Here is a 72,089-nt window from a genome sequence, read left to right as displayed (position 1 = left end):
TCACTTTTAGCTCGAACGGCTTAATGAATTTGCACGAAACTTGGCAAAATTGTAGGGACTGTTAGCCCGATGTGCCTTTGCTAGGTCTCAATATATGTGCTTCAGTGGATTTTGAGAAATTAACGTTTAAATCAAGATATATATCTGTAACAGCGCTCCGGGCAGCGATATATATATATATTCACTGAAAAAACCATAGGCTTTATACACGTTATAGTTAGGAAGTAGCATTTAAAAAACCTATGAAATTCACTGAAAAAACCATAGGTTTTACACACGTTATAGTTAGGAAGTAGCATTTAAAAAACCTATGAAATTCACTGAAAAAACCATAGGTTTGACACCAGTTATAGTTAGCTGGAAATTTTACTGACATAAAACCAATGAAATTCCACGTTATAGTTAGTAGGACTCACTATAACTTGTGCGTGTAATGCACTGCTATTGACATCACATATTACATCACTCATGACATGGTCAGTGACATCACTCATGACATCACTGATGACACCATCCATTGAATGTGTGTCTTTCTGAAAAATAAACATGTTTTATATATGTATATGTGAAGGTCGATGGAAGAATACATGTTTAAATAAGAGTATTAATGGATGTTTTTTATAAAAAAAATTGATTGGTTAACTGGCTTATAAAGTGTATCTTAGTGAATACATATATTAGCGAGTATTGTTTAAATATTTAAATGTTTGTATCAGTGTTTCATTTTGTGTATAATTGGCTGCATGGGTTTGTGACTGACTCACTGTTTGTATGAGTTTTGAAGACAGCATATGTGCAGGACTGTATGGGTGGATGAGTGTGTATATGTGTGTGTTAGTGAGTGAATGACTGTCTCACTAGTATCTTTATCATTAACTACATTTGTTTTAATGTAGTATATGCGAGTATTGATGTGTATAAGTGAGTATATGTGAGATTGTAAGAGTTCCTGTTTAAATAAGTATGTATTTCTATAAGTGATTGTTTAAGAGACTAAGTATGTGTAAGTTTCCTTAGAAGTAAGGTGGTAGTGTGTGTATATTTGTATATGCAAATAAATGGATATTCAATAGTTTATTTGCATGTGTGATTATGTGTGTGAGTAACTTTTGGATGATTGTCGGTCTGTAACTGGATGTATAGGTGTTTCATTACTTATGATGAGTGAATATATGTATGAGTGACTATATAGAACTATTGGTGAATGAGTGGATGTGTATATAGATGGTGATAATACTGAATTGATTGTAACTGGTATGGATATCTCTTTTTTTTGGAAAATTTAAATTTCTTTTTTGGAATATGTGTTTCAAGGGTTACATTACACAGAAAGGAGGTCTGTTACTCTGTCACAGGGATGGTGTCATCAGTGATTTCATGAGTGATGTCACTGACCATGTCATGAGTGATGTAATATGTGATGTCATCAGCAGTGCATTACACGCGCAAGTTATAGTGAGTCCAACTAACTATAACGTGGAATTTCATTGGTTTTATGTCAGTAAAATTTCCAGCTAACTATAACTGGTGTCAAACCTATGTTTTTTTCAGTGAATTTCATAGGTTTTTTTAAATGCTACTTCCTAACTATAACGTGTGTAAAACCTATGGTTTTTTCAGTGAATTTCATAGGTTTTTAAAATGCTAATTCAGAACTATATCGTGAATGCAACCTATACTTTTCTCAATAAAGTTCAGCAATATTTTTTTCGGAAACAAAACCGTTTTCTTGACTGTTCAGATTCTAAAGAGACTCCTTGTAAAGCGGTACTGAATTTGAAAGTCTCTACCTTGCCTTATTTTCAACGTATTGAAATTTGTCTGTAAATAGAAATAGCCTTTCTAAACTTACATACGCGACCCGGTGCGCGCACTCTTGGCACCAGTTGTCAACAAATGGACATCGCCTTTCCAAACTTTCGTGCGTGACCGAGTGTGCGCACCCTCCTATATATTTTGGGAAAACTTTGCAATTTAAACTCATTGAATTTCTTCATAGACCCCTCAAAGAACTTATAGTACGTCAAAGAGACTGTACCTACGCTTCTTTTTTATTGTTATGAAACTTTTCATTAAATGGAGCTGAATGTCTTTTTAAACTTTCGTGCGTTACCGGATGTACACACCTTGGTATTTTTTTAGAAATATAAAACGTTTCATACTTTAACAATTGTATGCTTGAATCCAGCTCAGAAGATATACAAAATCTGGATGTGTTTGGATTTACTCCTTTTCACGTTTTGAAACTTTGCTGAATAAGACCGCTACTTCCAAATAACGTACGTGACTAGATACTGTCACCGCGTACACGTCCTGAGACGCGCATGTGAAGTCATGTGACTCGAAAACAACACTTCCAATTGGTTCTTAGTAGTTTCTATTCTGGAAGTTACACGCAGCACTCCACCCACTTCCCTCACTATCTTTTCTACTCCCAAGAGAGAAGAACGTCCTACATCTTTCGGAAGACTTTGCTGAAATGGCTACCGTATCGCATTCATCTTCCGAATCTGAACAAAATGATCGACTACCTTTAAGAAGAAAAAAAGAATCTTTCATCTGGCAATTTTTCACTTATCTTGAAGATCAAAAGAAAGTGAATGCGCCAAAAGTAACGTGCACGATATGTAACTCGGTTCTCTCAAGAGGAAATCCGTCAAAAAAATATTCCTTTTCCATACATACCATGGTGCGGCATATCAAACAAGTGCACCCTGTGCAATTTGCAAAGGCATCGACAAGAGCCCTGGCCACGCTATTATCATCAGAGGTGGCCAGCACATCTTCTGATCGACGACCTGTATCTCCTTCGAGTGCAGAGATGGACTTGAGACCATATTTATCAAAGGTACACATGAAATGCAACGACTGTGGAGAAATTCTTCTGTACGGAGAGCAGAGCCTCAATCTTATTAAACTAAAAATTGAGAGTCATAAACGCTCAGAGAAAAGATACATTTTCTCATTTCATTTTGATCCTGTGTCACAGTTGAAAATGTCGGTGCAAGTTTAAAAAATCAGAAACAACATAACACTTGTTTTAAAAAAAAAAAAGTTCTTTTCAGAACTAACTCATTGTACCAAAAAGAGCTCTATTCACAAGCTGAAGTATCAACGCTTTTTTTCAGGACAATTATGCAAAAAACGACGATATTTCGGAATATTATGAAGGAGACGTAATACATTATCGTCGATTTCATGCACAGGACACTGCCGATAAAACGACGATTATAGCCTTCATAATATGATGTATGAATTGCAATCGAAACCTACGTTACTTGTCTTTTCATCTAACATTAGATTCGATTGCAATTCATAAAGCATATTATCAACGCCGTTATCGCCACTATATCTGCAGTTTTCTGCCGATAAAAGCGTTGTTACTGTTTTACCTATCCTTGAAAATATTCTGCTGCACCTTCTTGAAAACGGCATTACATCGCCTGCCGTAAGACCATTTTGCATATGTTGCGCACAGTAACTTAATGACATGCAAAGTGGGCGTAGGTCAAAGCACATTCAAAATGTGGTTGGAGGGCAAAACACCCTATCACAAAAAGAGGCGTTGCGAGAAAAAGTTTATCGCAAAACTGTTAAAGCCTCGTCTAATCAAACATTCAACATCGTTAACATAACAGTGTAGTAAATAAAACTAAATCCACCCCATACCCCAATTACAAAGCACACATTACTGTGTGAAAACAACTTTTGTTTTCACGCGATAATGTGAAATACCGAGGCTGTTACAGGATTTACTATCACATATGTGTTCCCATTAATGTTAAAGCAGGAACACCGTGCAAAATTCCACCGATAGCGGCGATATTTTTAACGCCGAGCACCAGCGATTTTTATCGCTTAGAGGCCTTGCTATTATGACGGTTTATGTCCTAAGTCTTTTTTTCTCAAACTGTGCAACGCAGCTCCCCTGTGTGCCGTAATGAGGTGCCAGGGGCGCCGCGCACACTCTAGAGTGACTAACCATCCATAAATTCCACTGACATCTCTACCCTGTTATTTGTAATTCTGGCCATCAAAAGGAGCTGCGCTGCTCCCCTCTGAGAGGCCTCACTCCCACTGCTGCAGAGGCCTCGCAGTGCTCCAAGAGCAGAGGAACAGCCCCTCCCATCCATTGGAGTTCTGTGTCGGTCTCATTACCACATACTAAATGAAATACATTATACAATACTATATTAAACAATGCCATGCTTGTTGCTTTTTAATTTTAATAATCTTGCAATCATTCGCAAAGCCAATACTAATGGCTTCTTTTTCGTGACAAAAAACTTGCAATATTACATATCTACATAGAATAACAGAAAAAACATAACACTACAAAGGCCGAACAGTCTACTAAACGCAGATTTGTAACCTATGCGGCAGATTTATGTTAACTGGTTCATACCCAGATATGCACCAGTTAATGTGCACCACAGTATGCTACTGCTCCGTCACCCATGGTGTGCCACATTTATAATGTGGCGCACCATGGTACAAAAACAGCATAGATGCGTAACACATCTGTGCCGGAAAAGTAATACATTGCTAGAGTTGTGTCGCAAGTGTGATGCAGCTCCAGCAACGCTCACCAGTGCACTATATTCACAATGCTGTGTCAATACCTACACCTGCTTCAAGCACATGCACAGTTTTGAAACAGCATGGGCCTGAAAGTCACTGAGTGAAATCTCATGGATTACAGTCAGCCACTTTCAAAACGCATTTCTTCAGAGGAACACTTCCTTATGGTGCAGGACTTTTGAATGTGACATATCTCCTGATCCATAACGTTGTAAATATGGTACATTATTTGCACTGTCATTGTATTAAATAAAGTGACAAAATTGTGGCACAAAGAAACGCAAGGTCAACATAAATCTGTCCCAATGTGTTTTAAAGTGCCCTCTAAATTACAACCAACACTCTCTTTGAAAAGACCCCCCAGTTTTTTTTAACACCTGTTAAGTCCTTCCATCCTCATGACAGAGCCGCTCCGTCACGAGCATTGCCTGAGCTGTCCTCATGACGGACCGGTTTTATCATGGCCTTGCTGCTGTGCTAGCGCAGCACTGATATTGCGCCTCCATGACACGTTCTATTCACTAAGCGAAGCCATGACAGAACAACTCTATCATGAACACATCTCAACCGTGGCTCGTGAAGGAGTGGCTCCATCATGAGTGTTAGAAACGGGACCCTGGCTGGCCAAGACTCGCGTCAAGGTCAGTCAGGGATCACCATTCCTAAGGTCAGGGCAAGGGAGTCACACACCAATGTAACCCCCGCTCACCCTCTAGGTAACGTGGCGCGAGCAGTCAAGGCTAAACTTGGAGGCGGTATGAGTTAAGTATTTGCGCACGCACCCCAGCAACAACACCCAAGGCCCACCACAAAGGAAACTCCACACAAGGTTATATAAAAAAAATAGCCTTTGTATTATAGTAAAAACACATTAGATAACACACAAACTATACAATGTGTCAGAGGCATGGGCAGAATTTGCAAGGGGAATTATGTACAGGACAGGGCCACATGGACCACTGTCAGGGGTAGGCACTTGTTAGAAAATAATACTTGTAGGTATACACTTAGCACATAAACATATAATGATTAGCACCAAAATAGTACATGTAGCACACAACCAGTAATCACTGGTAAAGAGTATATACCTCCTACGCCACCCTAAACACTGTAGGGAAATCACGCAGGGAACTAGGACCTTATCATCAGGACCTAAGGAAGGAATACCAACACCTAAGCAGGTCACTTTTAGCAAAGGGAAGGAAACCTAAACAATCACCTAAGCAGGTCACATTTAGCAAAGGAGATAAACATAAAATACCTAAGCAGGTCACTTTTAGCAAAGGTAAGCAGACATAAACAATTGCACATGAGGCAATAAATACATTCAGAGGTGCAGGTTAGAACATTTGCGCAGGAATTACATACCCAAGTAAATTACAATGCGCAGGGTGCACATAGCACAACACTCGAAATGTCCCTCAGGCCAGCTGGCCTCGAAAGGGGCGGGATGCCCTGAGTATCAATGTCAGGGGGGTCTGCGCAGGCAGCACAAACCACAAGCCTAAACGTAGCAACTGCCCACTAAGTGCTGGACAGTTGTAAATAACACTGGGCAAACGTTGGAGCCAGGTGGGCTCAAGAACACAGGTGACTGGCACCTAAGAGCTTCAGCGCTCTACACAAATGAAATGCCCCTAGAGCCTCTCTAAGGGCTCTGAATCGAAGCAATGCAGCCCCTCTGGGCTCTGAATGCAAATGGCGCCCTCAGAGCCTCTCTGGGCTCAAGAACAGGAAATGCCCTGAGCCTCTCAGGGCTCGTCACAACTGTGGGCAGGGGGGGGCCCTCTCGGGGGACCCCAGAACAACTGGAGAGCCACTCGGGGCTCGACGAACAATGAGGCCGGGTTAAAGCCTCTCCGGGCTCCCGAACAAAGGAATGGACCCGAGCCTCACTGGGCTCAAAGGACGAATGGCCCCCAGGAGCCTCGGGGCTCCTCCACACCGGTGGGGGCTTGGACGGAGTCCCTTACGGGGGACTCAGAGCAGGGGCAACAGCAGAATGCCCAGAGGAGCCTCTCTCGTCTCCTTCACGAAGGAATGCGGTGCACGTTGGAGTGGCCCTCTCCCAACGGGGCCACTCGAAAGATAACAAAGAACCCACCCCGCACTCACCGGCTGCCTCGGCTGCAGCAGCGCGGGGCTCCTCTCCTCACTCGGGAGCCTCCGAGGATGCTGCAGGCTGCTTCCTGCTTCTCGGGCGGGCAGCCAATCACGGCGCGAGTCACCCGGCGAGCCTCCGGCAGCTGTCACCAATCACAGCGCGGCTCTCCGGATGACGTCAGCGGCTGTACTCTCTCGGTCCCGGGGCTGTAGCGGTGATCTCCTGGGCAATGCCGGGTGGGCACCGGCTTCTCAATAAAATAAACACCACGGGGCAATGCCGGGTAGGCACCGGCCTTAAAATAAAATAGAAAGCGAGGTGGGCACTCGCTCGCCAAAAATCGGCAAATCTGCTCCAATGCCGGGTGGGCACCGGCAACGCCAATAAAGCGCTCCCAAGCGCCGAAGGTCAAGGCACAGCGCTCTCAAGCGCCAAGGGAAGCGCGCTCAGCGCTCAAAGGAAAATAAAGCGCGCCTAGCGCTATTATTCAAAATCAGAGCGCTTCCAGGCACAGCAAAGCTCCAGCAGGGTCTGGAGGCAGACAGACGGGCAAGGCAGGGCCAGAGCCAGCACACTGGGTCTCCAGGCAGGGAGACAGCCAAGTGGCGGTCCTCTTGGCCCAGCAGCAGCAACAGCCCCCTCTGGCAAGGATCCTGGAAGAAAACCAAAGAACCACATTGTATGGGGACACAGCCCCTTCTTATACAGTTAATTCCCTTTGTCTCATGGGTGCAGGGTGGGGGAAAACCAGTTGCAGCTGGTTTTGAAGTACTCTGTTTACCTCAACCACCCTTTCTATTCACTGGCAGGGCTAGGGTCATCAGTCGCACTACAGGGGGTGGAGCCAGCATTGTGTGGGGAAATCCCAGGCCCATCAGGGACCAGGTGCACTCCTCCCAAGCCATCAACATGCTAATCTCACACTCACCACCGGGCAGACCCATCCAGCCTTCCTGGAGCCAGGCTCACCAGCCAGCTCCAACCAATCACACGGCAGGCATATTTTACATTAATATGCCAAGTCCTAGAAGTGGCATTTCTACACATGACACACACATGCCACATAACCCATTGCGAAGCATTCATTCCCACGAGCTCGCACATACCAAATTCGAGCATGCACTCCCCACGCATCAGGAACTACTAGGGACACAGACATTCCCCATGCATTCCTATGGGAGAGCAGGCCAGCCTAACTACATGCACGCACTTTACTCTGGGACACAGGGAAAAAGTGCGCACAGACCAGAAAATCATCCACATAGATCACAGACTAAAAGCAAAAAGATTAGGGGTGAACCTGCTTTAAGGGCCAAGTCCAACACAACCCCCACGTGAGCATTTTCCCAATCAAACAGTGCTCCACAACACTCATCTTCAAAGTCTTCCCAAGACTGATGAGGCAGTTTCCTAAGTCTCCTGAACTTCAACCCAAACTCTTCTGCGGGGGAAGCAGGTACTATACTCGGGGAACTGGGAGTGGGACTGTCTACACTTAAATTTAAAAAGCTGCCACCACTGGACTCCACCCTCCCTGGGGAATCCAGACAATTACAACTGTGGGCGGGGGAGAGTCTATCTTCTAGGGCTGCGCTCTCACGGATGATGGCCCTTCTCTCCACCTCTATCCTCTCCCACGCTAGGGCTCTCTCGACCTCTAGTTGTTGTTTCTTAACACCCAGCTGCGCCATAGCCTGGGCATGCTCCAACATGAGCTGTTCCATCGCTAGCTGATGCTCCCTCTCTTCCTTCATATCTAACCAATCCTCTGGGGACAGGGAGAGGGAGGGGGCGCTGGTACTGACACTGGGCCCAATAAGGGACTCCCTACCTATGGGGTCCTCACTATCTACTGGGGCCCATCCACTGTCATCATCATCCAACTCACATTCATCAGAATCTTCAGGGCTCCCCACAGACTCACCACCCTCATGGCGTGCGGCCCGGGCCCTATCTCTCTCAATGCGCTCATGATCCCACTGACCCTTTTGCCACAAGATCAGGCTGTCCCTAAGCTGGGACTGAGTATCCAACTCACTCACCTCTATGCCTCCCTTTTCACAGAATCTGACCAGCTCTAATCTACTGTACCTAAAAAGACCACAGAGATCAAAAACCGGATCCATTTTGGCGGACGTTCTCAAGAAAAGTTTGACACAGGGAACCTGAGGGTCTGAGCTAAACTGGAGAATACAATTAACAAAATTCAGCAAGATTCCTATCTCAGAGAACTTGCACTCCTCTGTCCAGTGTAACACACACTCATTCACACACAACCCTCCCCTCGGACTGGTAAGGCAGTTTCTACAACCCCTGATTTTCTCAACCTGACCACAAGTGACACAGGTACCAAACTCTGGGAGCAGGGTGGGGAACAAGGTACTGGACAAAATACAAAATGACACCTTTCAGGAGAAGCAATGCTGATCTTCACCTAAAAAACAATAATCCCCCGAAATGTGGTTATCTAAAAATGTAGAGCTTTGAAGTGTGGCCTGTCGCCACTGTGGTACAGCGCAAACACAAATCCTTATCCTCACCGCTTGCCGCCAATGTTAGAAACGGGACCCTGGCTGGCCAAGACTCGCGTCAAGGTCAGTCAGGGATCACCATTCCTAAGGTCAGGGCAAGGGAGTCACACACCAAGGTAACCCCCGCTCACCCTCTAGGTAACGTGGCGCGAGCAGTCAAGGCTAAACTTGGAGGCGGTATGAGTTAAGTATTTGCGCACGCACCCCAGCAACAACACCCAAGGCCCACCACAAAGGAAACTCCACACAAGGTTATATAAAAAAAATAGCCTTTGTATTATAGTAAAAACACATTAGATAACACACAAACTTTACAATGTGCCAGAGGCACGGGCAGAATTTACAAGGGGAATTATGTACAGGACAGGGCCACATGGACCACTGTCAGGGGTAGGCACTTGTTAGAAAATAATACTTGTAGGTATACACTTAGCACATAAACATATAATGATTAGCACCAAAATAGTACATGTAGCACACAACCAGTAATCACTGGTAAAGAGTAAATACCTCCTACACCACCCTAAACACTGTAGGGAAATCACGCAGGGAACTAGGACCTTATCATCAGGACCTAAGGAAGGAATACCAACACCTAAGCAGGTCACTTTTAGCAATGGGAAGGAAACCTAAACAATCACCTAAGCAGGTCACATTTAGCAAAGGAGATAAACATAAAATACCTAAGCAGGTCACTTTTAGCAAAGGTAAGCAGACATAAACAATTGCACATGAGGCATTAAATACATTCAGAGGTGCAGGTTAGAACATTTGCGCAGGAATTACATACCCAAGTAAATTACAATGCGCAGGGTGCACATAGCACAACACTCAAAATGTCCCTCAGGCCAACTGGCCTCGAAAGGGGTGGAATGCCCTGAGTATCAATGTCAGGGGGGTCTGCGCAGGCAGCACAAATCACAAGCCTAAACGTAGCAACTGCCCACAAAGTGCTGGACAGTTGTAAATAACACTGGGCAAACGTTGGAGCCAGGTGGGCTCAAGAACACAGGTGACTGGCACCTAAGAGCTTCAGCGCTCTACACAAATGAAATGCCCCTAGAGCCTCTCTAAGGGCTCTGAATCGAAGCAATGCAGCCCCTCTGGGCTCTGAATGCAAATGGAGCCCTCAGAGCCTCTCTGGGCTCAAGAACAGGAAATACCCTGAGCCTCTCAGGGCTCGTCACGACTGTGGGCAGGGGGGGCCCCTCTCGGGGGACCCCAGAACAACTGGAGAGCCACTCGGGGCTCGACGAACAATGAGGCCGGGTTGGAGTCTCTCCGGGCTCCCGAACAAAGGAATGGACCCGAGCCTCCCTGGGCTCAAAGGACGAATGGCCCCCAGGAGCCTCGGGGCTCCTCCACACCGGTGGGGGCTTGGATGGAGTCCCTTACGGGGGACTCAGAGCAGGGGCAACAGCAGAATGCCCAGAGGAGCCTCTCTCGGCTCCTTCACGAAGGAATGCGGTGCACGTTGGAGCGGCCCTCTCCCAACGGGGCCGCTCGAAAGATAACAAAGAACCCGCCCCCGCACTCACCGGCTGCCTCGGCTGCAGCAGCGCGGGGCTCCTCTCCTCACTCGGGAGCCTCCGAGGACGCTGCAGGCTGCTTCCTGCTTCTCGGGTGGGCAGCCAATCACGGCGCGAGTCACCCGGCGAGCCTTCGGCAGCTGTCACCAATCACAGCGCGGCTCTCCGGGTGACGTCAGCGGCTGTACTCTCTCGGTCCCGGGGCTGTGGCGGTGATCTCCTGGGCAATGCCGGGTGGGCACCGGCTTCTTAATAAAATAAACACCACGGGGCAATGCCGGGTAGGCACCGGCCTTAAAATAAAATAGAAAGCGAGGTGGGCACTCGCTTGCCAAAAATCGGCAAATCTGCTCCAATGCCGGGTGGGCACCGGCAACGCCAATAAAGCGCTCCCAAGCGCCGAAGGTCAAGGCACAGCGCTCTCAAGTGCCAAGGGAAGCGCGCTCAGCGCTCAAAGGAAAATAAAGCGCGCCTAGCGCTATAAATCAAAATCAGAGCGCTTCCAGGCACAGCAAAGCTCCAGCAGGGTCTGGAGGCAGACAGAGGGGCAAGGCAGTGCCAGAGCCAGCACACTGGGTCTCCAGGCAGGGAGACAGCCAAGTGGCGGTCCTCTTGGCCCAGCAACAGCCCCCTCTGGCAAGGATCCTGGAAGAAAACCAAAGAACCACATTGTATGGGGACACAGCCCCTACTTATACAGTAAATTCCCTTTGTCTCATGGGTGCAGGGTGGGGGAAAACCAGTTGCAGCTGGTTTTGAAGTACTCTGTTTACCTCAACCACCCTTTCTATTCACTGGCAGGGCTAGGGTCATCAGTCGCACTACAGGGGGTGGAGCCAGCATTGTGTGGGGAAATCCCAGGCCCATCAGGGACCAGGTGCACTCCTCCCAAGCCATCAACATGCTAATCTCACACTCACCACCGGGCAGACCCATCCAGCCTTCCTGGAGCCAGGCTCACCAGCCAGCTCCAACCAATCACACGGCAGGCATGGAATCCGGATACCAGACGACCACACGCATACACGACGGACTCGCCGAATTTAAGGCATTACCTTTTGATCTCTTGCTACCTCTTACTGGATCCATATATGAAAGGATGTATAATTGAATCCGCGAACTTTTTAATCATAAATTTGACTATCTGTATACTGGCCAGGACGGAGAAGACCATTAATATAGGAATACACTGCGCAAAGCCCTGAAGAAGTCCGGTTTCGGACGAAAACGCGTTGGCTATTTTTTATCTGCGAGTGTTTCAATCAATAAAGAGAACATAACGAAGAAAAATTGACTTGTACCAATTCCTTGGGAGAACAGTTTGACTTTACTTTAGTCATAACATGAATGTTTACTGAATACTAACATTGTGTTTGCTATACAGCATTTTGGTGTGCGAGGTCAACTTGTGTAAATGGGGGAAAACCAGTTGCAGCTGGTTTTGAAGTACTCTGTTTACCTCAACCACCCCTTCTATTCACTGGCAGGGCTAGGGTCATCAGTCGCACTACATGGGGTGGAGCCAGCATTGTGTGGGGAAATCCCAGGACCATCAGGGACCAGGTGCACTCCTCCCAAGCCATCAACATGCTAATCTCACACTCACCACCGGGCAGACCCATCCAGCCTTCCTGGAGCCAGGCTCACCAGCCAGCTCCAGCCAATCACACTGCAGGCATATTTTACATTTCCTAGAAGTGGCATTTCTACACATGACACACACATGCCACATACACCATTGCGAAGCATTCATTCCCACGAGCTCGCACATGCCAAATTCGAGCATGCACTCCCCACGCATCAGGAACTACTAGGGACACAGACATTCCCCATGCATTCCTATGGGAGAGCAGGCCAGCCTAACTACATGCACGCACTTTACTCTGGGACACAGGGAAAAAGTGCGCACAGACCAGAAAATCATCCACATAGATCACAGACTAAAAGCAAAAAGATTAGGGGTGAACCTGCTTTAAGGGCCAAGTCCAACAGGGAGCATACGAGTACCACGCAGCCCCCCGCCCCCTAACACTGAGGCAGAATTGCCACTGCAGCAAAGGACTTAAAGTCCTAGAAAGAACACCATGTAACATTTAATATCATTTACCACATATGTTTTCATATATCAATGTTGCTGAACTCACTCCGTGAAATGTCGCTCATTTCATTAAATCACTTTTAAAGCATGCTTTATAAGAATGCACCCAATCCTATGTGGAAGTCCTTATATTAAACATGACATTGCTATAACCAGCATAGACAAAGAAATGACACAGTGATGTAAAAGTTTCTTTATTTTTTATACTTACCGAAAAAATTGTAAAAAAGTAAAGTAAATTTCTTTTAAAAACGTAGTATCTGTGGAAAAGAAGTAAAAATAAGATTATAATGTACATTTCCTAAAAGAAAAAAAAGTAGGAGTCAATAAGAGAGAGGCAGAGAAAATTCTCGGATGTTATTAGTTGTACTTACCTTATAAATGTAATATCTGTGGAAGACAGTAAAAAAATCTGTTATAATACATATTTCTAAATTCAATGTAACAAAATAACTTAAACAACATATTAAATGGTTTATTTTTGCTGTCCTCAGAATACATTGATTTTCACTATAAACAGTGATTTCAATATTTATCATCATATAACAGCGGGGAAAAAAAACACAATCAAAATGATTGTGTTTAAAAAACACATACAAAATCTCCATACATGATATAAATACCTGACAAAAACATGTCTTAAATGTTTTTCTCAAATTCGCAATTTCTTCAGTAAGCACACTACATCTTCCACAGTTACAAACTAATTAAACTATACGACCTATTTTTAAATATATCTCAACAAAGCCCCGTGCAAGTATCTTCTATAAAAATCTATCTTAAGTACACATTTTCTTCTCTCATACCTTTCCGCGTGGCCAAATTGTATAAGTTAACTCATTATCTTTTAAATACCTCTCCAAAAAACTTGCATCCATATATCTTCTAAAATAATTATCTAAAGTACTCATTTTGTTCTCTCATATTTTCCACGTGGCCAAATACTATGAGTTAAGTAGTTTTTTTCTGAAATTTCTTAATCTTAGTCTTATCTATTCTTTTCAGAATCTTTACAGTTAAAATTTGTAACATGTTCTATACCATCAAACATTAAGTAAACTTGTACCTGATATTATCGCTATTTCAAACACAAATTTCATTTCTAGATTTGTACACCCTCAGTCACATGATATTTGAAAACAACAAAGTTTCATATCTTTACAGTATTAATCTTCCTACAGCAAGTGATTCTACTGAAATTTAGGTTCCAAAAATAGCAGATAGGAGTTAGTTAAGGCAAAAGGCAAACGTTTCTTAAAAGTCAATTGACTATCATTGCAAAGCGTCCAGCCGCTTGCACACTTGAAATAAGCTGTATAATGTCCTGATGATGTTGAAGGCCCTTCATGGAAAATAATGGCTACTGTTACAAATGTTCTTCTAGAAATAGATACTTGAGAAGCCACAAAATTTTTAATTAAAGTTGATAATTTACTCCCATCAGCTCTGCATCGTTGAAACATTAAAATTACATATTGTCCATATCTGCTACCACTGCGCCTTCATCGGCCTGGTCGCCCTCACGCTCCTCGTCCCTCCTGCTCCTGTGCCTCACCTGCCTCACCTGCTGCCTGATCGCCGAACGCTGTCTTCTCCCTCCCCCAGCGCCCCAGAGCACCGACTGAGCGCAGAAGGTGTGCCAACGGTAAGCCCGTCTGCACCCGTCCGCGCCTGGACCGCGCCTAGGGCCAGGACCCCTGGCCCCCGCAGACACCAGCCCTCCCGCCGGACCTACAACGCCACCGAACTCTATGCACTCAACGCCGGTAGAATCCTGGGCTGCTATCGAGCCACCCCGAGACGCACCCACGGACCCTTCTGCTGCCACTCCTGCAAGTTCGCCTGCATTCGGACCTGCATCACACCAGCACCGACCAAGCCGAACTCCAGCAGCAACCACCTCAAGTGCATCCTGCTCAACACCCGCTCCGTCCACAGACACGCCGTCGAGCTCTGGAACCTGCTCAACACCACAGCCCCAGACGTCGCCTTCCTCACGGAAACCTGGATGAACGCCTCCTCAGCACCCGACATCACCATCGCCATCCCGGACGGCTACAAGATCATCTGGAGGGATCGCGTCAACCAGACAGGAGGAGGCATTGCCATCATCCACCGGAACTCCATCCGCATCACGACCAACACCGACGACACCCTCGCACCCGTCAAACACCTGCACTTCCAGATCCACATCAACCCCAAGACCACCCTCAGAGGCACCCTCATCTACAGACCCCCGGGACCACGCACACAATTCAGCGAAGACATCGCCGATTTCATCAGCCCGCACGCCCTCCCCTCCGCTGACTACATCCGCCTCGGGGACCTCAACTTCCACCTGGAGAACAACAACGACCGCAACACCACCACCCTGCTGGACAACCTCACCAACATTGGTCTCAAGCAACTGGTGACCACCCCCACCCACTACGCCAGACACACACTCGACCCCGTCTTCTCATCCAGCAAGGACATCGCCTTCAGCCACGCCACCGGACTCCACTGGACGGACCACAGCTGCGTCCACTTCAGCTTCAGAAGGACCACGATCCACCGCCACCAGCAACAGGTTGCAGGCAGAAGCTGGAACAAGATCACAGCCGACCAGCTCGCGACTTCCCTGAACATGAACCCTCCCACCAGCGCAACAAACCCAAGCCAGGCGGCCACCAACCTCACGAAGTGGATCAGCAACTGCGCTGATGACCTCGCCCCTCTGAAGACCCCGCCTAGCAGACCCGGCAGCAAGAAAGCCCCATGGTTCACCGAAGAACTCAAGAGCTCCAAGAAGAACTGCCGAGCCCTCGAGAAAGCCTGGCGCAGAGACCCAACACCAAACAACATGACTGCCCTCAAGCTCGCCACCCGAAAACACCACCATCTGATCCACGCCACAAAGAAAACTGCATTCAAGGAACGACTGGACAACAACGCCCACAACAGCAAGGAACTCTTCAACATCGTTAAAGAGCTCTCCAACCCCAACGCCGGAAACAACGACATCACCCCTTCGCAAGACCTCTGCAACTCCCTCGCCTCCTACTTCCACAACAAGATCATGGACATACACAACAGCTTCAGCTCTCAACCGACGCACGCCACAACTGAACCACCGCCCCCCACCACCACCCTCCGCGCCTGGACCCCGATCAGCACCGAAGACACCATCCGCATGATGAACTCCATCCACTCCGGATTTCCGACCGACCCCTGCCCGCACCACGTCTTCAACAAGGCCAACGCTGTCATCGCACCCCCCTGCGGGACATCATCAACACCTCCTTCGACACCGCTACCTTCCGGGAGAGCTGGAAGCACGCCGAACTCAGCGCCGACTCCACCGACCTCAAGAACTACCGCCCCATCTCGCTGCTCCCGTTTACTGCAAAAGTCATTGAGAAGACCGTCAACAAGCAGCTGGCCACCTTCCTCGAGACGAATGGATCCCTCGACCTCTCGCAGTCTGGCTTCCGGGCCAACCACAGCACCGAGACCACCCTGATCGCAGCTACCGATGACATCCGAGCCCTGCTCGACAACGGAGAAACAGCTGCCCTCATCCTCCTACACCTCTTCGCGGCCTTCAACACTGTTTGCCACCGTACCCTAGTGCAGCACCTCAGCAACGTCGGAATCCAGGAGAAGGCACTGGAATGGATCATCTCGTTCCTCGCCGGAAGGACCCAGAGAGTCCGCCTCCCCCCGTTCTGATCAGAAGCCACCGAAGTCATCTGCCGCATTCCTCAAGGCTCCTCGCTCAGCCCAACCCTCTTCAACGTCTACATGAGCTCCCTCGCAGCCATCGCACGCCACACAACCTCAACATCATCTCCTACGGCGATGACACCCAGCTGATCCTCTCCCTCACCAACAACCCTGCCACCGCCAGAGCCAATCTACACAAAGGGATGACAGACGTAGCCAAATGGATGACGAACAGCCGCCTGAAACTGAACTCGGACAAGACGGAAGTCCTCATCCTGGGTTCTTCATCCTCCGCCTGGGACAAGTCCTGGTGGCCCCCCGCCCTGGGCAGCGCACCCAAACCAACAGACCAGGCATGCAACCTGGGCTTCATCCTGGACTCCTCCCTCTCCATGACCAGACAAGTCAACGCCGTCTCCTCGTCATGCTTCAACATCCTGCGCATGCTACGTAAGATCTTCCGGTGGATCCCCACCGAGACCAGGAAGACGGTCACCCAGGCCCTCGTCACCAGCCGTCTGGACTACGGCAACTCCCTCTACGCCGGAACCACCGCCAAACTCCAGAAGAGACTCCAACGAATCCAGAACGCCTCAGCATGACTCATCCTGGACATCCCCCGTCGCAGCCACATCTCCGGACACCTGGGAGATCTGCACTGGCTCCCGGTCAACAAGAGAATCACCTTCCGTCTCCTCGCCCACGCACACAAGGCCCTACACAACCAAGGCCCAGGATACCTCAACAGCCGCCTCAACTTCTACGCTACCACACACCAACTTCGATCGACCGACCATGCCCTCGCCGCCGTCCCCCGGATCCGAAGAGCCACCACAGGAGGAAGGTCCTTCTCCTACCTGGCCGCCAAGACTTGGAACTCCCTCCCGACCCACCTCCGCCTGACCCAGGACCACCTCGCCTTCAGGAAGCAGCTCAAGACCTGGATGTTCGAGCAGTAGCGGACCCCCCCTCCCCTAGCGCCTTGAGACCCTCCGGGTGAGTAGTGTGCTATATATATAAATGCTGTGATTGATTGTGATCTGTGGATAAATAAAGTTGATAACATTTCAGACTTACATTGAGAACAGGCCATGTTCTGATGCGCATCTTTAACTAGTTTATTAAAAGACACTTCTTTACAGTCTGGTAATGTTAAATATATAAATCTTTCACTGTGTATATCAGTAATACTTGAAAATGAGCAATTATCACACTTATGTTCCCATTTATAAGAAAGGCCAAAAAGACTATCAATATCTACACCTTCATCTTCTAGAACTGTAAACATATACATAATAAATTCCTGACAATCTTGCTAAATATTCTGAGAAAGTTGATTTAGTCCTGCACATATGTCTAATACATTCCTTAGTTCTGAAACACTTGCTACTTCACTATCACCACTACTACATTTTTCAAATACAGAATTTAATGAATAGCAAAATGTTTGCTCCTGATTTTCTACAATCTGTTCCTTAACATTTTTTAGAAAAAAAACATTAACTACTACATTTGCATAGCAGTTGACACCAGACCTGTTTTCAAACTTAAATCCAACAATCTCTTCAATACTAACCGTTTTCTGACGCCTACCAACAACAGCGACATCTTTTTGTCGTCGTTTCTCGACTACTTCAGCACATTTTTCCTCATTTCTCCTTTTCTGACCAACCATACGCCTTTCAATTAAAGGATATTGAGGTAAAATTGGAGCATATTCTCTTCTTAACCTATTATACTCCTTCACACAATTTAAATCTGCACTAATCTTTGTCTCATCATAATCAATTAGATAAAGTCCACATAAAGTTCTAACTCGTGATAATGCTACATACGCCATACCCTCTTTGAATACAGTGCTTCCAATATTTACCAAAGCACAATCTACACTTAAACCTTGAGATTTGTGAATAGTCACTGCATATGCCAAACAAATTGGAAATTGCTTCCGACGGACATATAAGTCTTTCACAATTTGTGTAATTGACAAAACCAACAACATTACCCATTGCTCCATTTACCAATCCTCTTTCTACATGTAAATTTCTCCTTAAAATTATCCGACAATTTAAACATACATACAGATTTTTCTCTAAACCAGCAGTTTTAGATATAGTTTTTTGAAGAGAATCCAATTTTAACTTCAACTTTTCAGACAAAACACTAGTACTACCTTCATGCTCTATTCTATCTTTAGCTTCCAGTTTTTTAATTTCCTTATTTTCTAAATTCAACATTTTCTCATTAAAAACTGAACATTCTTTGAGAGTTGGCATCAAGCATATCACTGACTTATCTGCTACCTCTTTTCTATATATTTTCTCAGGTACATTATCTTCATTAGGAAACAGCTTGGAAAGTAATTGTGTTCGTAGAGTGTCTTTCGCATCTTCAGTTAGTTTTCCAATCCTTATATCTTGAAGAATATTTCCATATTTAGTATACTTTGCCTGTCGCATATTTTGAATCAGTTCAGTATATTTGAAATGTCACCATATAATAACATTTCCAATACTGCCCAGGCACTTTCTGGTCTCCTCATGCGTAACAGTTTCAAATACAGGTTGTCCTTTCACAGGAGTTAGCTGCAATAGATCTGCAAAAACTATGACATGTTTACCTCCAAATAACACATAATACTCTGTCTTAAGTATCTGTTGCATTCTTAAATGCACAAAAGCAAGCATTAAATTGGATACCATGCTTACCTCATCAATAATAAGAAGTTTCATTTTTTTAAGCACTCTAGAAACTTCAAAACAAGCTTCTCCAGATAGCTTGTGATATTGTAATTTATTTTCATGTTCAACTGGCAGCATCAGTAAACAATGTAAAGTAATACCTTTAATATTATGTGCTGCCAATCCAGTTGGAGCAGTAACAACACACGACAGTGTTGACTGAGTTCTTTGCTGTAGATATGTAGTAATTCCTTTAATTAAGAAACTTTTACCAGTTCCAGCTTCTCCACCTACATATAGTCGAATAGGTTCAAATGACATACATGAGCAATCTTTTCTCTCAAGACGAAAGCCATGCTCAATGTGCTCTGTCACTTCATCATATATCTCTCTTTGCTCAAGATTAAATTGCTTCTTTAATTCTTCTAAGTCGATTACTTCCTCTTGACCTTGCTGCATTGCTCTTTCCACCTCATCCATGGCGGTGGCTGCTTCATTTTGGATAATTGGTTGTCCCAGTGGATCTTGACTTAATGAAGCTGAACTTTGACTACCTTGTGAACTATCTCTAGCAATCTCCGCTGAAATTGTCGCTTCTTGCTCTATTTCATCATTCAACATTTGGAGATAATTACTAAAAACAGGACATTCGATACTACTTTTAGATGCGTTGAATGAATCTTCATAACTATCAAAGTCCCCAAGTAGTTCCTCTTCTCTACGCCATGGTTTAAAGAGTTGCAAAAGAGCAAAATAGTAAAATTCTCTTTTGTCAGGTGTATCGCAAATCAGTTTCCGATGATTAATCAAGTGTCCTTTTCTTTGTTTCACCAGACATCCTTCATGTCCAATTACAGCGCGTACACCTTTATCAATATTCTCTGTAACATTCCTTTTAAAAGTGTAGTTTTGAAGTATTTCATACAGACAAATGTTTTCAAGCAGAGTACTTCTATTTGGATAGTATGTATCCAACATATTTGTTTTCAGAATGTCTGTACTGTTTGCTTCTTTCTGGGCTAAATATTCAATTTCTTGAACAGGTTTCAGAACACGGTTTCGTGTTTCTGCAAGACCCAAACTCACCCAATGAATAGTCCTTGATTTTGCATAAAGACTTGCTGATGATAACCGATCACAACATTCATATGCACCAATTTCTCGATGAGACAACATCTGCAAACTGTACGTATACAATTTCTTGCTTAGGCTCTTTTCATGAGAAATGTCTTCCCACATCTCCTTCAGTTCCGTCTTTTCAGATTTCGTGATGTAAGATGTTACATATCGAGCCACAGCAATAGAGTTGTCTGCAACATATTGTATGTCCATGTTAGCATTCCACATGGACAAAATGACTGGGTTATAGTCATTTATATATTTGGATTCTTCACCTCTTCTTAAATTGTACGTATTTTTAGGTGACCTTCTTGTGATGTTATGTCGCAAAGATGACATCAAATTGTTGACTCTTCCTTTTGAAAGTACCGGTCGTGCAAATCCAAAACGACATTTGGTATAGAATTTACTCTTTGATTTAAATTTTCGCTGACAATATTTTCCACAACGATGACTTTGAAAACGTAACACTTTCCCTCTTAAGTCCTTATCAGTTGTACTATTAGGTATGTCACAAGTGGCATACTGTTCAATAAAAGACAGTACAGTCTCATCCAAATTTAGGAGCATCCTTGATCCATAAAAACATATGAATATGAGGAGCACCTTTTGCTTGATATTCTTTTCTCCAAAAGAAATCCAGTACTTCACCAAGAGGCGGATTTTCCTTGTTTGTAATAAAAGACATCATAGCTTCAAACCTATGATTAAAATATCTGCAATTATTAACTGGATCTAACGAACACAGTTCTCCAGGTGTCTTGTAGTTTATATTTTCTATGTTTGCATTCGCCTCCCGAAGAAATTCAAGTAAATCTTCCCAAGCATACTCTGCACAGCTTAGAGTTAAAAACCATGTTGGTGCTCCTAAGTTTCTAAGCATGCACTTCAAATCTCCATGACGACGGTACCAATACTCATTAGTACCACGCTGACAAGCCATTAAATTAATTAGATGTGAATCCAAAACACTATCTTTCTGTTGCACTTTATCCATAAATTCCTTTGCTGAAATATTTTGCAGATGAACTCCACTTTTTAAGATATGGTTTACTGCATAAGACAGACCAGATAAGTCACTCTCAAACATAAGATGAAACAAATATGGAATGCATTGGCGAAACCTCGGATCTTCTGCATATAATCGTGTTGTCCGATATTTAGATGCAGGAATCTGCATAGGTCGATCATCATACCGTGTACCTTCACCTGTAGGGAATAACTGTGAAAAACAACGACCTTCCAAACTTTCTTCCCACACACTAATAGGATTTCCTTTCGCTTTTTTCATCTGAAATAATTCAATAGCATTCCCTATTGCTTCTTTGGAATGCAGTGGATGAACACTGTAATGTTCATAAATTTCTTCACTTCTGGATACGTCAACTTTTTCAATTTGTCCAATAGAGAAATCATTGTCCTCTTCTTCACTTACATCTTCTTCTTCTACGTATACATCTTTATAGTACTTATTGTTTTGGACTAAATACAACGTTGCCTTTTTGACTTTTCTAACATCCACTAAATCTTGCCAGATTTTCTTACTCTTTGTAGGTACACCATTAACTAGAATAACTAGAGGTTCCTCTTCTACATTTTCAACACCAATTGTTTCCATATTTTTTTTAAATCAAGTTGCAAATATACAACTCTACCCTTTAATCCTCTTTGTAAATCTAAAGGATTTAATTTGCCAGTCTTAGGCTCCATACGAGCAATAGCCTGAAAAGGATGTACACATTGAATCAGAATAGTCTCATAAGTATTTAAATCCATCAATTCTGATGGAATATTTATCAACTCTAGATTATTATGAACACCTCTAGCAGGCATTTTATTTTCATTTAATTTATTATAACAATATTTACAAATACGTTGCTCAGAACCCAAATCAAAATAGTTTTCCACCAACAAATAAGTTGCAAAATCTTTCCATTGACTATTACTTTCATCTTCACTTTTTAAATATAAATCAACTAATCTAGTTTGACTTTTGTAATGAATGCGTCGACAACAGACACAAGAAAAATTTGGTTTCTCACCTGCAATTACCTTAAACTTTATTATTTCCTGTTCAAAATTTTCAATATTAACATTTCCAACATTTTCTAACACATTTCCTTCTATAATTATATCAGTTTCTGCATTATCCTCCTCTGGACCAAAATAACTTACCTCAATTTCTGCACAAATCTTCTTAACATCTAATTCACATCCATGCAAAAGAGCACTATTTAACTGTTTAAGTTTAAGTGCTGGACTTTTTGCATAATACAACTTTCTCACTAATTTTCTCATTTTAGTATGATTCACTGCTAACATCCTGAAGTGATGAAACACACTCTGGCATATTTTTTTTAATAAAGACAAGCCAGAGAATGACCTTGCAGACCTATTTTTTCTCGCACTCTGCAATGATCTAATTCTTGCAACATTACAATTTTTTTTAAAAAGACTTTCTTTAGTGTACTTACGTAAGAAATTGCGAAAGAAATCAATTGAATCCTGTTGTACACTACAAATGCTACTACAATTCCAACTGTAAACAGGAACATTAGGATGTCCCTCTAAAGCTTCTCCAGCCATCACCTCTTCTGCATTTCTAACTGCAATTTTCTCTTTCTCAATTACACAACCATCCTTCACCTCATACGCTCGACCACTGGTGTCAACTGCATGCAACAAATCGTTACTTTGAAAGTAACTCTCTTCATTAAAAAATGTTTCAGAAGTTGAAGTATGCATCCACTTTCCAGAAAACACTTTACAAAAATTACTCCTATTTATGTGTCTCTTCCATTTACTTTTAGCTTTTAAAACTCGTATTGCCTTATTTAGTGTATTTATTCTATTAAGTACTAAAATAAATAATTTTCTTTTTGTCTCAAACGCGCGCTGAACAATACCCTCTATATGTTGTTTCTTCTTAAAAAAAGCAGATCTTCTTTTACAAACTTTCTCCTTTTTTAATAAATTCGAAACTACTCTGTTATAAAACATACGCTTCCTGATTTGGGTAAATTGATTCACCCGCGTTTTACTGTATAGATTTTCCTCTCTGCTGATTCCAGAAACATTTTTATCTTTGGTTCCATGTCTCCTTCTCGATACTGGTAAATCTTTTTCCTTTTGGACGTTAATACTAACATTCTTCCTTTGACATATTCTTTTCAAAAAGGTTTTGGTTTTCTTACCAAGAGCACTCTTCTTTTTATCCGTCCTTTGTTCTTTTGATAATTCTTGAATTCCTTTCTTCTTCAAATTGTAAGTCAGTTTATAGAGCTTTCTTTTTTCAGTTCTGGTCGGCATCTTAATTTAAGATTTTGATGAAAATGTCAATCTGTAAAACACAAACATAACAAATATTATAGTTGACTACTACCATATAACGTACAAATTAAATCCACAGATTCATTTTCTAAGTAAAATAAAGAGAATAACAGAAAGTCTCTGAACAGAGTAGGAAATCCTGTACTGAATGTTGGTTCTAAATTTATCACAGTCCATAGCTGTTTTAACATTATAGACGTATTTTTTAATTCTAATTTTTTAAAGCATACAAACAGTACACTTTTTTCAAGAACTATCGATCATCGTAGATGTTTTAATCTTTTTTACTACAATCTCTTTTACACTTCATGAGAACATGTCTTATCACTCTCATAAAGCAGATCAACGACGAATAGGAGAAGAATACTGTCTTCAAGAATGCTTTACTATCAAAAATATTTTTATTCATTCAAAAGTTCATAATTTAGTAGAAATTCCAGCATTACATCATCAGAGACTTCTTCAAATCCAAAGTCCTCATACTCTTCTACCATCTCTAAAAAAGCAGAGTCTAGAGAAATGTCCATAAAATCATCATTTTGATTGTCTATTTCCTCTTGAAAGACCGATTCTAAAATTTCCTCCATCACTTCTTTAATAATATCGAAATGAATTTGTTTGTCTTGCGAGCAATTCTCCATATCTATATTCACTTTATTCTTCTGTATCCTTTTAAAAAAATATAGAGACTAAATTATATCTTTTTTCTTAAATATATAACTTAAAAGTACCTTTACTAATTTTTAAACTACATATATATTTTTTAATTTCTAACTTATTAACTCTATATATTTTAAGATAGCACGTTCCTCTTATTTTGAAAAGAAGTTGGCAGTATAACCCTAAATATTAACACTGATCCTTTTTTTGCATTAAATAATTACTATTGTAAAAAGACATTTTACTGTAAAATTTCTTTTTAGATTTTCCAGATATCAGAAATATTGATAAACTTTAGAATTAATTTTTATAGAGATCCATTTTCTTAGTTCACCAGTACAAAGTGCTATGCAAACTATATACACTCTAAAGAGAAGGCTCACATTATACAAACCATAACATTCACTTAACAGATTACTACTTCCCACAGAGACAGTTGCTTTTATGTTTCAACAGCATACTCACCATGTAAATGTCATAGCACATACAAAATATCATGCTAACCATGAAGAACCTCATCATAATAAAGCTCTGCAAATATATGTAAAACAGTGCCTATACATAGTATAATCACAGATATGCAGGAAAGATGCCCATCACACCAAGAACTATATCATAATACCCCTCTGTAAATAAAGGAGAAAGACTGCCAAACATAATACAACAAGATTTCAAAAATAATGAGCACTTCACAAGAATTATTTAATGGAAACCGGAAACAATTATACTCAAATGATCCGTAAGTCTGAAGTCCATGAAAAAGAACGCATGCACCAAGCCCATTAAAAGATAATTTCAACTGTCAGTGTAGAAATATCTAAAAATACATATCTTGTATAAGCAGATACAACCATGGGAAAAATACAAGATAAAATCATGTTACAAATCGAAATTTTACAAACATTTTAAAAAATCTTCTTTGTTATTTTAATGTGCACCCAAAAAAATTGCCTATACAAAAATACCAACTCACCTGAAAAAAAGAATATAATTCCTGAAATTGTGTGAATCCGAAGGCAGGTTGTTGCTTTTCAGCACCAAACACTATAAAAAAGAAAATAATAAAATGTAATTAACATATTACAGACTTATTTCTTACACAACATAGAGCCATTGTAGCAAAGAACAAGCATAACAGATACATTCCCCAAGATTCTATATCATTAGAATAAGATACTCATTTATGAAAGCATTCCGCCACAGATACATCACTTTTTCCCATGTTAAAAGTGATGCACCAGCGGCACAAGGCCTTCATAATTAAAAGCTCATGTGACGGAGAACAAGTACATACACAGAAAATGCAGGGCCGGCCTTAGGCATATGCAAGCTGTACACCTGCACAGGGCCACCAAACCCCAGGGGCCACCACACCAATATACATCCTTAATATAATAATCCTCTGAGTATGGATACATATTTGCATGGCGGCCCATGCCAAGTATTTGGCAGCCTCTGGCTCTGTTCCCCTTCCAAACACCCTGACCCCCCCCTCTTCACTGGGCTCCACGCTCCGCCCCACCCGGACCCCCTCTTACGGGGCCCCCTACCTACTCTCCCTGCCCAGGGCCGCCATGAGCCTAGAGCCGCCCTTGGAAAATGTATAAGACACAGCAACAGTAAAAATCAAAGAATAGGCAACATGCAGAAAAACTACACAGTAGACCAAGAAACATATTTTTTAGATAACCCCATTGAAAAACATGTAGTAATTGTTTTAATCTGCCATGCATCTAGTCCTCCAGGACCGCTTTGGAAACCCCTGCTTTAAACCTTTACATTTCATTTTCAAACCATACACACGTTTTTTTTCAAAGCTGCACATTAAACGCCTAAACACTTTTCCCTTTTTAGAATCCGAAGCCACAACTGCAACATAACTAATGCACAAATTAATTAGTGTACCTTTCCCGTTTTTTCACTCTTTAAATTCTATAAATTTCTTCACATAAATGGATACCACCAGCTCAGTTCCTCCTACAGTCATAAAACTAAGTCGCTCCCTTTCACTCACAAATGCCTTTGAGACGGGAGAAAAATGTTGGGCAGATTTACAATCCCCTTACACCACTTTAGCATCACTTTTAACATGTGACAAGTGAAGCAAAACTGCCGCACGGAGCATGTTAATCTGCCCCCAAATGTTTATACAAATGACTGTACTCAAACATGTAATTAGTCGTCCACATGCAGGCACTTCCAATCACATAACTTATTTAACTTGATTCCCTGTAATGTTGCATATCTTTTCAAAGATACACCAGTGCCTGCTATTATGACGACTTTTTCTTCATTCTTCATCACTGATATTTTTTTTTACATATAATGAAAATTACTATGACTTTCTAAATGACAAAGCTTACGCGGTAAAAATCACTCTGCATTTGCTTCCCTTTAAGAATTTAGTTCATCTACCCCCGCATGGGAACCTTGATGTTTCCATCTGGTCGCGAATTCCGGCCTTGAATCACAAGACATGAACAACAGTCTTATTGTCACAAAAACAAGTTAGCGTAGCATCTGTTCGCACACATATCTTTCACTTAGCTAATATTCACAGAGAACAGCATTCCTTATAAAATAGTGACCTTCCTTTACAATTTGCTGAGGTGACTCCCTTAATTTTTAACGCATCCTCCACTTCACAACAGGCTATTTTTTTAATAACTACTAAGCAATGATTTAGTGACTACTCTGCCAGAAATGATATCAAGTCATTCTGCTACTCTTCACTCCATAGTCGGCGACCTATTTCTCTTGACTTCCTGTTGAACTGCCAGTACTGCGACTTTTCTGTTCCCATCTTGTTTATTTCAAAATGGATGTCCCTCCTGTCTTCGCAAACGAGCCGGAGCACTTAGAACTATTTCGCCAGAGGATGCGTGACTACTACGGCATCTTACCACTCTCGACTTTGAGTGCGTCATATCGATTATCATTTCGATATTCCTATTTCACCTGTGTGCAGCCTGTATTTCATTGCCTGAGCTGTGATTTCATGTGGGCCCTGGACTTATGTCTCTGCAACTTGGTACCTCCTGAAGTGAATTACAATCAACTCATGAATCCGTTAATTGATCATGAAGAGCTTTGTTGCAACGGAGGGATTATGGCCGTTGCAGTGATACAAGGAGTTCTCGGTCATTGGAATATATTCGCAGCGGCGCAAGATTTCCTGTCACACAGCTACATTGAAAACCCACCAAGCTGTCCTCTGATGGTAATAGAGGCTCCGGTAAAAGAAGTCCATGAATGCTGCTTTCCTCTTTTCAATTGGATGGCTGACATGTTTTCGGATGATAACAGTGACTTCCTTTTAGAAGCAGTTGCTGCCTACTTCGCCTACACAATTGTAGGATGACTGTTATGCAAGCCATTGACGTGCACATTTCGTTTTGCCTCCCTATCTTTTTCACGTTTTCTTGGATATTTTTTTATATTAACAAACCTATTGGCTTTACTAACAGTGGACATTATGATTTCCTGCTGGTTAAATTTTTGTCTTTTATGTGGACTAAATTTTTTTTCTTGAGCTACTCGATTTCGAACTTTATTTTTTATTAAACTCTAATCTCAACAATTCTATTGCATATCTTATCGTATGTTATTTCTAACGTACTCGAAGCAAAACTGGGTAATATATGCTACATGTGCCCTGATTAATGTGTAAATATAGCATGAGTTTTTTATAACTGTGAACGCCATTTCGTCTTTGAACTGCTTATTTCCGCCTCACACACCTCTGCTCCTTTAATTTTCCATAAACTAAAATATTTTTTAATACATAAGACAAAAATATGTTCTTTCACTAATATTCATGTATTGTTCTTAAACTGAAAGGCCAGAGACCTTCTTACATCTATTAAAATATAATGTACTTCCTCATAACAGTGTACAATTAATTTTGCTAAACCATATTCATTTTACATCAACTATACCGTTTGTATTCTATGTACTAGTGGCTATACCGATTACTTTGTTTCTTGCACTATCTGTACTCGTATTAGATAAGAGACTTGCCTTGAAAATAGTGCATTTCTGAATAAACATTTCAAATATACACGTTCTATCTTTTAATCCATAATCTCAACTGAAATAATTGTATACTAAAAGAATATTCATGTGTTCCACGTAACCTCAACTGTACTAACTTAATGTTTTCTTTTGTCGACCTAACTTACTCATACTAGAACCCGCGGACCTATGACGGCCCGTCAACACTTTCTTAGTGGGTCGCGCACCATGCAAACAGTTGTACCTCTGTAAAAAAATTATTTATTACTGTTACCAAGCACCGCCGCAGTTCCACTTGACTCAGAATTAATCACTGCTCCCACGCTTCTACGGACCAGACGCTATGTCGTATTTCACTCCTTATCACCCTTTCATCTCCACAATAACAAACACTTCTCCGCCAGCCACCAGAGAACAGAGTGCAGATGCAGAGTCACTAAGTAGTGAAATACGACATACCCTCTGCTCTATGGAAGCAACCGAGCGGTAATTGTGAAAGAAGACATTCACTAGCGCTTCAAAAAAGCATCTCAGAAATATAAATATTTTTTTGAAAACGTTCCAACTACTTTGATGGAACTATCTGTGTGTGCCTCCACAGCAAACTTCCCCAGCCCGGACTGAAGGCAGACACAGACAGACATACACACAATAAGATAACACAGAGCAACGGAGACGGAAAACAGAAGGGAGATTAAGATGCACTCAAACAGCAGGAGTGGTAGAGATATTTTTATACTCGGTTTGCTACCTCAATGTATGAAGACATGTACTGCACAAACCTGTGTACAACCTCATGGTCAGAACTTTTCATTTTATTTTACTCGACCACCTCCCCCTCTCACCCCACCCCCACCAGTGCAGGCCACGGCCACAAACCACACTGTAATTTTGTCGTCTGACAGAAACTTTAGGAATTCATTAAGCATTACCACTTTTTCAAGACGGTATCACATGTAATGTACCAACTTTTCATTTTATTTCAGTCAACCACCTGCCCATCTCACCCTACCCCCCCCCCAATACAGGCCGCGGCCACAAACCGCACTTTAATTTTCTCCTCTCACAGAAAGTTTACGAATTCATTAACCATTAGCATTTTTTGACGACGGTATCACATGTAATTTACGATTTCTATCTCCATTATCTGTCTCTCTGCTAATACCATTTTTTCACTTCATAAACAACTTCTCTCATTATATGTAAACGCTTCAAAATCACACAAATAATTACTCTCTATATTAACATATTTTATACTCCAATTTTTGCTGTTCACCAACATTATATACAAAACTATAATTTACACTTGAAAGAATGTTAAGAAAAGGCGCGTAACCCCCATTAAATTCACAGAACTTCAGGCCTACACGCCCCTCCCGTCTGGTGTGGCAGCCCAAGGTAACATATATATTCTAACTACACACATCGACGCACCTCAACGTTTCACATCTCTATAAACATCCATTTGAATGTTAAGTAGGCCTTGCAATTATTTTACCCCTCCTAAAAGCCCCTGCACCTTTACTCTGCCAACTAATTAAACCTTCAAGTTCGCCTTTCAAATTTTTTTTAATTTGTCCCCCCCCAAAAAAAATTTCGTTCCAGTTTTGTCTGACTCACAGTGATTTTTATAAACTAACAGTAAAACATTACATAACAATATGACTGAACACCATTTACCTTATTGAAATTTATTATCCAAAATGTAAAAGTAATAATTTTTAAACAAATAATGTCGATAAAGAGTGATGAAACGAAATGGAAAAATAGTTTTAGAAATACAAGACATTATGACAGCCAAAAATGAGTTTAGTTTCAGACTATGAGGAAAATCAATCAATGTTTGTGACTAAACCACATTTTACGGTACATGACAAAACAAGCAGTTACAGACTTACCTTTACCAATGCTTTGTACGATGTAGAACAGTGACAGTCGCAAAACAGATATTCGTTTGACGGAACTCTCAATAATGCTTGTATCACTGCAACCAAAATTCAATGGCACAGATATACAGTCAATACAGACTCATATATGTCTCTTCAGCCAATCATATTTCTTCCCGCAAAATTTTATATTCAAATTTACATTTCAGTTGGTTGTCCCTCACAATATTTTCAATGTCACATAAAAGTCACCCATCACCCACTGCCTTGTCTGGCTGTTTCCATGGTAACACCTCATTCTGCACCTGGCTGAAGGCACAGGTCAAAAGTTCATATCTCAACGTTCTACAGCAAACTAAGAACACTGTTTTCCCTCCAGAAACACCTGCCTATCCACAGCTCTGTTACATGTCATTTTTTTTCACACCCAATAGTACTTTTAGTTTTACATAACATTAACATGCAACGTAGTCTTCAATCATGACGTATTAGAATCAACCAATCATTTTTTGTTTTTCAACCACACCAAGCCTCATCCATTTTTTTATCCTCACTTTCAGCTTCTTTCTACCATTCCACTTCCAGAACCCATCGGAGTACGAGTGCATCTGCCTTGAAAATGAAGGTTTGGCTTTTAGGACACAGCTATATTCACTGGAGTGGAAAATTATGAAGCAAACAGACGAATTTCCTACCTTGATTTACCAAAGGTGCAGATAACGTGGATTGGCCAAAGAGGATTGAGATGTCACCAATTAATACCATTGGTGAAAACTTTTATGCATCTCCCAGAACCAGACCTTATAATTGTGCACTGTGGTGGGAACGATCTAGGCACTTTGACTGGGGTAGGTCTGGAAATGCTTCTAAAAGACACCTTTCGACAATTGATGACACTTTTTACTCGAACTGCCTTGGTATATTCCAATATATGCCAAAGACAGAAATGGAATTGGTCCAATCAACATTGTGCACAAATTGAGAAAGTAAGGAGACATGTAAATAAATCTGTTTCTGCTTTCCTCAGAGATTATAGCATGGGTTCTATTTACCACAACAACTTGCATTACCACATGCAAGACATCTATAGGAGAGATGGTGTTCATTTAACGGATGAGGGAAATAGAATCTTCCTCTGCAACATCAGGCTCTGCATCGGTACTTACTTATAAATGCAGAAAAAACTCAATTAATACAAGGGCTCTTTTCAGAGCCACCTTATATCTAAGCACTCAAACTTCTGATTTATCTCCATTTTCACACTCTTGTAAATAGGTGTGCGCGACCCTGTGCGCGCACCTCGCAACTTTAAAAAAAAATATATATATATTTTTGCGTTTAAGGGCCTTACTGCACACCCTGAGAAAACCTACGCGGCGAGACAATCTCTACCTTCTCCCCTTTCCATATTCCAACGCTTTGAAATGAACAATATATTTACTCGCAGTGACAAAATGGCGGTCAACAATTCCTGATTTCCTTCGAATCGAACGTTAACAGCTGTCACGCAGCAAAAAAAAATTCCGCTCACGCGCAGCCGTTCGAGTGCGTGCACCCGTGCGCACGTATAGATATATAATTGACTTTAACTTTAATTTTCTCAGCAACTACTGAACGGATTTACACCATTCCAAAAAAAGCGTAATCTGCGAGCCGGACTCTACCGTTTTGCCAAATTTCTTATAAATCCATTCACCCGTTCGAGTTGTAGCCGTGTCTAAACGTCCTATGGAAAATAACATGGAGAAAACACGTTTTGGGACCCCCCTTTTATCTCAGCCCCCACTTAACGAATCTCCCCCAAACTTGCAGGGAAGGAGCGCAGCGGACCAAGCCATCTTTTTGGAGAAATTCACAAAGATTCATCCACCAGGGCCAAAGTTAATCCAAATAGAATGTTGAGAATTTCCTATGGAAACTAGGTCCTAACTATAACTACCTACTGGCGACTGCCAGTAGGTAATATATATATATATAAATATATATATATATATATAAACATTTATCTACACACAAACATGCACCCCTTTACTCCCTATTAATGTTATAAAATCCCTTTCCAACCAAAAACCTACCCCCACCCCAAACCTTTGAAATCCCCTTTCTATCCAAAAACATATATACCCACCCTAATCTCTACAAATTCCATATCCACCCAAAACCCAACACCCACCCTAAACCCTAAAAATACTCTTGTAATCCCAAAAACCCACACCAACCTTAAAATTACCCTTGCCTCCCAAAAACCCATACCACCCTAAAATTACCCTTGTCACCCAAAAAGCCATACCCACTCTTAACCCTAAAAATATACTTACCACCCAAAAACCCATACCCACTTCTAAAATTACCCTTACCACCCAAAAACCTATACCCACCCAAAACCCTAAAATCACCCTTGTACCCAAAACCTGACACCCACCCTAATTCCTAAAAAATCCCTTTCCACCCAAAAACCCATCCATACGCTAAACCCTAAAAATGCCTTTGAAATCTCAAAAACTCATACCCACCCTAAATCCTAAAATTTCCCTTGCAATCCCAAAAACCCATACCTACCCCACCCAAAAACCCATACCCACCTTACATCCCCAAATTTCCCGTGCCACCCAAAAACTCATACTCATCCGAAACCATTAAAAATACCCTTGCAACCATATAGACTATATATATATATATATATATATATATTACCTACTGGCGGTCGCCAGTAGGTAGTTATAGTTATGATTTTTTTCAATGCAAAATCTCTAAATTCTATTGTGAAGAACTTTGGCGCCGGTTGACGAATCTGCCTGAACATTTCCTCAAATTTGCCTCGTGGCGCTCCGGTTGTTCCTTGAAAGTTTTGGGGGGATTCGTGAAGCGGGGGCCGAGATAAAAGGGGGGTCCTAAAACGTGTTTTCCCCATGTTAATTTCCATAGGGCGGTCGACCTCACTTTTAGCCCGAAAGGCTGAATGGATTTCCACCGAACTTGGCAAAATTGTAGGGAATGGTAGCCCGATGTGCCTTTGCTATGTCTCAAGATATGTGCTCCAGTGGTTTTTGAGTAATTTAGGTTCCAAAAAAAATATATATCTGTAAGCGTGCCCCGGTACGCGCACCGGGGAGCACACCGGGCGCGCCACGCGACTCGCGCACGGAAAGCTGATTTGTTCTCGGGTGTCTGTAAACATTCGAAACAGTTCGGAGCGGCCGCCATCTTGTGTCTCGGTAGGATTGAGACACAAGAGGTGGCAAAAACTAAGGGGAAAATGAGCAAAAGGGGGCAGGGTAGACCCCCCTGACCCCTTAGGTTTAATGTGGGGGCCATAAAAGGGCCCCGCGGGGCGAAAAAAAAAAAAAAAAAATTTATTTTCGTGGGGGAGCGCCCGGTAGGCGCACCGGGGAGCGCACCGGGGAGCGTACTAGGGGAAAACCCAGTGAAATAGTAAAATAATTATTTAAAATGCTTAGAGGTAGGGTAGCTCTGCATAGAGTTGTTGTGTTGTACACCGTCTCCTCTGTAGATACTCCTCTGTACATAATTTGCATGTTGTTACAGAAGTTATTGTGGTATATGGAATCTATAGTATAGTCTGTCAGGAAAGCAGAAACAACATGGAGGCAGGAGATGATAAAGAGATGTTAAATACACATTAGAGATAATATAGTGGGAGAAAGGAAGTAATTACTATGTAACACAAAAAAGTTGCACAGTATACTATAAGTCTCACTTTATATTATATTTATTTTGGTACTATTTCATAATTTACATATGAAAAAGAATAATGTCTGGAACAATTTTTAATTTTTAAATAAAAATGTATTGCTGTGATTTTTCAAAATCTAAAAGAATTTCCAACATTATATCATCAGGTATATCCTCATTTGGATTCGATGATTCCATTTCTTCCATACAATTAAGTAATTCTTGGTCCAGAGACTGATCCAAAAAGTCTAATTCATCAATCTCTTCTTTAGGATTGTTTTCCAGATTTATTTCGAATGAAATAATAAATTTGTTTTGTTCTCCTTCCATTTTCTTGCTGTAAATTGCATAAAAAATAAATATATCAGTAGAGATAGGGCACTGTTGGGTTTAAGTTCAGACAGGTACTTGTGAGTTTTTAACAGTGAAGTGAAGTTATCTTTGGGCAGTGTATGGTATGAGGTAGGAAGTAGAAATATAAAAAAGTGTATGTGAAGAAGCCTAAGAAATTTCATAATTATACCAGAGAAGCCTAATTCAATCTATAACTATAACAGAGAAGCCTATCTCAATCTGTAATTATAACAGAGGGACAGTTAATAACTGTCAGTAAACGTTTTTACAAATGAACTTAAATTGCCCCTTACAAATTTATAACTTACCTTATAGAAAGGTGATGAAGATAAATGAGAAAATCCTTTAAAGATGTATCTCAGGTAGTTGTAGTCAAAATGGCCGTGTTTCCCTCTCATTTTTCATTTATATTCATGTACATAACCAATCAAATGTCAGGAAAAAAAAGTACAAAATGTAAGTAACATTTTAATTGGTTGAAAATTCTAACACTTTCATATGTGTTTTTGTCATGTAATTTACCTCAGGAAATTTAGACAGGGCTACAGCCCAAATGGCTCAATGGAATACCATCAAATGTGGGATAATGGTAGGGACTGGTATGTAGTAGGGTCTATTCTATATTTGGTGAAACTCGGTCTAGTGGTTTTTATGTAATTTCATTTCCCGCATTTTTTTTGGAAGCGCTTACCGGTGCGCGCCCCGGTACGCATACCGGGAGTGCTACGGCCATCCGCCATTTTGTGTTTCGGTCGAATTGAGACACAAGATGGAGGACAAACAACGTTGGGAATGGGTAAAAGGGGGCACAGTAGACACCCCCTGACCTCTAGGTTTTCTGAGGGGAGTTTAGTAGGGGTATCTATGCCAAAAAAAAAAAAAAAAAACGCGGGGGGAGCGCCCGGTACGCGCACCGGGTAGCGTACTGGGGAGCGTACTCTGGTGAAAAATAGTGAAAAAAGTTAGAGAAAGATAATCATTTTGAGTGATCAGAGGTAGGATAGCTCTGAAAATAGCTTTTGGGTTCTGTGGCTGATTTAGGTACCTACAAGTAGGTTCCAATGCACAGTCTTAAATTCATGAGGAATGTTCTATTCCCCTCATCTGAGAAGTGCACACCATCTCCTCTGTAGATATCTTGCATGTTGAAACACAAGTTATTATTGTATATTGAACCCATTCCATAGTCTCTCATGTAAGCAGAAACAGATTTATTCACATGTTTCCATGCTTTCTCAAATTGTGGACAAAATTGGTTGGACCAGTTCTATTTCTGTCTTTGACATATATTGGAATATACCAAGGCAGTTTGTGGAAAAAGTGCCATCAATTGATCAAAGGTGTCCTTTAAAAGCATTTCCAGACCTACCCCAGTCAAAGTTCCCAAGTCATTTCCTCCACAGTGCACTATTAAGAGGTCAGGGTTTGGCAGATGCAAAAAGGTTTTCACCAATGGTATCAATTGGTGACATCTCAATCCTCTCTGGCCAATCCACTTGATTTCCACATTAGTTAAATCAAGGTTGTGAAAATGTCTGCTAGCTGCATACCTTTGAGCCCAGTGGATGTAACTATGTCCAATAATCCAGACAGAATACATGGTGAGAGAAGGTTCTGGTGCAGTCAGACGAAGTGTGGGAATGAAATGGCAGTTGGAACAGTAGGAGTTTACAAAAAGAAATTGTGGAGTTTCACTGCTCTTGAATCACAAGCAATGATTGGTGGATTCAGATAGTTGAAAACTAAAAGTTTGGGTGCATGGTTGTGTTTTGTGAAAGAAGCAATTTGAATGGTTAAGAAAAAGTCAATTAAAGAAACATTTCATCGGATAAGCTGGTGTATTGGGAGGTCAAGCATCCTTGCTTAGCTAATTTGCAACATTGTAGAATAAACTTTTGAACCTGAGAGTTAAGTAAGGAGGGAGTTGCTATGGTAACAGATAGAAAGGGCTGAGGGGAAAGGGTGTTGGTTTGAAAATCGTGAGGGAAGATTTTTGATTGGTTGAAATGAGGCATATCTGTGTAGAATTAGAGGTTTTCTGTGCCAGTCATGGTTGCAGTGTGTGGAGTGCATACCTTTTGCTCTGCTAAAGAAAGATTGGTGTGTGTGTCTGACATTGTTCTCTATCTCCCAAAGCATTTGTAAAGGTAAGAAATGATTCATTTAATTTAGATAGAGACTTGTATGCTCTATGGTGAACAGTTGGAAGCAGATTTTTTTTAATGTTGTTTTGTGTCATGTTTTTGATAATGCTTGGTTAATACATTTTAATGCATAGAGGAATTGCATTATGTAAAATTGAGAAGTTTCTCTAGTGACATGGAATGCTTGTACATAGGACCTGTGCTGTGTTTCTAAAATGTTATTTAAAAAACGATTTTGGTGTAAATGAAGGCCTTTTATATTTTTGAGAAGGAATTATTAGTGTTTGCATCATTAAATAAATATATTTGAACCTTTTACAATGATGTCACCTGCATTACCTCAGATTAGGTTGCAGATTGAGCTTCTTTCTGGTTGGTTTGTGTTATGTTTTCGGATAATGCTTGGTAAATAGGTTTTGCGGCATAGGGGAATTGCATTATGTAAAATTGAGAAGTTTCTCTAGTGACATGGAATGCTTGTACATAGGACCTGTGCTGTGTTTCTAAAATGTTATTTTAAAAACGATTTTGGGGTAAATGAATGCCTTTTATATTTTTGAGTAGGAATTATTAGTGTTTGCCTCATTAAATAAATATATTTGAACGTTTTACAATGATGTCACCTGCATTACATCAGATTAGGATTAAGCATGGGCGAATTTTGCGAATCTCGCGTTCGCAAATTTTGCGGATTTGCGAATTGGCAATCCGCAAAATCCGCGAATTCTCGCGAATTTGCGGATTTTTTTTTTTTTTGTGTTCGCAAGTGTTTCTACCAGTTCGCGAGGATTTGGTACTAGTTCGCAATTGCGAACTTACTTGTCGGCTCGCAACGGTCGCGACTATGTTGTTTCTACGTCTGGTTCATCATCACTGCCTCCCAGCACCCTCTGTTTCACCACTGGCACCCTCTCTTTGACCCATGCCACCCTCTGTTACATCAATGCCACCCTCTGGTTCATCATCACTGTAGAAGATGGGGGGGGGGGAAGCAAGCCCACCTGCCCTGCTTGAACTGACATGAATTAATTTGGGGTTAGTTTATTAACAACACCTGCCCTGCCCCAACTGACAATAATGAATTAGGGGCTAATTAATGTGTCACTGAAAGAATTTCAAGTTCCAGCCTGGCACCTGCTTGTCTGCTCCTTTAGCTGTAAATCAGGACCTTTGTGGCATACAGTTAAGGTCAGAGCAGGGTCACACAATAGTTGCAAGCAGGCAACCGAATTCTGGAGGGCCCCCTCAGGAAGCACTACAGAGAATCGTTACAAATCATGAGGTTGACCTTTTGCACCTGCTCATTGCTTTTGCTTTTGCTGAAATCGTTTTTCGGTTTTTTCGCGCTATTCGCGGGGCGCGGCGTCGTGCGAAACCGACCGTGGAAGCCGCCAATTCGTGCGAATGAGCATTTTATTTTTTTGCGGCTTGTTGTTTCGCGAGTTTTTTTTGCAGTATTCGCGAGCCGCTTGCAGCGCAACACGCAAATTTACCCCAAGGTCGAGTACGGGCGCGGCCATTTTGTTTGCGTGACGTATTTCCGTTTCCGCCCGCTATGTATAATCTCGCGCAGTAAGCGCATTGCGAGTAGAGGTTCGCACGAGATCGCGCAGGAAATCTAGAGGTTCGCACGAGATCGCGAGGAAAATCTCGCGCGAACTTACTTTCACGCTCGTGAACGGGCGCTGGCCATCTTGTTTTTCATTCATTTCCTGTGTCTGGGCATGGTGTTTAATCCTCTTGGTATCTTTGCCATCCTTTGCTTGTTTTCAGTTTTTTTTTTACGATTTTGCTTCTTATCTATCCCTCTCTTTTCCTAGCTGTATATTTTTGTCTTTTCTGCTATTTTTCTTTACTTTTAAACTACTTTTTTAAACTCTTTTCTTTTCTTCTTCCCTATCCTATTCTTTCTTAATTTTCTACTTCTTCCTACCTTACCTGCCCAGACCATGGTCAAGCCAGGCGCCGTGAAGCTGCCCAGGCACTTGAGGGCCGCAGCGGCGGCGGGGAGTAGTGCTGGACCCAGTGCCAGGACAGCATGCGGGAGATTGAGGGGGGAGCATATGACGCGACGGGAGATATTCAGCCCGGAGGAAGTGGGCGCGCTGGTCTACTTCGTCCAGCGCCGCCTGCCCAGGACCATCGCGGGAGGCGGCAGGATCGCGGCCGGCGGCTACAACATGCGGGAGCGCCGGAAGCGGTGGGAGAAGGTGTGCTGGGCCATATCCCACCTCTACGGGGTCCAGCGCACCTACAGCCAGGTCACCCATCGCTGGACGGACCTCCTGGACCGCGAGCGCGACCTGCTGGACCAGCTCGGCTTGGAGATCCCCGGGCTTGGTGAGTAGTAGTAGCCATTTAATCACTCACTACTATGATGTTTTCTCCTGCTCTGTGTTGTTGTATTGCAAATATTTGTTTTTTACATGGAGCAAGCCAATAATGCCGCTGATGACGATTACATTGTAGTTAAATTATATTTCAAAATCTTCTGTGCATTTCAGGTGCACTGCTCTCCTTCTCAGTGGCGTTGCTACTATGCTTATTTGTTTTCTATTTCGTGGTCTCATTGGCCTGAGTAACTATTATGTATGAGTGTACTTTACAGAACTGCGTAATGCTAGACACTAGGGGGCAGATTACATTTACAAGCCCCTTGTGCCACGTTTACGTTGCCTTGCGTGACGCAACAGCGGCGTAAACGTGCCGCATCCCTGCGAGTCATTTACGACATGACGCATCTAGGGAGATGCGTCACGTTATAAAGCCATGGGCCTGCACCACAATGGGTGCGTTCCTAGTACGCAGGGTGGGCGGTCCGGCGGCTGTGCGCCTCGCAAAATTGCCTGCGTGAAATCTACAAGATTTAACGCAGGCACTTCTGCGACGCTGCTACGTCAATTCAATTCCTTATGTCTGCTCGAAGCAGGCGAAAGGACTGACACAGCATGTTAAGTATTGGGTGGCCCTGAGCATTACTGGAGTTGCATTGCGTTGGCGACGTGACTCCAGCGATGCGCCGCTCTTACGTGACGAGATGCGGCACGCAAGTGCCTACCCTTGCGCCAGGGTGCGCCGCATTGTAAATGAGGCGCATCTGCCGTGTCGCAAGGGTAGTTTTGCGTGACGCATTTGATCTGGCGCATCTCTGGAGATGCGCCAGAACGCGTAAGTAAGTATGCCCCTTAGGGGCAGAATTGCAATTACCGTCGCATCCCTGCAAAGTAGCAGGGATGCGCCATTAATTGTGCGGCCCGCTACCACCACCAAACATGGTGCGCCGTATTTGCAATGCGGCGCACCATGGGCCCAAAACGTCACCGAAGCTTTACTGCTGGAGTTGCGTCGCAACGATGGCGCAGCTCCAGCAATGCTCTGGGGTACCCTATCTCCCCAATTCTGGGTCAAGCCGTACGTCTGCTTCAAGCAGGTGCAGGGTTTGTGTGACGCATCATTGTCCTAAAGGTGACTGATTGAAATTTTGTAGATTTCCCTCAGCCACTATTAGGATGTGTTCCAGCGCAGGAATGCCCTCCCTTGCGCCGGAACGCCCCCTGATGGCGCAGGGCTTTATAACGGGATGCATCTCCCAAATGCGTCAGGTTGTTATAATATTATACGCCGCACCATGGCGCCCTTTTTTGTTTAGCTGCTGCGTCACAAAAGTCACGCAAGAACGGCGCAAAAGAGCCGCAAGGGGCTTAAATCTGCCCCTTCCTTTGTACCCCTGACAATAAGAAAAATAGTGGCGGTGGATTGATAGTTTGACTATTTAAATGACTGGTAATGTAGCAGGCAACTGTTAGTGTTGTCACTGATCTGACTGAAATCACAATGGAGTTTGTCTGTCACTTTGCGTCTTGCCTGCGGACTGCTGCCTGCCAGTCCTAGGTGAACGTTTCAGTACTTTGTTTAGTGAGTTACGTGACTTTCGAAGTCACAGGTCCGCAAATAAATGAAAACTAACCCTAATCAATATAATTTTGCGGAAATATTTTGTTATTGTTCTTTTGAAATGTTTGATTTGGTTGACATTGACAAGCAACAATCATCCATGTTTTCTGTTCTTTCTTTCATGTTGTACGTCAGCTCCCCCCAGGGGCGAGAGGAGGACACAGGAGCAGCAGGCGGCGGATGCTGTTCAACAGGGCCAGGATCGGGCAGTCGAGGGCTCCTCTGCTGGCCCCAGTAAGTTTTCATTTTAGACTAGTACCCATTTTTCCTAGCGTTCCTCATTTGACTTTTTTTAAAATTGTCTTTGCTCTTCTTGTAGACTATATCTAAATTCTTATCCTGCCTCTACTATGACTCCCTGTGGTATTACTAGACTATTCTTATTAGTCTGTCTGTGTAGCTAACTAAGATTGCACGGTTGGCGAAACTCCCATGATTCTAGTCAGCAATAGCTCTATCAACTTAGTGCAGTCCTCTGGGATTGTCCATAATGTCTTTTGAAGTGTTCTATCTGGACTCATGCTTGCAAAAATTGCAAAACCTTTCGCTCAGTCACTCTAGTCTGGACCAAAATACACAGATTGTATTTAAGTTTAAAAGCTTTATTAAAAGTAAACACATTTATTAAAATGAAATCATAATAAAACTGAACGTTTAACTGATAATGGAAAAGTGGTTAGTGCTGACGATTAATTGAAGACATTTCTTGTGGTCGAGCCGAGCTCTCACCTGGTTTCAACTTGATCTTGTTGTTAGAAGTCCATCTTCTGTCTGTGTGGAGAAAAATGGTGCGTGTTAAAAAAACAGCCTTCATCAGTTGTGCCAAAAAGAGCAGCAAGACAACCTTCCCTGGAAAAAGGGACATTTTTTTAACTTTAACGTAGACAGTCACAAATTACATTGTTTTCACATGTCTTCATTCCTAGACCAAAGACTAGTGAGTGCTTTATTCTAACATTCTTAAATGTACTTTGTAGGTGGAACATCTGGTGGCGGGGCCAGTGTGGAGGTGGTGGTGCTCGACACGGAGGCGGAGGGCGATTCTTCAGGGGAGGAGGCAGCGGCTGTGAGAGTTGAGACGGTGGTGGTGGCGGCCAGAGGTAAGCTCTTATATATTCCTTACTTATTGAGATTGAAGACTAGCTGGGAAGGCAAGAATATGAGATGCATGGCTGGGTGAATGATGAAGCAATGATGGGTGGAAGGACAACAGCCTGGGTGGTTGACACAGAAACTGTATGTGTCCATATACCTGGATCATGCTACTATCTGACTCTTAGATAGCATATGTGTATCTAGAGCAGGGGTACTCATAGTATGGCCCGCGAGCCGGTGGTGGCCCGGCAAGCCTTCCTTGGCGGTGCGCAGACCTTGCAGACAATCACTGCTCCCCCGGCCCCCACAGAGCAGAGGCTTTTTTGTATTTCACCTGTTAGCGCCCCTGCATCTCCACTCTGACAATCACTGCTCCCCCGGCCCCCACAGAGCAGAGTGGAGATGCAAGGCCACAAAGAGGTGAAATAGAACAAAGCCTCTGCTCTGTGGGGCCGGGCAAGCAGTGATTGTCAGGGTGGAGAAGCAGGGGCGCTACAACAAACAAAGCCTCAATAATATGTTAATGGTCTTTTAAAGACCTGTTAAGTACTTTGGTGTTGTTGTCTGTGTGTGCGCGTTGAGGAAGCGGTCTCAACCCGGGCTGAAGGCTGACACAGATAGACACACACACAGTGAGATGACAGAGGGGGAGGTAGAGGGAGGGCAGGAGGGAGAGAGAGATGGAGAGGGAGGGCAGGAGGGAGAGCAGGAGGGAGAGAGATGTATGTAAATGCTGGGTCTGGTGGCTCAGCGGGTGAGGGCATCTGCTGCAGGGACCTGTGTGCAACCTCATGGTCACAAGTTATCGTTTTGCTTTAGCCCCGCACCCTCTGACTCCGCCCCCACCAGTGCGGCCCTCGGCCCCAAACTACACTGTAAATGTAGCCCCTGAGAGAAAGTTTGTGAGTACCCATGATCTAGAGAGAGTAGACGGTCAGTGGATGAACTAAGTGTAACTTTGAAGAGCATGTAACACTGCACCCGCACGTCCGTTCCAGTGTAGGAAAGGCAAGGAAAAGAACTTTTAATTTTGTCCAAATACTACCATCAATAGTAGCAGTAGTTTGTATTGCAAGCACTGCATAGATCCGGTTATTACGGTGGCCACTCCCTACCTCTCTTAATAAGTTTAGTACTCAGTCATTCATGTGTGGATGTATCACTGGTCACTCAATAAAAAGCAAAGCACCTAAAGTCATCCCATATATAAGCAAAAACATCCCATGTGAAGTGATAGATAATCAGATTATTTATCTTCTTCAATTTTCCATTTCTAGTACTCATTTCCACTGTAGGGTGAAAGTTAAATTAATTAAGCAGTAGCCCTTGAGTTGTAACAGAGTATTCTCAGTGCCACCCGTAATAGAAAAGTAAGACCTTCACCACCTGCATGTACTGGACGGGTACAGTAACGCAACGCAAGTCTAGGTCACTCCTCATGGCGTGCGTCTCTTTTTCTCGGGTGCAAGTTTACTGCACTGGCATTATGCCGGCTTGCAGAAGATAACGTACCAATTTTCCAAAACAAGAGACAAGAAGAAGAATAAGACTGGTGTACTTTCATAGTCGACTCCAATGGAAGTCCATAGTGCTCGTAGAATTTGTTCCTTAAACTCCCACTAATGTTAGAGCAAGGATGAAGAAGTGTGAGGTTAGATAGATACTGGCCTCAATAGTTATGTAATGCGTTTGCAAGTTGCTAGTTGTAGTGCAACACAAATTTCTGCTGAATGATTGAGTTAATCTTAAGGAGCATTGGTTACAGACTATGTCTTTCTTTCTTCATATAGGTTCTCCTTCCAAACGAACAAGGAGGAAGGAGCTGGCTAGAGCGGCCCGGCAACGGAGGATCGATGCCACTGTGGCCGAATATCGGTGGCTGGTGGCCCTGGAGGACGAAGAAAGTGTGCAGTCGACCACAACAACTACGTCGTCTGCATCGGCCTCCGTTCCCCCACGGGCTGCCAGTGCCACCCAGCACAGTGGTCCACCCAGACTGAGCCAGGCTGCCAAAGCCAAACGCCACCGCCGAGTAGCAAGGACAACAGCTACAGCTTCCTCTCACAGCTGTTGCACCTACAAGGCATTGAAGGCACGCCTGCGCCGCAGTACCCTGATGGTGTCCCGCCTCCAGCAGGAGCTCCACCACTTTTCCAACCAGTTGGAGGGGCTCCGCGTAGAGCACGCCTTGCTCCGCCAGGAGCATGATGCCCTGGCCCAAAAAGTTGACAGCATCCACCCATAGTGTCCCTTGCCCCTTTTTTAGAGACTTTTGGGGGGTGGGAATTGGGAGTTGGGTTTTTGGGGACTTTTGAAGGACAATCGTTGGGGTTAGGGAGGGTCTTGCGGGAGATTATTTTGTTAGGGATATAAATATACTTTTTCAAACTTTATCTGAGCATACCCGTTTCTTACTGTTTGCCTGGTGGGTGGGGGTTTAACGTTGACTTTGTTTTCCTGAAAGTTTAGTTCCATTTTCTTCCTTTAAATGTAAATGCCCAAATGTTTTCAACACTAAGTGCCTCTCACAGGCTAAGTGAAGTGAATCCAAGAGTCCTAGGACTTTAGTAGTACTACCTTCAGTCTCTCGTCTCTCGTACTAATACTCCATTATACCCCCAAACCACCAAACGCTCATCTTACCTGTAATTTGTGTTTGAAAGTAGGGCTAGACCCAGGGCTGGCTCCACGGGAAACAGCGAATATGGTTGGCAATCTTGGTCGGATAAAATTTCCTCATAGCGGTGGTACTAGTGGTGTGACACAGTGGCAGTTGCATGCCTATGAAAAAAAAGAAAATGAAATCTGGTTTGTCCTCCTGAGCAATTCAACGGTACAACTGAGAATATAGCAGGTGACAGAAGTACAGTAGAACAGTGCCACATTGTAGCCTAACAAATGGTAAAGTATAACTACTAATTCGGTTGAAGTTCTTTCACATTAGCAATGGTTCTTTGTCAAGCAGAGTCAGAATATATCCTCGGATTTCTTCACCAGCCTGTTGCTATAACCTTATCCTCCCCAGCAAGTGTGTGGATTTATTGCAGTCATTTAGTCACACATCAATCAAAACCACACAGCCCGGGGGAAGAGGGTTAGGGTTTGAAAAATGGATGGGTAAGGGGGGTTTTGGGAAAGGTTTTGGGAGACAAGAAAAAATAGCACAGCATAGACAAACAATTGTGAACATAAACAAATCTTTGGGTACAAACCTATCCATCAATCTTTGAAAGTGCATGCACTACTGCATACATGTCAGTGAAAAGTAAGTAGTACATTCGACAACTGTGGAAGAAAGAATGCGACAGTACAGGGCCTGTGTGGAATTATTGATAACGATATTCAACATAAGGTCTCTGTAGCCAGATACCCGAGAGCCTTGCTGGTCACTATAAATCCATTCACAACAACACTCAATGGGGTTGGTCTGGAAGGTATAGTAAATAGAAAAGGAGAAATTGCTTGTTTTCTAGGTTTCCCCTCACTCACCAGGGTTGCCCCTTGGTGACATGCTTCATCATTGGGGCCATCCCAGTCCTCTACGGCCTGGGGCGTGCTGTGACTTGCGAATTACGTAGGAGCACTTACAAATGACTATGTGTGGTGCAGATGTGATAGTGGAGTGGACTAAGTGATGTGTTAAGGGATCAATTTCGAAGCAGAGAGAGATCCAAGAAATGCAGTCACAGTCAGAGAAAAAGGCAAGGGATACTGTATCTATGTGGTTGTAGTGGTCCTGTTGGAAGTGGTAAGTAAGTTGCCTGCAGAAAAAAAATCCTCCTATTAGCGGCACTCCTCCATTGCAGCCGACGCTTCGTCCATCGATGTTGGTCACCAGAAGACACCCTGTAAAAAAAAGCACAGCATAGACAAACAATGGAACATAAACAATTCTTTGGGTACAAACCTATCCATCAATCTTTGAAAGTGCATGCACTACTGCATGCATGTCAGTGAAAAGTAAGTAGTACATTCGACAACTGTGGAAGAAAGAATGCGACAGTACAGGGCCTGTGTGGAATTATTGATAACGATATTCAACATAAGGTCTCTGTACTTAGCCAGATACCCGAGAGCCTTGCTGGTCACTATAAATCCATTCACAACAACACTCAGTGGGGTTGGTCTGGAAGGTATAGTAGATAGAAAAGGAGAAATTGCTTTTTTTCTAGGTGTCCCCTCACTCACCAGGGTTGCCCCTTGGTGACATGCTTCATCATTGGGGCCATCCCAGTCCTCTACGGCCTGGGGCGTGCTGCGACTTGCGAATTACGTAGGAGCACTTACAAATGACTATGTGTGGTGCGGATGTGATAGTGGAGTGGACTAAGTGATGTGTTAAGGGATCAATTTCGAAGCAGAGAGAGATCCAAGAAATGCAGTCACAGTCAGAGAAAAAGGCAAGGGATACTGTATCTATGTGGTTGTAGTGGTCCTGTTGGAAGTGGTAAGTAAGTTGCCTGCAGAAAAAAAATCCTCCTATTAGCGGCACTCCTCCATTGCAGCCGACGCTTCGTCCATCGATGTTGGTCACCAGAAGACACCCTGTAAAAAAAAGCACAGCATAGACAAACAATGGAACATAAACAATTCTTTGGGTACAAACCTATCCATCAATCTTTGAAAGTGCATGCACTACTGCATGCATGTCAGTGAAAAGTAAGTAGTACATTCGACAACTGTGGAAGAAAGAATGCGACAGTACAGGGCCTGTGTGGAATTATTGATAACGATATTCAACATAAGGTCTCTGTACTTAGCCAGATACCCGAGAGCCTTGCTGGTCACTATAAATCCATTCACAACAACACTCAGTGGGGTTGGTCTGGAAGGTATAGTAGATAGAAAAGGAGAAATTGCTTTTTTTCTAGGTGTTCCCTCACTCACCAGGGTTGCCCCTTGGTGACATGCTTCATCATTGGGGCCATCCCAGTCCTCTACGGCCTGGGGCGTGCTGCGACTTGCGAATTACGTAGGAGCACTTACAAATGACTATGTGTGGTGCGGATGTGATAGTGGAGTGGACTAAGTGATGTGTTAAGGGATCAATTTCGAAGCAGAGAGAGATCCAAGAAATGCAGTCACAGTCAGAGAAAAAGGCAAGGGATACTGTATCTATGTGGTTGTAGTGGTCCTGTTGGAAGTGGTAAGTAAGTTGCCTGCAGAAAAAAAATCCTCCTATTAGCGGCACTCCTCCATTGCAGCCGACGCTTCGTCCATCGATGTTGGTCACCAGAAGACACCCTGTCCACTGCCTGCCTGATGCTGAATTGTGGCTCGCTACTGTGAAGCCTGACTCCATCCTTTTTTCCCCATTGCAGAGACTGAAACCCGGCCTGTAATTATTCAACGAAAAACAGGAAGTGATATAATATTACAACACCACTGATAAATAAATATAAGGTATGTAGGCTGTGGAGTGCAAAAAGTCACAATTTGATTTTCCTAGTAGACAGTACAATATTTTTGAAAGTGCTTACTCTGAGTCACCTTTTGAAGGATAAATAAGTATGGGCAAATTAATGTAGCGGATCTTGCCCCTCAAGCTAGGTGTACTGTAAACTGTGTTTTAGAACAAAATTAGATCTTCCTAGCAGTGCTCCCACCCAGACCCTTACTAAAGCCAGTCGCAAAAATGTAGAAGACCCCCAATCAAATCTCAAAAAACGAGGCCTAGCAGAAAACTGGTGACAAAACTTACTTTGAAATTAAAAGTAGGCCGAAGTACCCCCTTCCTAATTACCCCTTACCCACCGTGGATTGCATTCAAACCACTTGCAAGCAACCAAGCAAAAGTAGCCATAGCCAGCATCGCTCCAAGACTCGAAATCCCCCCACTCAAACACATGCAATAGAAATACTGCTAACCCTAACAAACCCTAAGTTAAGAATAGTGGCAAAGGCTTTCTTTAACTATGCCAAATCCCCCCTTTCCCACCATGGATTTTCTTCAAATGACTTGCAACCAAAATTACACATTCTCACGAGTGCTCTAAGACCCCAGAACTCAGTTGCAAAAATCTAGAACACCCCGAAACACATGCAATCCTGCTGCTAGGGCTAACCCTAACGAACCCTAAGTTACAAAAAGTGCCAAAAGGCTTTTCCGCGAGGATTTTGTCCCAACCACTTCTGCCCGGTATTAGACCTTCCCAGGAATGCCCCAAGACACGCCAACCCACCCGCCAAGAAGCATAACACCCCCAAACAGGCCTAAAGCAAAATCTCATACTTGCAATATTTCTCGGCCTTCGGTCCAAACGCGCTGCGTAGCTAGGCCATAAGTCGGGGTTGCCACCACGGATTTCCTGAAAAGCAAATGCAATCAAGATTAGAGAGTGTCCCAGCAGTGCTCCCAGACCACGAAACTCACCCACAAACACCAGGAAGCCCCCCAAACAGGCCCCCGAAAACTCTACATTGAGCAAAATGTCAGAAATAGCCAAAAAAAAATCGCCCTGGATTTTGTCCCAACCACTTCTACCCGGTATTAGACCTTCCCAGGAATGCCCCAAGACACGCCAACCCACCCGCCAAGAAGCATAACACCCCCAAACAGGCCAAAAGCAAAATCTCATACTTGCAATATTTCTCGGCCTTCGGTCCAAACGCACTGCGTAGCTAGGCCATAAGTCGGGGTTGCCACCACGGATTTCCTGAAAAGCAAATGCAATCAAGATTAGAGAGTGTCCCAGCAGTGCTCCCAGACCACGAAACTCACCCACAAACACCAGGAAGCCCCCCAAACAGGCCCCCGAAAACGCTACATTGAGCAAAATGTCAGAAATAGCCAAAAAAAAATCACCCTGGATTTTGTCCCAACCACTTCTACCCGGTATTAGACCTTCCCAGGAATGCCCCAAGACACGCCAACCCTCCCGCCAAGAAGCATAACACCCCCAAACAGGCCAAAAGCAAAATCTCATACTTGCAATATTTCTCGGCCTTCGGTCCAAACGCACTGCGTAGCTAGGCCATAAGTTGGGGTTGCCACCACGGATTTCCTGAAAAGCAAATGCAATCAAGATTAGAGTGTCCCAGCAGTGCTCCCAGACCACGAAACTCACCCACAAACACCAGGAAGCCCCCCAAACAGGCCCCCGAAAACGCTACATTGAGCAAAATGTCAGAAATAGCCAAAAAAAAATCGCCCTGGATTTTGTCCCAACCACTTCTACCCGGTATTAGACCTTCCCAGGAATGCCCCAAGACACGCCAACCCACCCGCCAAGAAGCATAACACCCCCAAACAGGCCAAAAGCAAAATCTCATACTTGCAATATTTCTCGGCCTTCGGTCCAAACGCACTGCGTAGCTAGGCCATAAGTCGGGGTTGCCACAACGGATTTCCTGAAAAGCAAATGCAATCAAGATTAGAGTGTCCCAGCAGTGCTCCCAGACCACGAAACTCACCCACAAACAGACGGAACCCCCCCTAAGAGCACCTCAAAGGCAAGCAAGTCATCAAAAACACAAAAAAATTCCGCCTGGGATTTGGTCCAAAACACTTTTATCCGGTATTAGAGCTTCCCAGCAATGGCCCCAGAGCCGTCAACCCAGGAGAAAACGAGTAGAAGACCCCCAAACAGCCAAAGAGCAAAAGTACAAAAATGGGGACTTAGTCAATTTTTCACAAATTTCCCAAATCACTCCGCGCGCGCTCTGCAGCTAGGCCCTAACTCCCCTCTGCCACCATGGATTTGCTTCAAACCTCTTGCAAAGTAAAGTATATATAGCCAGCAGTGCGCCCAGACCCCGAAACCCACCCACAAACACCAGGGAGCCCCCCAAACAGGCCCCCGAAAACGCTACATTGAGCAAAATGTCAGAAATAGCCAAAAAAAAAATCGACCTGGATTTTGTCCCAACCACTTCTACCCGGTATTAGACCTTCCCAGGAATGCCCCAAGACCCGCCAACCCACCCGCCAAGAAGCATAACACCCCCAAACAGGCCAAAAGCAAAATCTCATACTTGCAATATTTCTCGGCCTTCGGTCCAAACGCACTGCGTAGCTAGGCCATAAGTCGGGGTTGCCACCACGGATTTCCTGAAAAGCAAATGCAATCAAGATTAGAGTGTCCCAGCAGTGCTCCCAGACCACGAAACTCACCCACAAACAGACGGAACCCCCCCTAAGAGCACCTCAAAGGCAAGCAAGTCATCAAAAACACAAAAAAAATTCCGCCTGGGATTTGGTCCAAAACACTTTTATCCGGTATTAGAGCTTCCCAGCAATGGCCCCAGAGCCGTCAACCCAGGAGAAAACGAGTAGAAGACCCCCAAACAGCCAAAGAGCAAAAGTACAAAAATGGGGACTTAGTCAATTTTTCACAAATTTCCCAAATCACTCCGCGCGCGCTCTGCTGCTAGGCCCTAACTCCCCTCTGCCACCATGGATTTGCTTCAAACCTCTTGCAAAGTAAAGTATATATAGCCAGCAGTGCGCCCAGACCCCGAAACCCACCCACAAACACCAGGGAGCCCCCCAAACAGGCCCCCGAAAACGCTACATTGAGCAAAATGTCAGAAATAGCCAAAAAAAAAATCGACCTGGATTTTGTCCCAACCACTTCTACCCGGTATTAGACCTTCCCAGGAATGCCCCAAGACACGCCAACCCACCCGCCAAGAAGCATAACACCCCCAAACAGGCCAAAAGCAAAATCTCATACTTGCAATATTTCTCGGCCTTCGGTCCAAACACGCTGGGTAGCTAGGCCATAAGTCGGGGTTGCCACGAAGGATTTCCTGAAAAGCAAATGCAATCAAGATTAGAGTGTCCCAGCAGTGCTCCCAGACCACGAAACTCACCCACAAACAGACAGAACCTTCCCTAAGAGCACCTAAAAGGCAAGCAAGTCATCAAAAACACAAAAAAAATTCTCACTGGGATTTTGTCCAAACCACTTTTATCCGGTATTAGAGCTTCCCAACAATGGTCCCAGAGCCGTCAACTCACCTGCAAAGAGGTACAACAACACCCCCACAAGTGCTGATGAGTCTTTCTTCATTGGGCGTAAACCAGCCCTCTGGTTTGATGGAAATAGGAGTCTGGAGGAGGAGGATAGAGGAGCATGTTCTTCTGAACTTGTGAACCTGAGGAATGCAGACTGCGGCAACTTCAAATCAATTAGCAAACCAGTGAAGACAGTTCTGCTGATGGGCTTGATTTTGTGATTATCTGATTAAAGTTTGAAATATATTAACTGTGCACAACAAAGAAAGACAGACACACAGGAATACAAGTGAATAGGGACGAAAAAGAAAGTTATTGATTCGTTGTCTCATTTTCAGGGCTCGGTATCATGGCCCAGGAATAAGAATAAGGCTTCTTCATCATACTCTGCGAATTCATGCAGGGTGAGCTCAGTGTCACCTGACAGAGTAGAAATTCCCTCATCTATGTTGCTGGCCACCTCATCTTCATCCGGCACGCTCTCTCGTACTCTGAAATCTGGTGGTATGAGGTGCTGATTCATCTTGATCATTGTTAACCTCTCCACATTTTTGGGCGAGAGGCGGCTCCGTTTGGGAGTTACAATGCCACCAGCCGCACTGAAAACCCATTCAGAAGACAGGCTTGCGAGTGGGCAAGACAAGTAGTTTAAAGCCAGGTTGGTGAGCTGTGGCCACAATTCTTTTTTCCCATGCCAATACGCCAATGGGTCAGAATTAACATAGACCTCTGTTGAGTCATTCAGATAGTCCTTCACCATCGACTCAAGGTCCTCATCCAAGGTTCCTCTACTTTGCTTAGCTCTTGCTGTGCCTCTGACCTTTTGAGAACCAAACCCACGCAGAGCTAGCCAATCCTCTTCAGCCTCCAATGTTTCTGTTGTCTTTCGTGCAGATGATCCGGTTGCCGGTGTCTTTAACGGCTGAGAGGTCACTTGTGCCACAGCCACAAGTGCAGAAGTGGATTGTTTTGACTGGGGATGGCCTGCTGATGTACTGCCATTTCCTTCAATTTCCAGCCGTTCTGTTTCAAACCTCTTGGCTGACAAGGCTAGCCAACGTTTGTACTTTGGAACATGTTCATCATAAAAAGGAAAGAATGCTTGGCCTGCCAGCGCCTTTTTGTAGCGTGGATCCAGAATAGTAGCACAAATGTAATGCTGTTCTGAGTGGATCTTTTTAAGACGTTCATCACCTTGTAGGAGCTCTAATAATTGCTCAGCCAGAAGCAAAGAGTCTTGGTTTTTGTCATCTTTTTCAAACACAGAACACACCTCCTTCAGTTGGTCCTCCAGCATGTACAACAATGGGATAGCTTTTCCCAAATTAGAGTCCTCCTTGCTGACTGCACGCGTGAAGAACTCAAAAGGACGAAGCATGCGTGTCAGGCTTTGAACTATGTTCCATTGCGGCCCACCCATCCTCAGCTCCTCTGTACCCTCTGTAAGGAAATATTGATCGAGTTCCGTATACTGCTCATACAGACGCTCAAGCATGTAGAAGGTTGAGTTCCAACGTGTTACCACCTCCTGGATGAGTGCTTTCACTGGCATTTTACGTTGATATAGCAGGCTCCTCAGCTGCTTCCGGGCCTTAAAAGAATGGCTGAAATGCTTGCACATTTTTCGGCAGGTGTCCAATACACTGTACGCTGCACTGGCTTTATTAGCCAAGAATTTTTGGACAACCAGGTTTATACAGTGCGCCAAACACGGCACTCTGAAATAGTCACCGTCCCTCATGGCCTTAACTATATTGGCGCCATTGTCCGTGGAAACATAACCAACCCGGCGTTTTAGTGGGGACAGCCAGTTAAGGACCTTTGTGTTAAAGACATCCAAAATGTTTTCTGCTGTGTGACGTTTCTCCAAACCAAACATGGCTAGTGTTGCATGTTTCCGAGCAGCTTTAAAAACAATGTTCGTGTCAACACCTGTGTTTAGCTTTGCTTTAGCCCCTGAAAAAGAGACCCAGTGTGCAGTGATGCACATGTAATCAGCGCCTGCGCCACTGGTCCACATGTCTGTTGTCAGATGTATAGTTTGAACAGCACTCTTCTGCAAAGCTGCCCCAATCACCTTCAGAACATCTTCATGTAGTGCTGGAACCGCAACTCGGGCAAAATAGAACCGGCTAGGAACCTTCCATTTAGGGCAGAGCGCTGCCACTAATTCTAGAAAACCAACCCCTTCTACAAAAGAAAAAGGGAGAAGGTCCAGAGCTAGCATTTTAGCCAGCTTAGTGTTATACAGACGCGTCATTGGGTGGTTGCGTTCATATTGCGCTTCTGTAAACAACATCTTTTTAATGTTGCCCTGGACCAAGGATTTACGGGATGATGATGATATCTTCGACCCAGTTACGCTCGCTGATGAACTTTTCCGCATTGATGTCTCACTCTCTCCCACACTCTTAGTGTGGCTCACATGGGGTGTGCTGCTGACAGGGGTACTGGGTGTAAGTGAAGTGTTTGAATCGTCTTTTTCCTCCTCGTCATTATCAGATGAAACAGCATTACGTGCAATTCCGGCTTCCTCGATCGCCTGTAGGTGCGCAAACCATTTGACAGCGTGCTTTCTTTCAAGATGACCTCTCTGGCCTCCGGTACCATAGTTGGAACCCAACTTACCACGACTAACTCGAAGCTTACACATGCTACAAATGGCTATGGTTTCATTTTTTGGGCAAACACTAAAGAAGTCCCAAACTGCAGATTTAAAATGTGTTTGGGGGCCGGAGGAGGCGGCGATACTGGTGGTGGTGGTCCTGCTGCTAATGCCAGATGAAGTGGAGGATGTGGATTGCCGAACTTCAGTACGTTTTGCACTTTCACCACCACGAATTGAGGTCGAGGACGAGGTGGGTACCTTCTTGCGAGGAAGAAATATGGAAGCGGTAGGTTTTGGTGTACTACTTAACTCCAAATCTAATGATTCCATTTCCATTGCCTCCTCGCCGACATCATCATCACGCTCAGCAGCTTCTCGGGATAGGGTCAAAATGTCTCTTTGCTGCATGCCCGGTGGGGCTGCAGTGACCTTTGTGATGACTGGCTCGTCGTCATCGTGAGAGGCTTCATCACCAGCAGTATCTGTCACTTCTTGTTGAGCCTCATCACACTCCATAGGTTTGAGTTTTTGGACGACCTTCCTTTTACGCTTAGGTACCTGTGTCAGATCATGGTGTGCCTCACTGTCAGACCGCAGTTGTGGTTCCCAAGACAGATCACTTGCATCAGAACGAGGTGGGCTTGAAGAAGATGTAGACACCCCCCTTGATCTTTTCCTTGCTAGGGATGTGGAAGACAATGAATGATCATCAGGACGAGTGGCTTCCAATGATACCTCGGCTTCATTGTCGATTTCCTGATGTGCCCCTACTTCGGGAGGAACAACTATTGTGGGCACTTGTGAACCTCCATGCACCTTTGCTTGCGCATCTCCTTTTGCTGCCTCTCCTTCCACATGTACTTGGGCGTGTACTTGCACATGGTGTTGTTGTTGCGGCTGTGGTTGTTCAACACTTGTCAGATGAGTTACAACAACCTGTGTTGATTCAGGGACATTGCTGCTACTTTCTTGCGATGAGCCAACATCACTGGTCGATGGTGATTGGAGAAGTACACTGACTGCCTCTGAAGCACTCAAGGGCTTTGACTTAAGTTGGCGTGGTGGTGGAGGCACTGAACCCAATGGAGCAGGGGGGCTGCTCCCAGCTTGGTCCCCAGCAGATCCTGCTGCTGCAGGCTAGGCATGGGCGGAAAATCCGTTCCGCTCGCGGATTTTGCGGATTTTCGGGAAATCCGCAATCCGCGAGATTTGCGAATCTCCCGCAAAATCCGCAAATCCGCGAGCAGCGGATTTTGCTCGCACTGCTCGCACTGTTCGCGTGAGTTCGCGCCCCGCGAATAAGTGCAAAATTGCAGAAATACGATCTTAGCAAAACTGAAAGTAACTACTTACCAGGTTCAAAAGTTCAGGCTCATCATTAGTAGCCATTTCCTGTAGTGCTTCCTGAGGGGCCCCTCCAGAGTTCAGTTGCCAGTTGAAACTATTATGTGACCCTGCTCTGAACCTCAGAATAGTTACACATATGCCACAAAGGTCCTGAATTACAGCTAAGGGAGACAAGCAGGAGCCAGGCTGGAAGTTAAAATCCATTAATCAGCCCCTAATTCATTATTGTCAGTTGGGGCAGGGCAGGTGTTGTAACTAATTTTGCAACAATGAAAGCACTTAGCAAGTGCAAAAGATCACTAATCAGGGCGCACTAAGGAAGCAGGTGCCAGCTAAAAAAATATTCTGTGACACATTAATCAGCCCCAAATTAATTCAGGTCACTTGAGGCAGGGAAGGTGTGCTTTGCTTTGCCGAAAATAATGTACACTGGACAACCAGAGGGTGTGGTGATGAAACAGAGGGTGGCATGGGTGGGCCAGAGGGTGGCATGAGTAGTCAGAGAGTGGCAGTGGTGACAGAGAGTGGCAGTGATGAAGAAGAGTGTCCCAAACAGGCTGGACACGTAGAAACAACAAGTTCGCGAAACTTGCGACCCGACAGGTAAGTTCGCAATTTGCGAAAGTGTACAAAACCCTCGCGAACTGGCAGAAACACGGGCGAACACAAAAAAAAAAAAATCCGCAAATTCGCGGGAATTCGCGGATTTTGCGGATTGCGAATCCGCAAATCCGCAAAATTCGCGAACGCGAGATCCGCAAAATTCGCTCATGCTTACTGCAGGCGTACTTTTTTTTTTCTCCCAAAAAACGTGGCGGGTGGCACACCAGCCTCCTTGGTAACTTGCTTCTTCTGCTCCTTACTAGCAACTTTCTTGCTAGAGGAGCTACGGAGACCTTTCTTTGGGGCCATCTTCTTCAGAGCAGGTCAGACAGCAGGCCGCTGTTGCACGAATTGTAGAGTTGTCTGAGGCCAGACGTGACGTCGCGTGACGTTATGCTGCACACACACACCGCTGCAGGACTTCTTCCTGGCACTGGTGGTTCTCTTGAGTCTTGTGCACCTAAAAAAAATGGAAGACAGAGGAACATCAGTTCAGTTATACAGCACAAAAAAATCGAAAAACACTGCAAAATCAGCACAATCCCAATCCATCCATGCCCTCCATAATGTTTAAATTCAAGACAACCCACAGAAAGACTAGGCCCATGCAAGACTCACTACCCCTGGGCATAAATAAAGGTTGAAAAGTAGGCAAAATGGTTGGAGGCCTAACAACAAAGCCTGCATTCAAAATGGCCACTTGTCTGCCAGCACATGGCCAGTGCCTGTAGCTGCACTCAAAATGGCCACCAGCCACATGGCCTGTCCCTCCCTATGAACACCCCCAAAAATCGAAAAACACTGCAAAATCAGCACAATCCCATTCCATCCATGCCCTCCATGATGTTTAAGTTCAAGACAGCCCACAGAAAGACTAGGCCCATGCTAGACTCAAATACCCCTGGTGAAAAGGCCACAAGTACAGGCCCAAAAAACGAAAATCACTGAAAAATCAGCACAATCCCATTCCATCCATGGCCTCCATGATGTTTAAATTCAAGACAACCCACAGAAAGACTAGGCCCATGCAAGACTCACTACCCCTGGGCATAAATAAAGGTTGAAAAGTAGGCAAAATGGTTGGAGGCCTAACAACAAAGCCTGCATTCAAAATGGCCACTTGCCTGCCAGCACATGGCCAGTGCCTGTAGCTGCACTCAAAATGGCCACCAGCCACATGGCCTGTCCCTCCCCATGAACACCCCCAAAAATCGAAAAACACTGCAAAATCAGCACAATCCCATTCCATCCATGCCCTCCATGATGTTTAAGTTCAAGACAACCCACAGAAAGACTAGGCCCATGCAAGACTCACTACCCCTGGGCATAAATAAAGGTTGAAAAGTAGGCAAAATGGTTGGAGGCCTAACAACAAAGCCTGCATTCAAAATGGCCACTTGCCTGCCAGCACATGGCCAGTGCCTGTAGCTGCACTCAAAATGGCCACCAGCCACATGGCCTGTCCCTCCCCATGAACACCCCCAAAAATCGAAAAACACTGAAAAATCAGCACAATCCCATTCCATCCATGCCCTCCATGATGTTTAAGTTCAAGACAGCCCACAGAAAGACTAGGCCCATGCTAGACTCAAATACCCCTGGTGAAAAGGCCACAAGTACAGGCCCAAAAAACGAAAATCAATGAAAAATCAGCACAATCCCATTCCATCCATGGCCTCCATGATGTTTAAATTCAAGACAACCCACAGAAAGACTAGGCTCATGCAAGACTCACTACCCCTGGGCATAAATAAAGGTTGAAAAGTAGGCAAAATGGTTGGAGGCCTAACAACAAAGCCTGCATTCAAAATGGCCACTTGCCTGCCAGCACATGGCCAGTGCCTGTAGCTGCACTCAAAATGGCCACCAGCCACATGGCCTGTCCCTCCCCATGAACACCCCCAAAAAATGAAAATCACTGAAAAATCAGCACAATCCCAATCCATCCATGGCCTCCATGATGTTTAAGTTCAAGACAACCCACAGAAAGACTCAGTCCACCCACCACTGAGTACCCCTGGGCAAAAGGCCCCAAAACAGCCCAAAAATCGAAAATTCCAAAATTTTAATTGCAGCAACTGTAATGCCCCAAACAAACTTACTTGTAAAATTTCTAATCCAACAGTGATCCAAAGAAAGTCAAAAAGGCCTCAAATCCAAATATCCAGCAGCATCCACAAAAAGTAATCCTTCTAGCTCCAGACCCAAATGAAAAGTGACCAGGAGATGGACAAAGCACTGGGAGGAGCCTGCTGAACAGGAACAGGAAGTTGAAGACTGTGGGGCACTTCCTTCCTCCCACCCCCCTGCCCCCCTCCCCAAAATGGACTCCTCGCTAAAAAAGTGCAGGCAAATGTCAAACCAAGGAGTTATTCAGATAAAAATCATCATTTCTAGAAGGTTATGCTGCTTGCTGGTGGATTTCTTGTGCAGAATTGCAAATTTTATATTTTCGCTCGCCGCATCTCAAATCTCGCAATTGCGAAGTACCGCGAGACGTGATCTCGGCGTACTCGCGTTGACAAACTATCGCTGGCAAGCCGCGATGACGTAATCGCGCTCGCCAATTCCTGTGGGATCACACAGCAAGATCCAAAATGGCGCAGCACTCGCAAACTATCGAGAAAAACAACTCGGCAAACGATGATAAACGCCGCGCACCGCAAAAATTGTATCACCAACGCCGCGCGCCGCAAAAAAAATCCGCTGCGTGCGAATTTGCGGATTTTGCGGGAAATTCGCAAATCTCGCGGATTGCGAATTTCCCAAAAATCCGCAAAATCCGCGAGCGTAACGGATTTTCCGCCCATGCTTAATTAGGATGCATTGCATTATGTAAAATTGAGAAGTTTCTCTAGTGACATGGAATGCTTGTACATAGGACCTGTACTGTGTTTCTAAAATGTTATTTAAAAAACGATTTTGGGGTAAATGAATGCCTTTTATATTTTTGAGAAGGAATTATTAGTGTTTGCCTCATTAAATAAATATATTTGAAGGGGGCGTGGCTACGCGCGCAGCGAGACTGGCTGCACTGTAGCGGAGCTCCGGCGTGATCCCACAATCTGGGGTTAAATTTTCCGGCAAAATCTCCGCCTGGCCGGCCAAAACTTGTGGCGAGTGGTCATGGGACGATAACCCAGCATCGGACCGAGTCTCGAGGTCCAACTAGCCCAGGAACCGCACCGGCACCTGAACGTCCGCTGCAGCCGAGGGAGAGATCGCAGACTCGGCGGGACCCACCAGGCAAGTCCGGGGTCGGGACTGGAAGTGAGGGCCGCACCGGCGAGGCACCCTGGACGGAGGTGGCGGCGCTGGGACGCGCAAGCAGGGACCGGTCCTCAGCAGACACGGAGAGGTGGCGGCGACCCAACTGGCAACTCCCAGACAGCGGGAGAAGGGCACACCAGCAACAGATTGGGGACGACGCCCGGGCTGCCACGATTGAATAGGACGCGAGGAGGAGCCCCTCCCCCCCTCGGCCAGAACATGCGGTGCAGATCGGCATAGAGGGGAGCGGACCCGTGGGATAGCTGGACACCCAATGCGCTGCATGCCCGCCCGGACCCCACAGAGCTGCACCCGGAGGACTCGGGCACCCCCCGGGTCGAGGATCGGTCCCCAACACCGCCTGCAGCGGTCTTGAGCGGTGAGTGAGGCGGCGCGGGGCATTTCCAAAGGGCCCTCCACCCAGTCGGCGCCGAGCGGAGATCTCTCCCCCCCCCCTGACACAGCGGAACCAACGGACCCCGGCTCCCACAGCACCACAAGCCCGATCCAATCGCTGGGCAGCTGAGCCACCGCTGACAGGGCGCCCCGGAGGCCGCGTTCATAGCCCACACCATGAGGCAGCAGTGGTGAAGCACCAGGGGGCACCATCGACCAGCTGGTAGGCCGGGGAATGAACTGACCACGCCAACCGCCACTGCTGGGGCTCGATAGGGGGGTCCCACTGCTAACTACGTCCCTCAGGCCAGGTGGATTGCCCAGTGAGGAGAGTGCCGGGAGGGGACATTGCCTTCTGCACACCACAGGCGCCACCGAAACGCACGACTGGACACTTGTAGACTCCAGCACCCTCAGAGTCACAGCATCGCTGGGGTGCCGGCACGGCAAGAGGACGACACGAATCCAGCGATATACATCAGCGGAGGCAGAGCAACGTTGCGCACTACCCTGGCCGAAAACCGAGCAGAGGCGCAGCTAACACTGGACCACACAGCAACGTGCGCAGCTAGACCCCACGTGAGGCTCCACGGAGGACACTTTCAATGCCTCTCACTTTGGGAACACTGACGCAGTACCCGCTAGTGGCGCTGACAGTCGGCGCCACCACAGACTACCACCCCAACCAGATCTCCCGCGCGCCAGATCCTGCCCATGTCTGGAGGCGCAGGGAAACGCACAGGAGTGGGGAGCACGTCCCAGAAGGGCAAAATGGACAAGTCACTGAAGCAGACGGACGCGGACCCGGTAACGGCCAGACTGGACTCGGTGCTGGCAGCCATGGAACGCCTGGAGATTTCTATCCAGTCCACTCGGACGTCCTTGGAGGCGAAAATAGACGGAGTCGCCATAGACGTCACGCACCTGAATGAGGACCACAAGAAGCTATCGGAGCGCACCAAAACCCTGGAAACCTCAGTGACTGGCCTGGAGCCTCGGGTTGCCCAGTCAGACAAACAGATAAAAGACCTCCTCAACAGGGTGGAGTTCCTGGAAGACAGGGCGGAGGATGCAAAAGGACGGGCGAGATGCAACAACGTCTGCATAGTGGGTTTGCCCGAGAAATGGGAAGGAAAGGATCCGACCACGCATGTGGAGAATTGGCTGCGCACCCTGTTGCCAGAAGACACCCTCTCGCCACACTTCGTGGTGGAACGGGCACACAGAGTCCCGACCAGGCCACTCCAAACCGGCTCTAACCCGCGCCCTTTTCTCATCCGCATCCTGAACTACAGAGACCGGGATGCTGTCCTGAGAGAAACCCGTAAACTCGGCACCATACAGGTGGAAAATGCAAACATAATGTTTTTCCCGGACTACACGATTTAGGTGCAGCGCCAGAGACATTCCTTCCTGATGGTGAAGCGGAGGCTGCGCCAACTGGGTCTTACATATTCCCTCCTCTTCCCTGTGAAGCTAAGAGTGATAGCAAATGAAAAAACTCACTTCTTTGACTCCTCGGAGGACGCGGAAGCCTGGCTGGACAATGGGACGGACAAGAACACGGGGAGATCGGGAAACCCACACAGGTCAAGGAGACGAAGGAGATCCAAAAGGAGGTGTGGCGCTGGGTCACCCTCCCCTGCGGCAAGCGGCACTCAGCACAGCGCGAGTCCACCGGAGGAGGAAATGCACCGGGAACAACAGGAGGCCCTGCGGATGGTCTCGGAGCTCAGCGGCTCCCCGTCTCAGCACTCCCCGCCAGCCACCAGTCCCAGGATGTCGCCGAGCGACGACGAGGCGATCTATGGTCTTCCGGACTCACAAATCTCGAGTGGTCTGCCAGACATCACCCCACAAACGTCGGACCTGTATGGCTGATGGAGTGCCGCACCCCGGCACTCTCAGTGCACTGCTCCACTCTCCCTCCCACCCCCTGCCCTTGCACCTGCAAATCGACAGTCCTGAAGCACTAGTAGGAGATGACCGGGAGTCATCGATCGATCGAGTGAAGCGGAAGCGTTGACCCAGCTCCTACCAGGGAAGGCGAACGCTGAACATGCAGTAAGTGAGACAGTGCCACACTCACAGTAGCCTGTTGCGGAACAGATACCCTGTGACACTCACACCTCATGGGGCAAACATGGCAAGGGTCCCCCTGGGTGGGCGATGGTCACTATCTCCGACCCGGGACAGCAATGTGATCTCATGACTTTATGAACACACAACGTAACTGGCGGTGGGCCCGTCCACTGGCCACCTGGACCTATATTTCTTCCCCCCCTGAAAGGGCACTCACGCTTTCACGTTCAGCCGACACTCATCAGCCGCCTAGCCTGCGTGATGGGCAGCAACCCCCCAGAATGGATTGTTCGTACTTTTTGTGAAATGTTTGGACGGCTGCACGTTTGGCAACCGACCCGATGGTGTTTTCCCCAGTTCATGTTCACCCTCCTTCTCCCTATTGTGATATGCTGCATACATGGTCTGACGAGGTGCTCGCTAGACTCTTTCCGGTGTTCTACAGGGATGTATGTCGTTACAACGCATACTTTTACTCCGCGTACCATTACAACGCGGTATTTACAACGCATACCGCTACAACGCATAGCGCTTTGGGGTGCTGGATAGTGGTAAGTATAATTTACTATTCTAACTCCAGTCCCCGTGGACCCTAGGGAAGGTGTTGGATAGTAAATTAAACTTACCTCTTATCCTAGAGCGCCCCCCAGCGCAATGCGTTGTAACGGTATGCGTTGTAATGCCCGCGTTGTAGTGGTAGTGCGGAGTAAAAAATGCGTTGTAACAGGTGAATACCGTTCTACAGACAAGTGTGGGGATGTTCCGGGATTGGATGGTGGAGAGCTCCCTGGGGGGGTGTGTGGAACGGGGGAGAACGGGCGTAATTGACTTGTTGAATACTGATGGCTGAAGTCAAGATATGTACTTGGAATGTACGCGGAATACATACACCTTCACGCAGGTACATGATATATTCATACTTGAAGAGGCACAAAGTACAGATAGCATTCCTTCAGGAGACACACCTGACAGCCCCTGAGGTGCACACCCTACGCAGGCGGTGGCGTGGCCAGATCTACGCGACGGGGTTCTCCTCTTACGCCAGGGGGGTATTGATATGGGTGAGACCGGGGATCCCATTTGAAGTTGAAGACTCACACATAGACAAGGAGGGGAGATTGGTGGCAGTGAAGGGATGCCTAGATGGACGACTGCTGGTATTAGCGTCGCTCTACGCCCCCAACACGGAACAGCAGGGTTTCCTCGAGACAGTGTCCACTACCCTAGCACATTGGCATGGGATTCCCTGGATATTGGGGGGGGATTATAATTGCGTATTGGACACCACACTGGACCGCTCCTTCCCGCCGCTGCCCAATGCACCAGTAGTGGGCGCCAGGAAGGCTCTTGTAGCCTGGGCCTCACACTGGAATTTGTACGATGTGTGGCGCCACCGGAATCCAACTGCCAAGATGTATTCGTACTATTCAGGGGCCCACACCCTGCACACCCGATTAGACAGATACATGCTCACTGATTACTTACTCCAGCTAGTAACAGAAGCATACTACATGGGTAGGCCACACTCCGACCACAATCCGCACATGCTCACAATCTCATGGACGAGCGCTCGTCCCCCTGTCCCCAACTGGAGACTGCAGCCAGACCTCCTACTAGACGCGCCCTTCCGAGATTCACTGTTTACACATATATAGTGCATTACTTCGAGGAGAATGCAGGCTCTGCCACCTCTCCGCAAATAGAATGGGAGGCGTTCAAGGTGGTCATAAGGGGACAATGCCTGGGCAAGCAGGGAAATCTCAAACAACAGGTGGAGAGGGACCTACAGAAGGTAGAAGAGGAATTGAGTCGGCATGAACGGGACTCGGTTAGAGGGAACATTGCTGGGCTCCAAATTGTGCAGGCGAGTCACGAAAGTTTACTGGAGAGGCTCAGATGTCTGAATTATGGGGCGCATGCGGCACGTACCCACGATAGGGGGGACAAACCCGGTAAATTGTTATCATGGCTCATCGCCAGGGAGGAACGGACGAAACCAGTCACGAAAGTGCTGAGCGCAGATGGGACGCCCTTACACACACAATCGGAGATTCATGGAGCATTTACCGCACATTATAAAACACTGTATCGCTCTTGTCTGCCCACCCCCGCCCTGGACACGGAGGAATATCTCAGCCTGGTACCGCTACCGTCACTCAGTGATGCCCAACGCGCTGACCTGGCGGCGCCCATTGCCTCTGAGGAGCTCCGGGAGGTCATAGCAGCGCTCTCCAACGGAAAGTCCCCTGGCCCCGACGCACTCCCAGCGGAGTTCTACAAAGCGTACCCAGACCTCCTGATCCCCGAACTCATTAAACTGTATGAGACGGCATTGGAAGACTCCTCCCTGCCTCCTTCTCTGAGTGAAGCCACATTGGTCTCCCTCTTAAAACCGGGAAAGGAGGGGTCGCTACTGGGCTCGTATAGACCACTCGCCCTCCTGAATACTGACTACAAAATATTAGCATCCACACTTGCGAGGAGACTGGTCCAATATACACCTACCCTGGTCCACCCTGACCAGAATGGATTCGTACCTACACGCAGCACTTCACTCAATATCCGTCGGTTGTTCAGGGTGCAGGAATACGCAAGGGGTCCTTGGCCACAATCGGGTTGTATAGTCTTGGATCTGGAAAAGGCATTTGACTCGGTAGAGTGGCCGTATCTCAGGGCGGTTATGCAGAAGTTTGGTCTGGGTGACGCATATTTGGACATGGTGGGACTCCTGTACCAAACACCTAACGTTCGTGTCCGGATAGGGAGCCTCCTATCGGACGCCATACAGGTAAGGCGGGGCACGCGTCAGGGCTGCCCGTTGTCGCCTCTGCTCTTCTCATTGGCTATGGAACCACTGGCAGAGTTGCTGAGGATGCAGGGTGCCGAGTGGGGCATCCCATTGACAGATGGCATACATGCGGTCTCGCTGTATGCTGATGACCTGCTCCTCTACGTCAGGGACCTCACGCAGATACCCCCGGGGCTCACCGGTGCCCTCCGAGAATTTACAACCCACTCGGGGCTGAGGGTCAACTGGGGGAAATCAGGGGTTTACCCCTTTCACCCAGATATGCAGGAGTGCGCAGTGCAGTTGGGGGACACGATGCTGACATGGTATGCCGGCACCTTCAAGTACCTGGGCATACACATTTACAGAAACACGGTGGATATATTGGATGGTAACCTGATTCGGGCCATAAACTCCCTGCGGGCCCAGATACGTTTCTGGAGCACGCTCCCGCTAAACGTCCCGGCCAGAATCACCCTATCGAAAATGATAGTCTTACCTAGACTCCTTTACTATTACTCGAACATACCGGTGTATGTCCCTGCTCGGGTCTTCAAAGACCTAGAGACCCTAGTGCGAACACTCATATGGAATGCAGGGAGACCAAGGGTGGCCCTGCAGAAATTATATGCCCCGACGTCCTTGGGGGGACTTGCGGTCCCGAACCAGGAACACTACTACCTCGCCGCGCAACTCCAGTGGGTGGTGGCCTGGCTCGCGGGAAGAAACCTGCACGACACGGCCTCGGCGACCCCGGCCCTGACTCAGGCGGAGGCTCTCGCTATGTTCCACCCCCTCAGCAGCGCAACTCGCGGGACGCAACTTCACCTCGCGGTGGCACTACGATGCTACAAACGCGCACTAAAATTAACTAAGGAGACTACGCCCTACGCCCCAGCCCTTCCGCTGGAAGGAATGCCCAGGCCTGGGGGTGTGGTGACTGCAGCGCGCCTGAACGACTGGGTGCGGGTGGGACTTGAGACAATGGCGGACCTATATGACGACGGCGCCCTGGTTCTGTTCGAGAGACTAGTAGAGAATCCTGGACTGCCAGCTGGACAATTCCTGTTCCATGCATCTCTGATCCGAGTCCTGACGAAACACTGGGGCGACATGTCTGAGGAACCTCAGACACACCTCTTGATACAATACTTACACGTTATGGGGGCAGGGTCGCACGTAATACACTGGCTAACGCAAGCACTAAGGTCCCACACTACAAGCTCCCTACAGTCACTGAGAGACAGGTGGACAACTGACAGGGGAAGGGACTGGTCAGATAAGGAGTGGGAGAGGATCTTGGAAGGCCCACAAAACACATTCCCCGCAACTCGAGATTCAAAATAATACAGTTCTACATCACACACAGGGCATACTTGTCCCCGGACAAGATCAACCGCTATTTCGGCCTTGATACCTCCAGCTGCCCACGATGCGCGTTGCTTAATGCAGATCTCCTGCACATGCTGTGGGCATGTCCCAAACTGCAAACGTACTGGCACGATGTCACTACACTGTTGACCAAAGGGACGGCAATGGAACTTCGTCACGATTGGGACACCTGTGTGCTGGGCCTACTTACCAGAACAAAACACAACAAAGCCCACACGAGGTTCTGGGATCTGGGACTGATAACCGCCAAAAGGCTCATAACACGTCACTGGAAAGCCACAGACCCATCACAGAAGAAACACTGGAGTGCCTCCCTCATTTACTGGGCAACCGCAGAGGGCACAGTGTTACGCAGGGAAGAAACAGCGGGGCGGAGGGCCATCCCGATAGCCCAGATCTGGGAGGGTTTCCTACAAGCATTCACCAAGGCCTGCCATGATAAAGGGGTGATGTGAGATGATAGCCACCTTGCCCCCCCCCCCCATCCCCCACCAATGGCATGAAAGGACACATTTGGGTTGAATGATGCACAGCAACAGGGAGAAACAAGAGCCACACACATATAGACATAAGCTACCACCCCCACAGCCTCTCTCTCGCCCCCCCTCTCCCCCTCTCCCCCCCACCCCCCCTAGTCGGAAGGGGCCACACACACGGCTGGCTCCAGCGATGCAGCCCACCCCGGGCCTTAGAACTCCCACACACCACCCGAACCGTCGCCCCACGAACACTAGACGTCAGCACCCTGCGTAGCCACTCTACCCAGACCTAGCACGTCAAGACCCATACTGCAGCACCCCCTCCCGAGTTAAGGTTCATTACACCCCCAATTTCTTTCCTATTTCCCCCTGTTGGGTCAGAGATAATTGCAGCAACCGTTGCCCCTCAGTAGCCTACACTGGATCTGCCCTTTTTTTTACTTCTCTGCACACGACTGCCAACCACGAGGTTGTAGCACACATAGCGGCCCCTGCCGCAACCCACTACCACACCGCGACAACACTCTGAATGCTCTAGCCGCCCACGGCGCACATATACGTCGCCCGGAACCGGGCCTGGTTGGTTATACACACCATTGAGGTACAACAACCTGCATCACTGGCCGGAGGGCTGTAGGCAACAGGGGTACAGCTGACGAGAAGAATACCCGTCTTGAAAGGTAGGGCCAGAAATTCTGGGGGGATCGGCACTGCAAAATGGGTAATACTACAATGATGGAGTGTCCATTATGGTGCACGCAGAGACTGTCCCCATTACAGCTGATGGTGTTATCCGCTTATGAGTGCATGTATTGGGTTTTCAACCGTCGTCAACACTCGCTCAGATATTGTACGAGCTGATCGAATCGCTGTTTTTTTTCCTTTGAATTATACACACAGGAAATGTAAATGTATGACAAGTGTTTCAATAAAACAGATTTAAAAAAAAAATTAAATAAATATATTTGAACCTTTTACAATGATGTCACATGAATTACCTCAGATTAGGATGCTAATCAAGGTTTTTTTCTGGTTGGTTTGTGTCATGTTTTGGGAAAATGCTTGGTAAATAGGTTTTGCAGCATAGGGGAATTGCATTATGTAAAATTGAGAAGTTTCTCTAGTGACATTGAATGCTTGTACATAGGATCTGTGCTGTGTTTCTAAAATGTTATTTTAGAAAAGATTTTGAGGTAAATGAATGCCTTTTATATTTTTGAGTAGGAATTATTAGTGTTTGCCTCATTAAATAAATATATTTGAACCTTTTACAATGATGTCACCTGCATTACCTCAGATTAGGATGCAGATTGAATTTCTTTCTGGTTGGTTTGTGTCATTTTGTGGATAATGCTTGGTAAATAGGTTTTGCAGCATAGGGGAATTGCTTTATGTAAAATTGTGAAGTTTCTTTAGTGACATGGAATGCTTGTACATATGATCTGTGCTGTGTTTCTAAAATGTTATTTTAAAAACGATTTTGAGGTAAATGAATGCCTTTTATATTTTTGAGTAGGAATTATTAGTGTTTGCCTCATTAAATAAATATATTTGAACCTTTTACAATGATGTCACCTGCATTACCTCAGATTAGGATGCAGATTGAGTTTCTTTCTGGTTGGTTTGTGTCATGTTTTTGGATAATGCTTGGTAAATAGGTTTTGCAGCATAGGGGAATTGCAATATGTAAAATTGAGAAGTTTCTCTAGTGACATGGAATGCTTGCACATAGGACCTGTGCTATGTTTCTAAAATGTTATTTTAAAAACGATTTTGGGGTAAATGAATGCTTTTTATATTTTTGAGAAGGAATTATTAGTGTTTGCCTCATTAAATAAATATATTTGAACCTTTTACAATGATGTCACCTGCATTACCTCAGATTAGGATGCAGATTGAGCTTCTTTGTGGTTGGTTTGTGTCATGTTTTTGGATAATGCTTGGTAAATAGGTTTTTCAGAATAGGGGATTTGTATTATGTAAAATTGAGAAGTTTCTCTAGTGACATGGAATGCTTGTACATAGGACCTGTGCTGTGTTTCTAAAATGTTATTTAAAAAACGATTTTGGTGTAAATGAATGCCTTTTATATTTTTGAGAAGGAATTATTAGTGTTTGCCTCATTAAATAAATATATTTGAACCTTTTAGAATGATGTCACCTGCATTACCTCAGATTAGTGTGCAGATTTAGCTTCTTTCTGGTTGGTTTGTTGCATGTTGTTTGGAAATACTTGATATCAACATATGCAAGATAGAGGAATTGTGTTTTGGGAAATAGTGAGGTTTCAGTAGTGCAATTGTATGCTTGTACATAGGACCTGTGAAGTGTTTCTTAAATGTGATGCGAAAAACGATTTTGGGGTAAATTAATAGTTTTTACAATTCTGAGAAGGAATAAATAGTGTAGATGAGGTGAGGCCTGTCCAGGGGTATTGATGAAGTGAGGCCTGTCCAGGGGTGCAGATGAGGTGAAGCCTGTTTAGGGTTGTAGGTGAGGTGAGGCTTACACAGGGGTGCAGAGGAGGTGAGGCCTGTGTTCAAGAGTGTATAGGGAGAGAAGTGTGTCCAGGGGTGCAAAGGAGGTGAAGTCTATGTTTTAGTATGCAGTGGAGAGAGGCTTTTTGAAGTCTTGTCCATTTCACTCTTCAACACAGGCCTCACCTCCTCCGTTCTCCTAGACAGGCATCACCTCATCTGCACTCCTGTTCAGGCCTCACTTCATGTGCACCCTATCACTATTAATTATACCCAATACATTGAGGTCTGTCAAGGGGGCACAGAGGAGGCGAGGCTTGCCCAAGGGTCAGAGAAGGTAAGTCTTGTCCATTGCACTATTGGACACAGTGCTGAACTCCTTTGCACCCCTGGATTGGCCTCACCTCATCTGCTTAATCTGTTTAGTAATCTGAGGAAACACAGGTGACATGATTGTGAAATGTGTTAATATATTTATTTAATGAGGCAAACACTATTAATTCTTTCGCAAAAATATAAAAGCCATGCATTTACCCCAAAATCGTTTTTTAAATAACATTTTTCAAACACAGCACAGGTCCTATGTACAAGCATTCCATGTCACTAGAGAAACTTCTCAATTTTACATACTGCAATACCTATATTCAGCAAAATCTATTTACCAAGCATTAATAAAAAAACATGACACAAACCAACAAGAAAGAAGCTCAATCTGCATCCTAATCTGAGGTAATGCAGGTGACATCATTGTAAAAGGTTCAAATATATTTATTTAATGAGGTAAACACTTTTAATTCCTTATCAAAAATATAAAAGCCATTCAATTACCCCAAAATCGTTTTTAAAATTACATTTTAGAAACACAGCACAGGTCCTATGTACAAGCATTCAATTTCATTACTGAAACTTCACTATTTCACAAAAGACAATTTCTCTATGCAGCAAAATGTTTTAACTAAGCATTATCAAAAAACATGACTAATCTGAGGAAACATAGATGACATGATTGTGAAATGTGCTAATATATTTTTTGAATCATGCAGATACTATCTAATCAACCTTTTTCTTTGTAATATTCTAGCCTTGAGTTACTTCCTATTACACCTTTTGTCTGTTTTGTACCCTCTCTCTCCCTCTTTCTGACTTTTTTTCTCTCTTCCTGTTACACCCTCTGTCTGACCTACTTCTTGTAACATCCTGTCTCTGATTTACTTCCTCTTACACCCTCTCTCAAACTTACTCTCTGTCTCTTCCTTTACAGGCTCTCTCTGTTTTAGTCTCTTTTACAACCTTTTCCCTTCTAACACCCTCTCTCTGTCTTACTTCCTGTTACACCCTTTCTCTGTTTTATACCCTGTTACATCCTTTTAATGACTTACTCCCTTTTTTGACTTACTTCCTCTCCCTATTACATCCTTTTTCTGTCTTTCAACATATTATACACTCACTCTGTCTTAGTTCTTTTGTATGTTTTACTCCCTCTACCTGTTTCTTTGTCTGAGTCTCTACATGTCTTTGTGTTACTCCCTCTAGCTGTTTTTCTTTGTCTTACTCCTAGTTATATAGTTGCTGTGGTATAAACTTAGATATCTTGCAAATTAGTGTTTATATCGTTTGCTTATTGTCATTGCTTTGTTGTTTGCTAATAGTGGTCTATAATGTGTTTTTTTTTTCTTTACCACAGATTGAAATCAACATTTTAAAAGTAAGCAAAAATGCCATCAAGGCAAAGGAGAAGAAAAAATACCATACGGAAAAGAACAAAATCAGCAACGGAATTAAAGGACTCCTCTACAACAAGTACTTCAAAAAACACAAAAAAAGCTCCTGGTAAGACAACTAAGTCTTTTTTTCGCAACATATGTAGAAGAAAAAAAAATGTTAACGGGAATGTGAAGATCCAGAAGGAGAGAGCAAATTTGAAAAGGAAGGAGAGGCCCTCAACATTTTTTTCAACTGGAGAAGGAGAGAAGAGTATGGATAGCAATAGAAGGCAAAATCAATTTAGGGACATTCGTAGACGAATGTTTCGCAATAGGGTAGTTTTAAATTTGCTAAAAAAATGAAAAGAAAGGTAAACAGAGAGCTGCTTTTTACAAGAAAAAGTAAAAGTGTAGAGAAGATTGTTGATCAGGCTTTTGAAGGTAAGAAAAAATTATGTATTTTAGTAATCAATAGAATTAGGATACTTAACAAGGCAATTGATGTTTTCAAATCGAACAGTAGATGGAAAAGAATAATTAATCAGACTAATTTTTGTGAAGTATTTTCTTGGGAATGGATGCATAGTTCAAGTTCTGAGCCATTTGTTAATGAGGAGAGTTACTTTCAGGAAAATGATTTGGTGCATGCAGTTGACACCAGTGGTTGAGCATATGAGGTGAAAGATGGTTGTCTGATGGAAAAAGAGAAACTTGTGTCTAGAGATGCAGCAGAGGTGTTAGCTGATGAAGTTTTAGGGAGACGTACTAAGGGTCCAGTGTATACATGGAAGTGCAGTAGTATTTGTAGTGTGCGACAGGATTCAATCGATTTGCTTTGAAATTTCTTACGTACATATCGTAAGAAAAGTGTAAAACAGAAAATGAAGATCTTGCAAGAGTTAGATCCTTGCAGAGTGAGAGAAAACACAGGTTTGCATGGGCATTCACTGGCTTGTCTTTCTAGAAAAGTATGTCAGAGTGTTTTTCATAATTTTAGGATGTTAGCAGTGCAATATTGAGGTGAGGAAATTAGTGAGAAAGTCACCGTAGAGGAATTGCAAAAAGAATGGAAGCAGCCCATTCCCATAGAGACAGATAGTATTGAGATTGCATTAACTAAATTCAATAATTCTCTTAAAGAAGCAATTGATAAAATAGCACCTCTAAAACTACACAAACAATACCCTGCCACCAAACAGGAAATATAGTATACGGAGGAGCTTAGAACAGAAAAACAAAAATGTAGAAGGATAGAAAAGAACTGGAGAAAAACACGAACCGAAGAAAACAAGAAAGCACACCATGAGGCCCAGACAAAATATTACAAAAACATCAAACTTGCTCGGAGGAATAGCCTCTCTCAACAAATTGCAGAAGCGGGAAATCGTTCCAAGGAATTATTTAAAATTCTCCAAGAGTTTGTAAAACCCATCGCATGCAAAAGCCCTGATGACTTTTCTCAACACCTATGCGACAAAATCTTCTTGTTTTTTGAAAATAAAATCAATTTGATTTATTTTAAAATCTTATTGGTCTCAAATCAAAATAGTATTAACTCTCTTTCCCCATCCATTCTGCCCACTTGGAGTAAACCCATACTTACGATGTTCCCAGCAGTCAATGATTCAGATCTCACTTCCCTCATGAGCCATATAAAATCCGGATCCCCAGATGATCTTTTATCAGCTAAAATAACTGCCTCTTTGGAAAATTTGCTTAGACCTCATATTCAAACACTGATCAACCATTCTCTTAGGGAAGGTTCTGTACCCACAGAATGGAAAAAAGCAGTGGTGAACCCAATCCGAAAGAACGCAGCAATCCCATGGACTGACCTCTCCAACCTCCGTCCCATCTCCCTCCTACCCCTTCTCAGCAAGATGACCGAGAGACACGTAAATACTAATTTGTCCAAACACATCGAGGCAGCGGAGGGCCTAGATTTTTCTCAATCTGGATTTAGGCCCAATCACAGCACAGAATCTGCCCTCCTCTCAGTGACTGATAACATCAAGATGTCACTGGATGGAGGAGTATCAACGATTCTAGTGCTGTTAGATTTATCCGCTGCCTTCGACACCGTGTCCCATGAGATACTTCTCGGTCGTCTGAGGGCGAGGGGAATAGAAGGATAGGCTCTTTCTTGGCTGGAAAGCTTTCTTTCGGATCGTCAACAAGAGATAAGACTGGGCTCCCACCACTCTATCTCAAGGGAGCTCACCAAGGGAGTGCCACAGGGCTCATGCCTAAGCCCCACACTTTTCAACATATATGTGGCCCCCTTGGCGGAAATTGTAAGATCTCATGGGTTCACCCCTGTGTCGTACGCTGACGACACTCAGCTTTTGTTCCCCTTCAAAACCCTAACGCCCGCAATACAAAAATCCTTTGCGGACGGTATGAGGGCAATATCCCACTGGATGGCCGCTAACCACCTCCAGTGCAATGTAAGCAAGACTTAGGTGATGCTGTTTGGGGAGGCCACACTTTTGTGGTCTCCGGATTGG

Source organism: Lissotriton vulgaris, chromosome 1_1 (genome assembly GCF_964263255.1).
Source record: "Lissotriton vulgaris chromosome 1_1, aLisVul1.2, whole genome shotgun sequence".
Lineage (NCBI taxonomy): Eukaryota > Metazoa > Chordata > Amphibia > Caudata > Salamandridae > Lissotriton > Lissotriton vulgaris.
This window is presented reverse-complemented; position numbering follows the sequence as displayed.